Source organism: Nomascus leucogenys, chromosome 22a, assembly GCF_006542625.1.
Source record: "Nomascus leucogenys isolate Asia chromosome 22a, Asia_NLE_v1, whole genome shotgun sequence".
Lineage (NCBI taxonomy): Eukaryota > Metazoa > Chordata > Mammalia > Primates > Hylobatidae > Nomascus > Nomascus leucogenys.
Window position 1 is genome coordinate 138282852 of NC_044402.1, and position 55920 is coordinate 138338771.

General features: G+C 52.6%; 1 protein-coding gene and 1 non-coding gene across 2 annotated transcripts; both read left to right on the forward strand.

Annotated features, from left to right (window-relative positions):
• Positions 1-1953: 1953 nt before the first annotated feature.
• On the forward strand, positions 1954-55431 carry RAMP1 (receptor activity modifying protein 1). Its single transcript, XM_012510729.2, has 3 exons — positions 1954-2127; positions 19656-19794; positions 54832-55431. Exons 1-3 carry the CDS (start codon positions 2076-2078, stop codon positions 55085-55087), a joined length of 447 nt encoding a protein of 148 aa, XP_012366183.2. The 5' UTR covers positions 1954-2075; the 3' UTR covers positions 55088-55431.
• Positions 12360-12438, forward strand: LOC115832603. Its single transcript, XR_004028126.1, has one exon. It is a non-coding gene; the product is annotated as a small nucleolar RNA SNORD55/SNORD39 (small nucleolar RNA).
• Positions 55432-55920: the final 489 nt, after the last annotated feature.

Genomic DNA, 55920 nt, shown 5'->3' on the forward strand with positions numbered 1-55920 from the left:
AAAGCATGTGAACTTGAGAAATAGGCTTTGTCTTCTTAGGAAAATGTATCCTTTAGGGGATGTTGAGAAAACAGCAGTGACAGGGGGCTCTGGCCTTGCCTCCTTGCAGTCAAGCTTCAAAGAGAAAACGGTGGGAAGAAAGGCTCCTGCTGAGACTGATGAAAGAGGAGTCCCAGTTGCCAACCAAAACCATGCCGCCAAAGTCCACAGCTACAAGTAGAAAGGGTGGCTCAAGCCAGAGAGTCCCTGGATATGGAGGGCGACTGATGGCTGCAGAAAGATGCAGGTTCTTCTCCCCCACTGTGATTGGCCATCGCCTAGTGCAGGATGTACGGTGGCCCTGTCCCAGGGCTGTGCTGGCAGCCACCCTTCCCCACTAGCTGTGCTGCTCTCACGTGGCACAGCCTCTGGCTGCCAGGCCTGTGCTCGGGCCTGCATTTCCCTTGTGCACTTCTCTCCACCCAGCCCTCAGGACTGCCTGGGCTGCATTTTGTCCAAAGTCCTTTGTCTCCTTATTTGCACTGCAGCTGAGGCAAGTGTCCTTTGTTCCGTATGGCTCCTGTATTGTGGTGCTCATGTTATTGAGAGTTTTAGAGGTCACCCCCTAGATTCACCAATTGAAGGGCAGGGCTTGTTGATCTAACAGTGTCTTGCACATAGGGACACAGATGTCTGTTAAATGAAGAAAGTAGGGATGCCAGGCCACCCAGTGGGGTATATCTCCTAGGGTTCAAGAAGAAGGGCTAATCAAGTCAAGAGAATGTGTGCCCTCCCCCACCTCTCACGCCTCACTCTCAGAACACTTGGGGCCCCTGCACGGGTGGTAGGCATGCTGGCCCTGAGTGCCCTCCAGCCTGTGTTAGAAGAACCAGTGGATGACCTCGCTGTCAGCTGTCTCCCCTTCTCTGAGCTTACTGCAGGTGGCAGCAGCCTCTCAGCCACAGACTGTTCCCTTCCCTAGGAGGAAACGTTGGTCACTCAGCAATGCTGTGTGCTTGCAGCTTCCACCACAAAAGAGACAGCTGTGGCCGCAGCACCAGGGTGGTGATTCTTCCCCCTCCAAGGGCAATGGTGCATTCTTAGCACAAGTATAAATTTACTGTTGCTAAGAGTTCTCGGAACAGGATAATACAAGAAGGAACCACTGCAAGTGAAATCCAGCCACCAGTAATGCCCTGAGAGGCCAGGCCTGTGCCTCCCAGAACCTGCTCCTCCGCAGGCTTCCCCGGCCCATCTCCAGAGCGCCCTCCTCTCACCACTTTACATAAACGAATGTACCCAAGATCCCCCATCAGTTCTCCATGCAGCTGCCAGAGTGCCCCCAAAGCAAACCTCATCTCAGGACTCTGTGGCCAGGCCCTCACATCCTCCTGCTAGGCTCTCGCTACCTACCCATCAACAGCAAGACTCCCAGGCCATCTCAATCCCCCGAAAGAGCCCTGTTCCCTCCAGCCCCACGGCTTCTGTTCACCTGCCGTGCTGTCCCCGCCTCTGCCCACCCACTCATCCTGCAGATCTGGAGCAGCATTCCAGGGCCTGGTAAGTGTGCGCCATTTTGGGTTACTACGGGTCTCGCCAGGCGCGGCGGCGAATTTTGCCCCCCACGCTCCCCAGCGCCTGCACCTGGGCGGAGAGGTAGATAAGGCTGGGAGATCTTAGCCTTTTGCAAGGCAAAACCAGGCAGGAACGCCCAGAACCTCGGAGGAGGAGGAGGGGAAGATCCCCAGGTGGAGACCAAGGTGCCGCTCACGCTTAGTCGTCTAGGAGACCCTCCCTAGTTTAAAAAGTGTTTATTTGCTCGGAGAACATTTCAGGAGGCCTTCCTGGGAGCCCAAGTGTGTCGCCCCCCCAGGAGGGGCCTGGAGACGCCCGCGCAGCCCCCCTGCAAGGTTTTACCGGCCCTGGGCGCCCCCGGCCCTGGCACCCACCCGGGGAGCCGCAGTGGGCCGGGCTGCGCGGCCGCCGCCTCCCACCGCTCCCGCCCCCGGCGCGTCTCCAGCGGGCCCGCGCCGCGGCGGGCTCAGTCCTCAGCGGGGCGCGTGGCGAGCGGACTTGACTCGGCACCGCTGTGCACCATGGCCCGGGCCCTGTGCCGCCTCCCGCGGCGCGGCCTCTGGCTGCTCCTGGGTGAGTAGGGCCAGGGGTCCCGGCCGAGCTCCCTTCCCCCGGCCAGCCGGTGACCTCTAGAGGAGAGGAGGGGAGCGGGTGGGGACAGGCGCCGCGGGCGCACCGATCCGCTGCCCTTGAACGCGGGCCGCCCCGGTTCCAGGCGGGAGGCCCCAGGGCACAGGGGAGGCGGAGGGCGCGGACCGGTGTTGCGCTTCTCGCCGGGGAAGCGACGGCTTTGGGGACGTCGGAGAGCGGGCATTCTGGAAAGCGTGGGGCGAGTCAGCCCTGCACACTGGAGAACTTGTTTTCAGAAGGAAAAACAGGACGCGGGGTTCCCCAGCCCCGCACCTCGTTTCTCAGGCTGTGCGCCGCGGTGACTGCCAGCGCAGGCTCCCTTCCCTAGGCCGTCCCGCGTTGCAAAACCAGCAGACAGGCACCTTGCGGAAGACGCAGTGTTCGGGGATCAGAACCACAGACGATTTGTATGGAAATTAGTCAACACTGACAATCTGTCGCATGCAGCAGTTGCTTGTTTGCAAATCACGTCTTTTGCAGAAATGAGGCCAGCCCTTTTCGGGACATTTCCATCGCTTTTTTTTTCTTTTTTCTTTTGGTTTGCTTGTTAACTTGGCACTTTTGGCTAATAGAAATTTAAAGAAGGACGGGTCCCTTGGTGAAATGGTGGAACATGCTTGGCTTGCCACTTGGAGGGAGAAGTGGAGATTATCAGCAGCCCCATGGCCACAGGAACTGGCCACACATTCGGCAAGAAATGGTCCTGTTCACTTCCCTTGTCTGCAATGTGTTCCTAAAATGCTAACTCAAGCCCCTTCTAAACCGCTTTGGTTATTGCATTATTCCGTGTAGTTAGCTACCTTTTAACGGAAACTGAACAGGTTACTGGCGTGGGAGAACCCAGTGCCCCTGGGAAGGCCGGAGCAGTTGTTTCTGGTATGTGTGGCCTTTCCCCAGAAACAGTGATGTTGGTCAGAGTCACCTGCCGCACAAGACCTCTTTGGCGCTGGCACTGGGCAAGCAGTGACCACCGGCGCTGTTGTTGTAGCTGGGGGAGCAGTTCGTGGCCCAGCGAGGAGAGGGGCCAGGGTTTCTTGGGGGCCATGGATTTCTGGTCCCTGTTTGTAAACCTCTCCAAGGGGTGAGAGATCTGCACAGAATCCTCAGAGGCCAGTATAGTATAATCTGAAAGCGGATCTTGCCACTTTAGAGTTTTGGCTGAAGTTACGTGGAAAGCAGAATCTCAGAGTAATTTTATTCTCTCCACTTGGCTTGACATGGCCTTCAGTGTTTTCGTTTCCTAAGAAACAAACATTTCTTTGTTAGCAAGGCAGAGAGCTGGGTTGTGGAATATTTTTTACATAAATAACCAAATAAATAAATGTTCTTTACTAGTGTCCAGAGGCTGCACCCTCTAAAGCTTGTGTGAATAAAACACTATGTCACCATCACATATAAAGACCTTCCTTGTTTACCAGGAAAACTATTCATGTTCTGCCGAAAGTCCAAAGTCCTGTAATTTTAACATTATTTTGAGTGGCCTGGCTAATATTATAGCTTGGAAGAACAAACAAAACTTTATGAGGTTATCAGTAAATTAATGTCATTGAGCCCAGCTGTAATTAGTAGAATTACTGAGCACAGGCTGTTGTTTCCTTCCCAAGCTGTAGCACTAGCCAGATCTCCTTGGTGATGAAGATTTTGCTACCCAGAATGGCAATGTGGAATTTTTTTTAAGTACTCTAGTTTACAGGTTTAAGAACTTATCTGTGACAATTTTACAATCAAGCCATTTGTCTTATGTAGTTATTAAGAATCTCACAATCCGGCCAGGCACGGTGACTCACGCCTGTAATCCCAGCACTTTGGGAGGCCGAGGTGGGTGAATCACCTGAGGTGAGGAATTCGAGACCAGCCTGGCCAACATGGTGAAACCCCGTCTCTACTAAAAATACAAAAAAATTAGCCAGGCATGGTGGCAGGCACCTATAATCCCAGCTACTTGGGAGGCTGAGGCAGGAAAATCACTTGAACTCGGAAGGCAGAGGTTGCAGTGAGCTGAGATCATGCCACTGCACTCCAACCTGGGCGATAAGAGTGAAACTCCATCTCAAAAAAAAAAAAAAAAAAAAAAAACTTAGGATCCATATATAGTTTTCCCTCTGAGCATCCTGTGTACTCTTCTGTTTACTGGAGACTCTACATGCATTCTTAAAGGTTTGTGTATAGACACCAAAAAGTTGTTCGTTAATCAGGAAAGGAGGATGCATTAGAAGCCCCTGATTTTTCGAGTCCATCTTCACTGAGGGAATGCTGGCTGGTGCTGTCACACATGAACTCAGTCATCTGTCCTAGGAAACGCATGCCTTCCTTGGCTGTCATGTGGGAGTTAGGGGTTTTTTTAATGGCTGCAACATTAATTGAAATATATGACTCTATATAAATACAAGGAGAATTGGAATGACGGGGACATCACAGGAAATGCTATGTGACTGCTTCAGATTGCCATGCGGTTTTAAATCTGGACACAGTTCTCATGCCAAAGTCCAAATCTGAAGGATTCTTATTTGCTAATCAACTCAGTGTGTTTGTTTACCCTCTCTGTGTGTTTAGCTGCAGGAAGAAATTTCTGGATTTTTGTCTTCCTTCCATAGGCGCATGCCTGTCAGTGTGCTTATTACCAGTCCCAGGCCAGGGCTGTTGAGAAACATTTATATCCACAGTGCAGATGGTAGATTCAGCTCCGGGAAATGTTTTAGGTATAATCTTTACTTAAGGCTAGTTGGAAAAGTCTGTCCTGAATTTTTTCCCCAGAATACGCCCATTTCATAGCTTCTAATCAGTTACAACTGGCGTCTGGCTGACTGTGTGATGCAGATGCCATGTGTAGTGTGAATTCCAGCGGAAATGCTGAGCCCAGAGAGTGAAGCCCCTCGGGCTTGCCTGCCAGTGCCCCCGCCAGTGCCAGTGCCCCCACCCCCAACTCAGGCCTGGAACCCCTCTTTCCTGATGGTCTTTGTGGTATGGTGGGCTGGCCCTTAGTGGGCCCTGAGCCAGGCCTGGCCATCCAGATGGTCCCAGGGAGGAGACTGGCCGCAGGCTGGACAGTCAGTGTTCTGCTGGAACCACGGGGAAAAACTGCGTCTTTCCTCCAGGCTGGATCTGAGTGGGGCTGCCACAGTCTACCCTGTGAGCCATGGGGGAGCACCTGTCCGTGACATAGAGCACTCCTGATGCCTTCTGAGCCCCCTAGATCGAGCTCATGGGGTACACATTTCCATCATGTGACCCATAACATTTGAGATGGGTGTCTGTCCCTTGCAGGGACGGTGTCTGGTAGACAGCAGGCTCGGGGGCTCCCAGAATGGCATACCTGGGGGACTGTGCGAGAATCCTGCCCAAGAGCCTCCTCCTCCACTGGGGACCCAGGGAGGCCTCCTGAAGGAGGAGGTGCTGCAGCCAGGAAGACAGTGGGAGCTGGGAAGGGGACAGGGGAGCCCGGGCTACAGTGGCCCTGGTGGCTCCAGCACTTACTGGACCGTGTGCCCACTGCCCCAGCCCATCAGTTTCTTGGTGGCAAATGAAGAGGCAGAGACGGTGCTGCCAGGGCACTGTTCAGTTCCCAGCCTGCCATACCCCCTGCTTACCTCTGACACATCCCACAGCAGACACATGAAGCCCTGGAGGGATGTCCTTGTCCCCAGCCCTCTCTGCTCCGGAACAGGAGGGCCCCCAGCTGGGTGATGTTCCTGCAGGACCTGTTTCTCCTTGGTGAGGAGGGTGCATCAACACGGCCACCATAGGAGGGCTCCCAGCCCGAACAAAATCGTACTCACTTCACCAAATGATGTTATTGTGTTCAGGAAAAATATTTTTTTTCCTCAGATGGTTTATTTCAGTAATTTCTGGGGCATCCAAAAGGCATCACTTTAACCATCTTTTAAATCACGGGTTGTGGGTGGCTTTGTTGGAGCAGGGTCCAGGGGGACACACTAGCCAGATGTGGCAGGAGTGCAGGGCTATGGGCCTGAGTCACAGCCCCCCTCCCGACTCTGCGTTCTCAGCTCTCTCAGTGACTCCTCACCGTGCTCCGAGAGTGCTTCACTCCCTCCTATGTGCAGTCACATGGTGGATTCTCTGGGACCAAGAACCAGAATCCCAAAACCCCAGGCCCCGGCCGTCCACTCTGTCCTCCGCCAGGGTTAGCAGCACCTCCACCCCTCACAGGGACAACTGCCCAGCCTCCCAGAACCCCCACCCCACCCACCACCCCAGGGACAGGGGGTCTTCCTCTGTGCCCCCAGCAGACCCTCAGGGTACGTTAGTGTCACCCCCACACATGCCATGTTCAGGCCCCCACGCCTTGGCTCCGGGGAGCAGCTCCTAAATTAGCTGAGAGTTCTGGGAAACCACGGGGGCAGGAGGGGAGGCATAGTGACCTGGCCCGTGGCCTGGGCCAGCTCACTCCAGGGGGTGGGGTATAGCTGGCCCAGGAAGCCCTGCCCCCTGTCCTCCCGGACCACCACGTACCCCCACACGAGTCTCAGGAAGGACTGTCTTGAGTCTGACACCACCTGGGAGGAGAAAAGTCAGTGATTTGCCCAACCATGCAAGTGTTTGCGTCATGAGGCCTGCCGCTGCCGGGTACCCTGGGCCCCAGGCCGGGAGGGGAAGAGGCCTAGAAAGCACTGCCTCTTCAGCGGACACTTGGTGACTGACACCCGGGTTGGCTCTCTCTGCAGGGATTTTCTTGCCTCTGGAGGAGACAGTTGTGAGAGGGAAGCGGGGGAGGTGGATGGATGAGGGAATGCCAGGGAAGTGCTGCACCGTTTCTCCTGGAAACACCCATCTGCCACCTCACACACGGGACATGCATGGTCAGGACTCTCACACACATGGGACACACAGGGTCAGGACTCAGAGGGGGCAGAGGCCAGGGGTGCAGAGCAGCCTGCTACGGTAGGGTGTCCTACACAACCCAGGGCAGCCCCCCCAGAGGATGACCCCACACCAAATGTCCACAGTGCCAAGGTGGGGCAGCCCTGCTGCATGCCAACCATGTAGACATGTGGTGCCACTGAAATGCAACAGGAAATAAACAGGAGACCACGGAGCAGAGCCCTGAGGAGCAGCGGCAGCACAGTCCAGAGGGCAGAGGGCAAGGACAGTTGTGCAAAGGCCCTGCTTTTTGGAAGTTCCTGGAAGCCTTTTTGACTGAAGCATGGTGGGGAAGAGGGCTTTGAGCCGAAGCTGGTGCTGGAGGAAAGACCTATTCTCTAAGGATTCAGATCTCATTCCTAGGGCAGTGGGAAAACCTTGAAGGACATTAAAGGGGGGTGACAGGATAGAAGGTGTGGTTTAAAGGAGCCCTCAGCTGTGGCCCCCAGCATGGGCAGGAGGCCAGGCCAGGATAGGAGTGGGAGGGTTCCAGGGAGTCCTGGAGGTGAAAGTGATGGACTCCAGTCCCTGGGCCTGGATGCAGGAAGTGAGGCAGCGCTGAGGAATGAAGAACAGCACCTGGCAGAGCTCCTGGGGGAGCAGGGAGGGCAGGGCAGGGGAGAAGAGAGGAGAGGAGGGGAGGGGAGAGCAGGGGAGAAAAGAGGAGAGGAGGGGAGGGCAGGGGAGAAGGGGGAGGGGAGAGCAGGGGAGAAGAGAGGGGGGGAGGGGAGAGCAGGGGAGAAGAGAGGAGGGGAGGGGAGTGCAGGGGAGGGGAGATGACACCCCAGGCCGCTGCCAGGAAACATGGAGCCCCAGGCAAACTGGAATTTCAGATAAACAAGGCGTATAAGCCTGTCTCATACAGTATCGGGAACATACATCAAAAACCACCATTTCTCTGCGATGCAGATTTCGCAAGGCATCTTGTCATTTGCTGCACCTGGCAGCCCCATCCTCAGCAGCCACATGGGGTTCAGCGTTCCCCTTGGATTCTGAGGGCTGATGGTACATAGGCAGGAGTCTGTGCAAATCTAGGATTCAGAAAGAGGTATGGCCAAGAGAGGTGTTTCTGGCGGCAGCAGGGCCTGGACGATGTCAAATCCTTGCTTGGAGGGGTGACCAGTGAGAGTGGGTGGAAACAGGCCCAGGCTCCTTGTGAGAGGCTAGAGAGGACGGCCAGGGAGGACAGAGAAGGAAACGGGCCCCGGGCACCACTGGGCACCTTGACATGATTGGTGGTGGGGGGAGGCAGATGGCAGGGTCCTTTGCAGGAGAGGCAGCAGCGAAAGCTGCCCTCAGGAGGCAGCGAGGAGGTGAAACCGGAGAGCATGCCTGTGTAGGTTTCCTCCAGTGCCTTATGGTTGTAAATACACAAACCTTTGATGCATCTGGAATTTACCTTAATTTCCTAGCAATTTTCATCAATGGCTAAATATTTGGGGGATTTTCATGGTAATTGCACTGAATGTATTAACTGGTCAGGGAGGATTAAATCAAGACCACCGGCTCAAGAAACAGCGGTCTCTTCCTCCACCCCCACATCTGCATCCAGGCCCTTCCACAGAGATTTCGTTTCTCCTGCAGATGACTCATTTGGTGTCTAGGAATCTGGAGCTTTGTGGCCGCTACCGTGAGTGGGATATTTTCCCTCATTTTGTTTTCTAGCTGGTCATCGCTGGGCTAGGAGGAAGCTCGTCTTCTGTGTGTTTGTTTTGTGACTGTTGTCACCCTGTGCCTGTTTTTTATTTTAGTTTTTTTGCTTCCTGCTTGGTTCTTCAGGCCAGTCATAAGGTCACCCGTAACCTAGGGTGGTCCTACCACCTCTTAACAATTTTCCCTGTTTTGTTCTCCAGTCGTACTGTGTTGGAGAGTGACTCACTGCTGAGTAGGGGAGTGACAGCAGCTGCCTTCCTTTGCTGCTGGCGATGGCAATACAAGGGACCCTTGAACAACGCAGGGGTGGGGCGCCGACCCCCCACATGGTCAGAAATTCGAGTGCAGCCCTTGACTCCCCCAAAGCTTAACAACCAACAGCCTACTGTAGAGCGGAGGCCTTACTGATAACAGTTTCAGTCAATTAACCCATATTTTGTATGTTACATGTATGTATACTGTATTCTTTTTTTTTTTCTTTTTATGAGACTGAGTCTCCCTCTTTTGCCCAGGCTGTAGTACAGTGGTGCGATCTTGGCTCACCACAACCTCCAACTCCCAGGTTCAAGTGTTTCTCCTGCCTCAGCCTCCCCAATAGCTCAGATTATAGGTGCCTGCTACCATGCCTGGCAAATTTTTGTATTTTTGGTAGAGACGGCGTTTCACTATCTTGGCCAGGCTGGTCTCAAACTCCCAACCTCAAGTGATCCACCCGTCTTGGCTTCCCAAAGTGCTGGGATTACAGGCGTGAGCCCTTGTGCCCGGCCTATACTGTATTCTTAGAATAAAGTAAGCTAGAGAAAAGAAAGTGTTATTAAGAAAATTAGACCCAGCATGGTAGCTCACGCCTGTAATCCTTTCATTTTGGGAGGCCAAGGTGGGAGGATCGCTTGAGCCCAGGGGGTGGAGGTTGCAATGAACCAAGATCACACCACTGCAATCCAGCGTGGGCAACAGAGTGAGATCTCATCTCAAAAAAACCCACAGAAAATATATATACTTTTCATTAAGTGTGAGTGGATCATCATAAGGTCTTCATGTTGAGGAGGCCAAGAAGGAGGAGCAAGAGGAGGGGTTGGTCTTGCCGTCTCAGTGGCGGCAGAGGCAGAAGAAAAGCTTCATGTAGGTGATCCCCACAGTTCAGAGCCATGTGGCCAAGAGTTAACACCTTAAACCTTCTGTCTTTCTCCTTTGGGGCCAGATACTTTTTTATTGTATTTTTGTGGGGGTGGGGGCGGGGGTGGGAGGGGGATGGAGAATGCATCTTCTTCCCGTGTGTAAAGTCGGCTTTTGTCATGTGAAGGAAGAACCGTTCGATGTGACACAGCAGCCTGCCCAGCTGGACATTGCCTGGGCGCTGGCAGGCCACTGGCACTGGCGAGGCTATGACACAGGAGAAGTGGTCAGAGGCTGCGAACCTCCCGTGTTTCGGGGATGAATGGAGTGTTCCCTCATTCCTGTGCAGCCTTTTGGCTCACAGGTGTCTGTTGGCCACTGTTTGTTCTGAGTGTGGCTTCATTCTTCCTGAGTGAGCTTGCTCTGTACTTTCCCTTGGGAGTTTTAGTACCAGCATTGGGCTTTCTTCCCAAGATACAGGTTGTCGACCTTTATTCTTTCCCTGTGTGCTAGGACAGTCAGGATGATGGAAATAAGCAGTTCCTTGAAGATCTAGAGGGTCTTCATTTTCACCTGCAAAACCACCGGGGCCAGGCTCCTTTTCATGGTGCAGATAATTGGCAACCTTTTCAGTATCTTTCTGGTATTATTGGTCCCCTTGGGTTTTCTGTCTTTTTTTTTTTTTTTGGAGGAGTCTTGCTCTGTCGCCCAGGCTGGAGTGCAGTGGAGCCATGTCGGCTCACTGCAACCTCCACCTCCCAAGTTCAAGCGATTCTCCTGCCTCAGTCTCTCAGGTAGCTGGGATTACAGGCACCTGCCACCACGCCCAGCTAATTTTTGTATTTTTAGTAGAGAGAGGGTTTCACCATGCTGGCCAGGCTGCTCTCGAACTCCTGGCCTTAGGTGATCCACCCACCTCAGCCTCCCAAAGTGCTGGGGTTACAGGCGTGAGCCACTGCGCCTGGCTGGGGTTTTCTGTGTCTTGTAGCAATGATGTTGTTTTACATTTTTCTCTGAAGTTGTTCATTTTATCCACATATCATTATGTGGACAATTATTTTTCTAATTCCCTCTACATCTGTGAACATTTGTCCTTTTTAGTGCAATTTTGTGAATTCTTATTTTCATGTTATTTCCTGATCAGAATGGACAGTGGTTAATCTGTGATTAGTCTCTTCCTCACTGATTCCCCCCACCCCCCCAAAAAAAAAAAAAAACAGTTCTTGAGTTTACTTACTCTGCACTTTTTCTTGAATGCCTGATGCATTTGTTTTTGTTCTTTCTGGCATGGGAATGAAACGTCATCGGTTCTCTGCTTGGCAGCTTGGCTGGATCCCCTGAGTTTTCCTCTTTCTTGTGCCCATTGTTGATATTTTCTGGATTCTCTGCATTTGTGGTTTCTGTTTCCTCTTCAGCACGTGAACTGTTGGAAGCAAGTTTTTACAAATCTCAGGGGCTCCGGCTCTTTGGTTTCTCTGCCGATACTCATTGCTAGTTTTATTGCACTGTGGTCAGGGGCAGAGCAGGACCACAACCATGACTTTAGTGTGCATTGCGGCTTCTTTCTTGGTCTTGCAGATTTTTCGTGTTGTAAATGGCCCATAAGCCCATGGGAGGAGTGTGGCGTTTTTATGTATCCATCCTAGTCATCATATTAAATTTAATACTTAGGGCCTCCGTATCCTTATTTTCGTCTTCCCCATCCATGCGCATTGTGTGAAAACCCTGCGCTGCATTTATGACCCTGCCTGCTTTCCCTGGGCATGTGTTGCTGTGTGTTCGTGCAGGGGAGAGGATAGGGAATTCCATATGTCACCCTGCCAGTCACAGCTGCATGGTGACTTCTTCTAGCATAACCTCTGTCCCAGTCATTGCTTTTTTAATTTTAATTGCGGTAAAGTATACACCACATAAAATGTACCATCTTACCTATTTTTGAGTGTACAGTGCTATGCCACTAAGCACACTCACATTGCTGGACAACCATCGCCACTATCCATCTCTAGAAGTTTTTTTTCATTTTGCAAAACTGAAACTCTGTCCCAGTTAAACACTAACCCCCTGCTGATTTACCACCTCCCCCAGCCGCTGGGACCCACGATTCTACTTTCTGACTACTCTAGGAGCCTGTATAAGTGGAATCATACAGCATTTGTGACTGGCTCATTTCACTTAGCCTGATGTCCTTAAGTTTCTTCCGTGTTGTAGTGTGAATTGGAATTTCCTTCCTTTCGAAGGCCAAATAATATTCCATTGTTATGGATAGACCACATTGTGTTTATCCATTCTCCGTGGACGCGTGGGTCGCTTCCACTTCTGGCTGCTGTGAACCAGGCTGCTGTGAACATGGGTGTTCAGATATCTCTGTGAGACCCTGCTTCCAGTGCCTCTGGGCACATACCCAGGACATACACCCGGATCATCAGGGGGTTCTGTGTTTAATGTTTTGAGGAGCTGCCACAGCATGTCCCTAGTGGCCGTGGCTTGTGCATTCCCACCAGCAGTGCGCAAGGCTCTGGTTCTCAGGGGCCGCGTGAGGCCACCTCTGCCACGCTGCAGGCTCCCCGGCACGCCGTGGGGAACCCAGCCTTGGAGAGCCGAGCCGGGGAAGAAAAAACATCTCCACAGCCTTGGCAAAATGTGTTATTTTGTTTTCGACGGTAGCCGTTCTAACGGGATGGAGGAGCCACGCGTTACTTCACAGGTGGACAGCGGCAGCTTTGTCAGGGACAATACTGTGGTTTCTCATTGTCTAGTCTTTTGTCTGTGTCATGTCCCACCACCCACCTTTTGGATGTTCCCCTGAGTCACTTAGCTCTTTGACCTGGTTTAGCATCTGGTTTTCTTGTGGATTTTAGGGACACATTAATGTTGTTTACCAAATCCCAGGGCCTGCCCTGAGGGCCTGGTGACCCTGGGCGGGCCGTTTCCCGTCCCGTGCAACTCTGATCTGCAGGATGGGGCGGTATGGGAGCACCCATGTCCCGTTCTGAGGACTCTCCAGGCCTCCGTGGGGGCGGTAGCAGGGCCTGGCCCATGCGGCGCCCTGGTGCTGCTCACCCGCCTTTCTGGCTTCAAGAAGGATGCTTGGAGCTCATCTAACATCTTATTTTCCATTTTCTGTTTCTTAATAGTTACAGGAGCTTCCTACTTTTTCTCCAGGTCTGTATTTTCCTTGTTCTTCTCTGGTAATTTGGACAGTCAGTTTTTAGTTCAACCTGTGTTTTATTTTATGACCAAAAAAATGAGGATTTCTTCACTTGTCAACTTCAGAAATGAAGAGTGCCTGTTGACAATGTATAGAATTTTACTGAATGGCAGTCGTGGGCAGGACCAAGGCTGGGGAGGAGGATGGAGGGTGCTGTGTGCAGTCAGGGGTCTCCCACCAGGTTCCCGAGGTTGAAGGTGAGGCTAGAGGCTGCCACAGTTATCCGAGTGAGGACTTGGAAGGGCCTGGGCATTTCCAGGAAGAGTGGGCAACACGGATGCAAGAGAGGGACAAAGAACTGTGCACAGTACCCCCATCCAGCACAAAGCAGGCACTTCCTGGGGGTAGAGGCTCTGAGCCCGAGAGAGGGGACAGTGGGCTGGAATGCAGTGCTTTGCTGTCTTTGAGGACCAAAATCAGATGACAGGTGGAGGAGAATCTACTTGGTGGAGGCTTTGGCGGGGTAAGCAGCTGTGTGGGTGGGAGAGGAACGACCGGGCCCTGGCCCACGGCCCTGAGGACCTTTCCTCTTCTCGCAACCGCCCCTGCACTGGCTGCTCAGAGGTGTCAGCGGATGGCGGGAGTTTCTCAGCCTGGGCTTGAGAAGCTGGAATGAGAGGGTCTTGCCAGAGGAAGGAGAGCACGTTGGGGCTTTATGACCCCTAGAGAGACAGGACTTTAGACAGAGCAGGGGCAGGGAGAGGGGGAGCTCAGACAGCTGAGTGCTTTCACTCTAGAGGATGTCAAGTTTGACTTGGAGGGAAGCACTGGGGAGATATCCAGGCCACACAGGAAACGCCAGGCCGTGATTGACACCTCACGCAGGCACTCGCGTGCCTGAAACGGACCAGGCCAGGCAAGGAGCAGACGCTCACCAGGGACAGAGGCCTCGCAACCCACCAGGGACAGATCGTGGCAACTGAAGGGGCCCTGTTCAGGAGAGCTAGATGTCAGGGAGGCAGGAGCAGGCGTTCCTATGGGCTGGGGAGCTCCGGCTTCCTCCACCGCCCCCCATCCTCCCCCCTCCCCCCGCCCCAACTCCCTTGGGCCCTGGGCACTTCCACCCTCTGGGACAGTCGTCCCCAACTCTCTTGGTCCTGCCCCTGCCAGTAAAATAATCTGGACATGCTCCTCCAGGATTTGCTTATAAATTAGACCCCTGTGCCACTGCGCTATGTGTTATAAAATGTATGCAAAAATAGGCTTCTTTAAGCCCAGGAAGTCAGGGCTGCAGCGAGACAAGAGAGCGCCAGCGCACTCCAACCTGGGCAGCAGAGTGAGACCCTGTCTCAAAAAAATAAAGAAAACCACTAGATATGGTGATGGTTGTACAACTTAGTGAATTTACTAAAAATCATCGAATTGTCTATGTAAAATGGGTGAATTTGTGTTATATAAATTATCCTTCAGTAAAGGTGTGTTTTAGAAGAGAAAAAATATAGGCTTCTTTGAAAGGAGGGATGCTGAGAATAGTTTACTATAGTCACGACCATCTTTCCACCCTCCTGCGATGGTATCATCCATGCCTTAAGGACGTTAGTGGTTCTTAGCGGGGGCTTCAGGATTGAGTGTGGATCGAGTCTGCGCATAGATGGACGATGCCAGCCCCTCAGCCAAGGAGGGCCTGGCACGGGGAGGAGAGGCAGCTCGGCAGCCTATTCTCGGCCTGCCCTGGTGCTGCCGGGGGCACCTTGTGCTCTCTCCAGTCCATGCCCCTTTGCAAAAGTCGTCCACTCAGTGACAGTGATGATGGCCACACATCCACTCTCCCAGGGCCCCTGTGCTATTGGGCATTAGTGTGGGGTGGCCAGGTGACTGTCCAGGTCGTGGGACTCACACGTGCCCAATGAGAGCCCCCGAAGCCACTCCTGGGAAGCCTGAGGGAGGCAGACACCCTGAGGAAGCCCGTCTGCAGCCGGAGCTCCTGGCCAAGGGCCTCAGATCCTCCACAGACATGGGCCACCCACAGCCTTTGGGGCAGGTGTTGCGGTCTCCACAAGAGGTCACTGACCTCACCATGCCTCCCACGTGTTCTGAGATGAGCGTGCCAGGGATCGCATCCAGGCTCTACCACTCCTGGGCTGTGTGACTCTAGGCAGGTTACTTAACCTGTCTGAGCCCCTCTGTCCCTGCCATAATGGTTATTTGCAAGGATTAAATAGGCTAATGGTGGCCAGGCACTGTGGCTCACGCCTGTAATCCCAGCACTGTGGGACGCTGAGGTGGGACGATGCCCAGGAGTTCAAGACCAGCCTGGACAACGTGGGGAAACCCCATCTCTACAAAAAATAGAAAAATTAGCCGGGTGCGGTGGCATGTGCCTCTGGTCCCAGCTACTCGGGAGGCTGAGGTGGAAGGATCGCCTAAGCCCAAGGAGGTCAAGACTGCAGTAAGCCATGATTTTGCTGCTGCACTCCAGTCTGGGCAACAGACCAAGACTCTGTCTCAAAATAAAATAAAATAACAGGCTAATGGGTGCGAGGGGCTTAGGCCAGGACTTGGCCTGTGAGCTGCAGCTATCAGCATCCTGAACTGGCTGGTGGGAGGGGAGCAGGGAGGCTTCAGGAATTTGCATGAACTTGACTTAGAACCTGACCTGCACTCTCCGTTTAGCCACCACTCCGGCTGGGAGGAGGACAGTGATGGGGTCTGAGATTCTCTCTCTATAAACCTAAAATACACAGCTGTAGAACTGGCCTTTCCTGCCCCATGTGGCACAGACCAAACACGGGCGTCAAGTGCATTTGCTGATTTTGAGACCCATCAGCTCTGTGGCCCTTGTCTCCTTAGAAAGCCCAAACACCTGATGAGCAGTGTCCAGGGGTCCCCTGTGGGGGGCCCAGCTGCCCCGTCCTTCTATCCCCACCCTGTCACTTTGCTTGAGGGCCCTCCACCTTTGGGGTGCCTGCTATGTATGCTCACTTCAGGGGCGCTGTCCTGCTGTGGAGAAGGAAGCCGTTGCTCTGAACTCCCTCAAGCAACACTGAGTTCCTAACTTACGCACAGCTCGAGGGAAGGTTCCTGTCTTAACACGCCCAGTGCTGGGTGAGGAACGCAGCCGTCTACCCAGCAACCTCTGCACGTGGCTTTTTAAAGACATGAGTTATGAATGATTACATTTGCAGTCACACAGAGGAATGGAACCCATTTGGCCCTGAATTGCTTGTTTTAAAACTTTGGCAATTTTATCTTGTTTTAAAACTTTGGTGTTACCTCTCTCTCCAAGGAAAGAAACCACATCAGGCTCATTTAAGAAAAACCCAAGCATTCTTTGCCTGTACCTAAAAAATGAAACTGGTATCCAGATTTACCTGAATAGCTGCCCCTGGCCTCATCCCAGCTGTGGGACTCTGGGCTCCCATAGGGCGGGAAAGAAAGGGCAGCATTGGTCGGGGAGGGCTCTGTCCCTAAGGAGCAAGGGACAATGGGCTGGGTATGGCAGTCCCGCCCCTTGGGAGGCAGAGTGGCTCTAAGAGAGGTGGGGGATGCAGCATCCAGGAGGGACCAGCCCAGAGCCAGGCCGGGGTCAAGGCCACCGGACCAGCCCTGCAGCCAGACTAGGACAGGGGGTTGCATGGGTGGTGGAAGCTAGAACTGGCTGGACTGCAGGATAGGAAGGCCCAGTAGGTTGGGGGCAGGCAGCTGCTCTGGACAGCCCAGGGGACGGCAGGAGATTGACCTGAATTTGACAGGGAGGGACACCCTGTGGCCTGGGGTGAAGGGACCACTGTCATTGTTTCTGGCCCCTGCACCTGCACTCCCTTAGCTTGTTGGAGACCCCACCAGAAGGAGCAGCTCGGCCTCCGCACGGGGACTGGCTCTGCAGGGCGGTTGTGCAGACCCCGCTTCCCAGACCCTCCTGGGGACTTGGGAGCCACCAAGGTCCCTTTACCAGATCCTCCACAGCTCACACCAGCCCCAGTTGGTTTCTGTTGCGTGCAGCCAAGGATCCCAACTGAGGCACAGACGTGCCTGTTCATCTTCATTTGTCCTAAAAGTGGCTCTTCCAAAGCAGGAGGGGAGTCCGCAATGGTTCATGACCCTAACACCCAATCTTTCCACTCCACGCTGGACAGCCTGAGGCACGCTTGCTTCACTCCCAGGCAGAATGGCCACTGAGAAATCCGGGTGTGGCCATCTTAGTTGCTGGCTCATTTGACAAATATTAATATGCAAAGCTGCTGGGTGCCAGGGAGGCTGTGCGCATGAGTCAGAAAGGAGTGGGAGATGAGAGGGCAGCCAAGAGGGTTCTGAGGAAAGAAAGAGACCCTCCACCAGCCTGAGTGAGGCTCTGAGGAAATGGGCTGGGGGGCAGGCTTCCCATAGGTAGGGTCAGCTGGGGGCCTCTTGGAGGACAGGGCAGCGGAGGAGGGCAGATGGGACTGGGACCCAGGATTCACCAGAAAAAGGCAGTGGGCAGGGGTGGGATGCCAGGAGCAGTGAGGGGTGGGGGACAAACAGGGACGATTCTGCAATTGCAGCTGGACAGGCAGCCCGCAATTCCTTCCGTGAGTTGACGAGTCAGTGTCTGAGCCCTCCTGAACTCCTGGGAGCTCCTGGGGCATCACTGTCCACAGTAGGTGGGCTTTCCTAGGGGACATCTTGATGGGGCAGGTGTCAGAAATAGCCCCTTCTCCAAGGCTGCCCTGACTGTGGGTGAAAGCCCCCAGGGTGGGGGGCGCATCCACAGCAGGCCCAGCTGGCCCCAGGGTGCACTCACGGTTCTGGTATGGACACGGTGGGGACACACCTGTGCTGTCGGGAAGCAGCACGGACTCAGGTGGGTACAGAGCCTCCCGAGGTGTCCCCGGGGTGCCGGGGGAAGGCTGTTCTGCCCTCAGCCTTCCCAGGGGCAGATGCAGCTCCCTCTGTGGCCACAAACTCCAATGCTGGGCGCTCATGCCAGGGGTCGAGGGTGGGTGACCCACTGGAGTGAGATGAGGGGACTGTCTCGCTTGCCAGCAGGTCCTGTCCTGAGCTCCTCCGAGGGGCTTTTTCCAACTCCCAGCCTTCCATGCAGGCCTGACCGCACCCACATCGCTCACTGGCTTCTTGGGCTAAACATCCCTGATTCAACACTCCTGGCTCTTTGGGACCCACTCATGGCCTCGGCCGGGTGCAGGGCTCAGCCTCTCTGTTCTCTCTAGCAGCTGTGGACTGGGCCAGTGCCCAGGTGTGCAGTGTGTGGGCTCCATTCACCAATGACACCAGCCACTGGGCCTGGAGTGGTGCTCTGCAGCAGCGCCCCCGCCCCACCCCCGCATGGCCACCTGCTTGTCCTCCCCCAGGTGCACCTCCAGGAACATCAGGCCCTTCCCTGTGCTTCCCGCCTCCCATCTGGTGCCCAGCCCCACAGCCCCGGGAGCGGCCAAGTGCTCTCTGGTCCATACCACTTCCGGCCATAGGACCTGGGGCCCAGTTCTGAACCCCGAAGCCTCGGCCCCCATCCGTAAATTGCTGATGGCAGTCAGATCCACTTTGAGGCGGCTGTGTGTGAAGAACTCCAGGGTGCCTGGAGCATCGGGGCAGCTCCAGTTCCTCTACGTTTTACTCAGCAGTCCGAGGGGCCCCTCGAGCTCACAGTCCTCCCTGGGCCACGTGCCAGAGACTGGTACTCCAGAACCCCTCGCCCAATCTGCCTGCCCAAGGGCAGCCGCCTCTCCTTGGGTGGGCTCCCTGGGCCCGAGGCTGCAAGGGGCAACTTGGTGTCCTCATTCACGAGGCCCAGGGGGCCAGGCGGTGGGCTGCAGGGGCTGGGTGCCCCCAGGGTCTCCCAGGGCAGCTCTGACCTCCCGGTGCCAAGCTCCTTCCAGGAATTTGGAAGGGCCCAGGCCGGTAGGGGAGGGGCTGGGGGTCCTCCCTGGGCAGAGGATGTGGCCTGGGGGGAAAAGGAGGGGGGTCTGGGGACAGCGGGAGGGCCAGGAGCCAAGCCCTAAACAGGGAATGCAAAGCCCCTGCCCCCAGCTGCCCTATGAGGTGGCCAAGAAAGAGGCTCAGCCAAGAAGAGGAGGAAGAAGAAGCCTGGTGGGTGGGGGACCAAGGGCCGTGCTCTCCCCGCCCACCCCCAGCCAGTAGTGAGCTACGGGGGAAATGAGTGAATCCTGATTCTGTGCGGGGCACCGCTGGGCAGGTCACTGTTGCTCTGGTGTATGGCTCAAGGCAGGAGGAGGGAGCACAGTTCATGCTTCCATTTGTCAGCTCGGTTCATAGCCGGCAGATATTCAGGCAGGAGATGTGCCTGCAGCTCCCGGGCTGGGGGGCACAGCCCAGCCCAGCCCATCCCCAGGTACCCGTGGAACAGGGGCAGCCAGAGACTGTCTCTGGGCCCCTCTCATGCCGCCCACGCCTGGGGCAGCCTGGTGGCATAATTGTGGGATGGAAAGTGCCCTGGCCCAAGCTGGCACAGGCACTGAGGGCCAAGCCACCCTTAGCAGGCAGGGAGGGCCTTTGCCAGGTCACAGAATGATTGATGAAGAGCGTCCACTTGGAGCCACAGTCGCCCTCTCAGAGGCCCCGTTCTCGTGGAGCCCAGGCTGCAGGGGGCGGGCGGGCTGGTGGTGATGCCCCTAGGCCTCTGCTGCAGCCCATCACCTCTTCATGGTCATGTCTATTTCAGCCCATCACCTCTTCATGGCCACTGCCTGCCAGGAGGCTAACTACGGTGCCCTCCTCCAGGAGCTCTGCCTCACCCAGTTCCAGGTAGACATGGAGGCTGTCGGGGAGACACTGTGGTGTGACTGGGGCAGGACTATCAGGTGAGTCCCATGGGCCCTGGTGGGCAGGACACGGTTGGGGAGGGAGAGGGGGCAAGCGGGGGAGGAGTGAACCACGTTGGGGCTGTGGAAGATCCTTTCTAGACCCCGGAAGGGTTCTTCCCCCGGGGTGGGGTGGGGCCGGGATGAAGACAGAGGAGGGGGCCAGTGGCAGGTGGACGTGAAGAGTGACGGTGGGAGGAGGCCACGTCCTCAATAATCTGGTCTGGGGACGGAGGGTTCAGACTGGGCGATGTCCAGCCAGAGATGCCCATGCCCTCTCCAAGGACAGGAGAATGACTGAGAGTAGGGTCTCGTGCCCAGGGTGGCCGGGTCTCTGACTGGAGCCTGGTTTTAGGGACATCCCTGCTGGTTCCCTCTGTCCCTGCAGTCAGGCCAAAGCTGTCCTTCCTGGCCCCACCCTGTCCAGGGCTCAGAGCTTCTGGTAATGGAGCAGGCTGTCACCACCCACAGCCCCCAGCAGGACAGCTTCAGCCGAACCCTTCCCCCACCTGGCCCAGTCCTCCTGCCCAAGGGCCCTTCTTCCCGCTTGAGGGGCTCCCTCATTGCCTCCCTCAGCCTCCTGGGTGCTGGGCCCCCATCAGCAGGCCTGGGGATTCTCCCCAGCAGGCCCAGGCTCCTCTGCCTCCAGAGGGGGGATCAGAACTCGGCATGTCCGCGATCGACTTTCGAGTCCTTCTTTCTACCTCCGTGGGAGGCGCTGGGGTGTCCTGGGGCTACAGTGGGTGAGTGGGGGGGTCAGCAGGGCGTGCGTGGAGCTGACAGCCACTGCCTCCCTGCCATGCGACCTTTGCACAGAGATCCGTCTGTAGGTTGACTGCGCAGCACAAGTCCTGGTGCCCCACCGATGACAAGCGCTTTCCCCAATGCCTGAGAGAAAGGGAGCCATAGGGACCGGTGGGGAGGGCCAGGGGCAGGGAGGAGGCCCTGGGGAGGGTCTTCACGGAGGAAAGGTTGCACGAAGGTCACACACGAAGAGTACATGTGGCTGTGGTATCCCCTGAGGATCCGGGACACACCCGGGCACAATTCTGTGGGATTGAAGACCCGTGGTTGGTTTATCACCCGTCCCCTGTGGGTTGCAGGCTGGTGTGGGCACAGGGAGAAAGCCCACGGCTGGGAGGCCCTGAGACTGGGTGGCTCCCACTGCCTCTCTGAGCCTGGGTTTGGGCCTCCCTCTACCCTCAGAGCCCCGCTGGTCACAGCCTGCCCTCTTCTGTCTTACTGAGGTTGGCAGATGAGTGGCCTCTGTTTTCTCCTCCCGCCGGCCGTGTGCTCTCTGCCCACTTCGTTCACCCCAGGGAACTCCTTCAGGCCCAGAGTCCATGCTCAGTGCACTGTTGTTGAGGCGACTCTCCACCTTGAGAGCCCAAACTTTTTAAAAAGTAGGAAGGCATGGGGTATATGCAGGTGTGCATGCTGGGATTTAAAACAACGGAAACCCCACACCCTCTGCTCCAGTTCAGGTGGGAGAGTTGGTGCTCCCAAAGGTGGGAGGGCCAAAGTCACGGCTCCAGCCTCAAAGGCCCCTGATAAGACACAGTGAACCAGGGAGACCCCCCCAACCCTCTGGGGTCTCCGGGCGCCCTGTGCCCTCAGCAGGGTCTCCTCACTCTACTGTACTGAAGGTCTCCAAGATTTCAGGGCCTCCTTTTCTAAGCTGAAAAATGAGTTGAGCAGGGAGAGGTTGTTAAAAATCAGAACAGCCTGTTCTTTAGGCTAATTGGCCTACTGCCACAGCTGAGTCATTTGTATTTAAATTAAGATTGCATTTTATTATGATCCAGGGAAGACACAGTGGGGGGCCCCTGGAGAAAAGCACCCCCCCCCCCCGCTTTGTGGAAGTGATGGTTGATTTGCGTAGATTGATTGATTGTGAACAGGAGGCCTGGCAGAAGACAGCAGGGTAATGCCCAGTGTTCCACAAGCAGCCATGGTGGTGTCCTTAGAAGTAGAAGCTACCACAGATGGCTTCCTACAGTGCCAGAGCGCAAAGAGGAATAATTAGCGCTGAGGCCAGAGAGAGTTCGCCATCCTCGGAGCCCAGTGGCGATAGCTGGAACTAGAAGGAGGGGGAGTTGCTGGGAATTTTCTTTTTTTTTTTTTTATTATTATGTTACTTTAAGTTCTAGGGCACCTGTGCACAACGTGCAGCTTTGTTACGTATGTATACACGTGCCATGTTGGTGTGCTGCACCCATTAACTCGTCATTTAACGGATGCAGCACACCAACATGGCACGTGTATACATACGTAACAAAGCTGCACGTTGTGCACAGGTGCCCTAGAACTTAAAGTATAAAACAAAACAAAACAAAAAATCCGGCCAGGCACTGTGGCTCACACCTGTGATCCCAACGCTTTAGGAGGCCGAGGCGGGTGGATCAACTGAGGTCAGGAGTTCCAGACCAGCCTAGCCAACATGGTGAAACTCCATCTCTACTAAAAATATAAAAATTAGCTGGGCGTGGTAGCACACACCTGTAATCCCAGCTACTCGGGAGGCTGAGGCAGGAGAATTGCTTGAACCCAGGAGGCGGAGGTTGCAGTGAGCCAAGATGGCACCACTGCACTCCAGCCTGGTGACAGAGTGAGACTCCGTCTCAAAAAAAAAAAAATCAAGATAATTTAGGAACCAAGAAGGAAAGTCCACATCACAACATCTCAGCACGCCAGCCCAGGCCTGCCAGCCCCTGGGGTCTGCGTTTGGCAGAATGATGCCCCCCAGAGATGTCCATCCTTCATTCCTGGCACTGTCAATGTGTCACATTACACAGCAAAGGGGAATGAAGTCACAGACGGAATTGGCGACACTAATCAGGTGGCTTTGAGATGGGAGATGCTGGATCATCCAAGGGGCCCAGTGCTATCACAAGGTCCCTTAAGTTGGTCCCAGCTTTGGCTACTGGAGAGCCTTCACATTGGCTTCTGTGTCCTTTTCACATTGCCCCTGGCTTTTTGTTTGAGCACTTTCTTTCTTTCTGGTACCACGAGATGTTCCAGGCTTATCTTATACATTTTGTGCCCCAGCCCTGAAGTCAGCCATTTCTCCAAGGAACCCTGGTTCTTTTTGTTAGAGAATGGTATCTAGAAACCAAGATGTATATGTGTATGTGTGGGTATACACACACCCCAGGGATTTAGATAGAACCCACGGAACCATAAAGGTGCTAGAAGAAAACATGGGTGAATCCCTGTTTAAGCCATGGTATCAAGAAAGACTGGGTAAAACAATATTGTTCCAAAAAATCGGCTTGCCCAATCGTGGGGCCCAGCAGGCCAGCAGGCTGGAAGCTCTTGGGAGCTGACACAACATTCTTGAGGCAGAATTTCCGAACATGCTGGTAAGGCCTTACCATTGGCTGGGTGAGGCCCCACCCCCAGCATCAAGGATGATCCCCTTTACTTAAAGACAACTGATGATAGATGTTAACCACCTCTCCCAACTACCCCCACAGTGACACCTAGATTAGTGTTTGACTGAGTAACTGGGCACTGTAGCCTGGCCAAGTTGGCTCATAAAGCTAAGCATCACACCGGTTCCAGGGGTAGAGCTCTCTGCGCAAAGGTGTGTTCAGACAACTGGCATTGTCCCTCCTTCTACTGCCCCTTCCCATTTCTCTCATTCCTTTCACCCTGTTCCCACCCAATTCCTGTGGGCAACTTACCTCATCAGTTTCTGGTCTTTCTTTCCAGTATATCTTTTGCATAAATGAGCAGATGCCTGCATTTTCTTATATCCCCTTCTTATATAAAGGGTTGTATACTAATGACACTGCTTTGTACTTTGGTTTTTCTTCACTTAACAACATAATCTGGAAATCTCTCCTTGTCAGTGCAGAGGGAGCTTCCTTCATTTTTACACCTGTATAGTACTCTGCCATGCAGAGTTTTTCAGCCGTTTTCCTTTCAGCTGGGGCAGAAGCCAAGCGAGCAGAGGCACTTAGGTTGTGGCCAGTATTTTCCCATTTCAGCATCGACGTGAATGGCCTCATTCATCCGTGTTTTCCCAGCAACAGAGCTGACTCTTCGGAATAGATACCCAGAAGTGGAGTTGCAGGACCAAAGGTGAGGGCAGGAGGAATGTGTTAGGTTTTGCAACGTCCCTCCAGAAGGCTTATGCCAGTTTGCGCTCCCACCAGCAGCGTACGGGGTGCCCGTTTCCCCAGACCCACCAACAGACTGTGCTGTCATCCATTAGAGTTGTCACTGTCTGATAGGTGGGAAATGATGTCTCAGCAGCATGTGAATTTGCATTTCTGTACTTAGGAGCGAATCTGAACATCTTTCGCATGTTTACAGGCCGTTCTTTTATCTTTTTGGCAAATTGTGTCTTTTCCTATTTTCTATCAGGTCGTTTTTAAAGAGTTCTTTGTATGTTAGATGAGGGGTTAGGCCTTTGTCTCTCGTGTACATTAGAGATTTTCTCCTAGTTTGTTGGTTGTCTTTCAGCTTTTTTTTTTTTTTGGTGTTTTTGTTGCCACACAATTTTTTTAATGTGGTCAAAACCATCCATCTTTGATCGCCTCTGGATTGGAATCCTAGTGGAAAGCCCCTCCCCACATTAAGGGAAAAGAGGGATTTGCCACGTTTTCCTCTAGCCTGTGTGGTCCCACTGGTCCCGTCCAAATCCTTGGCTCATCGGAGTTTATTCTAGTTTATTCTTGTGTATGGCGTGAACTATGAATCAAATGTTATCTTTTTCTGGATGGGCTACCCACTTGTCTCTTTTATGCAAACGTCCATCTCTGCTTCCGGTGACCTGAGATGCCACCTTTGTCATGCGCTAAGCTTCCCTGTGCACTTGGCCCATGCCTTCTTAAATCGTCCCTTTCCCAAACCTTCCTCATCTCACCTGAATCTCATATTGATCTATTCTCCAGAACTATCAATGGGTCCTCACCACCTGCTGAATGTTTACCTAATTATCCCTTAACTTATTCCAAGGAACGCGTTTACTGTAGCTGGCGTTTATTACCGTGTGCTGGGCTTTGTGTCAAGGACGTAACGTATATTGGCTTATTCAGGTCAGCAGCAGCCTGGCGGAGGTGGGGCTGTTGTGATTGCTGCTTCACCTGCCCAGGCTCACACAGCTGGTACCCATGGCTCCCTCCTGGTTCCCAGCGGAGGTGGAGGGATGCCCTGCCTCCATATAACTGTGGCCTCCTGAGATGGGGATGCCAACCTTCAGGTGCTGCCTCCGCCCTGGCAATGTCCCCACCAACCTGGTGAGGTCCATTGCATTGAGACACCAAGCCTGGCAGTGGGCCAAGGGCAGCCTTCCAAGGGTCTCCTGTAGCAGCGAGGGCCTGGGGTTCTACGGTGGGCAAGTTTGTCCGAGTGACTGGTGGAGGAGAAGAGGGCCCTGGAGAGAACACAAACGCACAAATAGGGTGAGAGGCACTAGGCTGCCTGCAGGCAGGCCATCACCAGGTGTGGGCAGGTGGCACTGTGTCTGCTGGATGAGCGGGACCCCAAAGTGAGGCCAACCAGCAGGCAGCCAGACAGCCAGCCGGCTGGCCTCAGGGAATGCTCCCAGCCCGAGCAGGGTCCCCGGTGGTCTCAAGGACTGTGAGCCAGGCAGGTGACCTGATGGGGGACGCAGGCTCTGGGAAAGGCCCCTCTCTGAGCCAAGTGCAGTTGAGGCTTGGCAGCTGGGGCAAATGCCAAGGAAGCAGAACCAGGCAATTATTGGGGTCTGGTATCCAAAACCAGGCTGGCATGGAGGGCAGGGGACTCTGAAGGCAGGAGCCCCAGGGCCAGAGCTGCCACATGCTTGCTGCTGCCCAAGGTCATAGCTGTCCCAGGACCCTGGGCTGGGCCTGCAGGTATCTTGGTATATGGCAGAGGAAGCTTCCAGACTCTTCTGAAATCAGAGATCTCATTTAACAACAGCTGCATATCAAAGGGGACTCACCTTCCTATGAGCGACACAGATAAATGTGGCCGGCCAGTCTTTTGTGGGATACACACACAGGAGTAAGTGGGGGCTGAGACATGCTCGTACCAGCTCCTGGTGCCGGCCTGGAAGTCTTGCTTCCTCTATCAAAGCAGATGGGAAGGAGGCCCCCCGTGATCCCTGCTTTACTCGGGACATTGAATAGAAGTAAAAAGTGAATGGAAGACTCCTCATGGCCTGGTGCAGTGGCTCTCGCCTGTAATCCCAACACTTTGGGAGGCCAAGGCAGAAGAATTACTTGAACCCAGCAGTTTGACACCAGCCTGGACAACAAAGTGAGACCCATCTCTACAAAAAATGTAAAAATTAGCTGTACATGGTGTTGCACACCTGTAGACCCAGGTGCTTGGGAGGCTGAGGCGGGAGGATCACTCAAGCCTGGGAGGTCAAGGCTGCAGTGAGCCATGATGGCACCACTGCACTCCAGCCCGGGTGATAGAACCAGACCCTGCCTCAAAAAAAAAAAAAGGCTCCTCTGCACAGGGGTCATTTTTGGGTCCCTGCCCTGGCCTGTGGGTCCACTTTTTCTTTTTTTTCCGCATTCAGGGTTTGTAGCCACTGCGCTTGCCCTGGGACCTTCGCTGCCCGGCATGGATCTGCACGCAGGTGCTTGCTGGGCTCCCTTGCCCTGACCGTGACCCCACTCCTCCGCTCATCCTGTTGCTTTGTTACCTGGTTGGTGGATTTTGTCAGGTTGTTTGTTGTGAGCAAGGCTTGGGGGTGACTCCTGAGCCCTTTCTAACACGTGTGGGGTGTCTTCCACTCAGCTACATGGAATGGGTCCCTGAAAAGTGGCTGAATGAGCTCAGTGGGGCCAGGCTCCCCTGCAAGCTGGCTGGTCCGTCATTTACCAGGGGTTATCATCTCATTAAGCTGCAGCCTTGGTTTGCTGATGGAGGCGTAATGTGATTAATGTATTAACTGGAGCTACAATCTGATTTGTGGAGGTATAGAAAACCTGGCAAACGTGTCATCAGGAACTCCCATTTCCAGAGACCTTCCTGTGGGTGTGGGGGAGGGAGAAAGAAGGCAGAACAGAGAAGAGAAGACTCTGGAATGTGCTGGACTCAGCTATAAAACATGGGTTTTTAAAAGCCTCACGTCAGATTTCCTCACCCAAACAGGAAATGCTCGGTTGATTTAAGAGGGAAGGGGACACGCCTATTCCACCCCACCCTGTACAGCTTCAGGGTCTGAGTGCCATCTTGGGCAGGGGAAAGGTGTCCTGGGGGAAGACGCCAGAGGGATGGGGCCACAGCCTGCCCTGCATCCGAGGTCACTGGGCCCCAGAGAACCAGACTTCACTTCCATACCAGCTGGGATGCCTCCATCCCTCTGCCCTACAGCTTCCAGGTTTGTAAATACTGACCATGGCAGCCTCAGGCCACCTCAGCTTTGGTTACCCGAGGCTGTCACTGCGGATCCTGCCCTGCCCTGCTGACCCCGTGCTGGGCAATCATGGGCCCTCCCCCAGCCCAAGGAGCTGCCCAGAGGACAGGGCTCCAGGCCCCAGGGAGTGGGGCTGCAGCCCAGCATGGTAATTGGGGGACGCGAGACAAATGTCTTCAGTGCCTGCTGTGGTACTGCGGCTCAGCATGGCCAGCACCAGGCATGACGCTCTGGGTCCACACGATGTTGGGCAGGGTGCACCAACACCTTGGGGTCCTTCCCAGCCTGCTGCATCTCCCTTCTGCTGCCTTCTTTGTGTCTCCTGCTAAAAGAGTCAAGTCAGGAAATTCTTCAGAACTCAGCAGCAACATGGGAACAGCTGCTTGTGTTTTGAATTTCAGCAGGAACTGAGAGGGAGGCTTCTTCTGAAATCACGAGGGCTCTCTGGGCCAAGGGCAGGGTGTCCTCCTGGATTCCTGCTGAGCTCGACCCCCGCGAGGTCTCGGGATGGGCTGTTCACAGAGCCCTGCCCACTGCCTGCCCCTGCCCAGAGGCCTGGCCCTGGAGTCCACCCACCTTCTTGAGGCCTGTCGTGCGCATCAGGAGCTCCCAGTACGGCATCTGGGGCTGCCTCGGTGCCCTCGTGGGTTTGTTCATGGAGGTGTCCGCCCTGGAGCTTGCTCCATGCCCACGAGCACTGGGACCCCTCTGTGCTCTGCCTGGTGGCTGCAGTGCTGTCATCCCTGTGTGTGCTGGTGGAATAGCGTGGGCTCCACGGAAAGGCCCTCAAGCGCAGACAGGACAGATGGCAGTGCCCAGCACAGCCAGGTCTCAGAGGATCCAAAGGCGAGCATTGCCCAGGCCGAGGCCGACCTCCCTGCCCACCGCCACACCATCTCTCCTGCCGTGCCCCTCTCTGTGTGTCTGCACCGGGCATGAAGCCAGTTCTTGTGAGGAAAGCCCTGGCTAGATGTCTGTTCCCCCACCCTCTGCCCCCCTAGGTGGGAGAATCTTTCCAGGCATCTCCAGAGCACACCCCAGGGGCACGGGAACCCGGCTGCTGACCCCTGACCTCCTGGGGCCTTCAGCGCTAATGGCCAGCCCAGTGGGAGGTGGAGGAGCAGGAAGAGCCCCTGGGAGCCGGGTCCTCGAAGACTCCAGGCTATGGCTTACAGCGGAGAAGGGGGCGGAGGAGAAGAGAAGGAGGTGGCTGTGCCAGGAAAGACATCCAGCTCGCGCAGTGACACCAGTCTGGCTCCCCTGAGGACGCCACTCCTGCGGCCTGCACAGGCATCAGCTGGGGTGCCTGGTCCCCATGGGGATGGGCTGTAGACACAGCTGTCCAGGGCTGGGCAGGATGGGGCAGTGGCTGGGGATATGCCGGCCTTGCCCAGGCCGCCCCTTGGGGGTGTCATTCCACCTCCCTCTAGTCTCCTTGGTGCGTGTGACCATGGTTGTGCAGGGAGCGCCTTCTGCTGGTTTTCAGCACTAGGGAAATAAACCAGGGCTCAGAGTCCTTGGCAGCCACCCCTGGAATTTGTTCAGGTCAGGGGTTGCCTCACTTAACATGTGTGCTCCATGGTGGGTTCTGATGAGGATCCCCAGAGGATCTGATGACACCTGCCTGCTGGGCTGGGGGGCTCTGGGATGGGGAGGAGGAGCCCCGTTTCCCTTCTCAGAAAGCTCCAGGAGAAATGCATCTGTGAGGACCCACAGCAGAGGAACCCTCATGTCGGGGGAGCTTGGAGGCTGGGGCTGGGGCGGGCAACTGCTGGCCTCACCCCTCCACACCCAGGGACCACCATGTCATCCTCATCACCTCTTTTTCTGAAGTCTTCTGGCCCTGGGGGAAGGCACAGATGGAGAGACCTTCCCCAGACCCTGTGGTGACTTAGCGCTGAGCGTGGCACTGAGCCCACCATGGCGTCTTTCCCATCAGGTGATTAACTGCCTGGTTTCACATCCTCCTGAGTTTGGGGATGAAAATAGGCCTGTGCGTCAACGTGAAAGGTCAGACATGGGGTGACGCTAAGCAGATCCCGGCAGTGAGTGAAAGGGTCGGCAGGTGGAATGTGTCTGGTGGCGGGGGCTTGCTGCAGCTCAGCATCCACCCCCGCCTCCCCCTGTGGACGCTCGACTGTGGCAGCCATGCCCGCAGAAAGCCCTAGAACCATCCAGGCTGTGCAGATGGGACTTGGCTATCCTGGGACACAGGCCAGCTTGTGCACACGGGGCTTCACTGAGTCCCGAAGGTGGCCTCCTGGGCTGCCCACGGTGAAGGGGTGGGGGTGGGGGAGAGAGGATGAAGATGTGCCCTTGTGTGCGACACCTCTGGCTGTGGGTCCTGTGTGGGGAGGGCGGTGGGTAGAGGACAGAGCAGAGGTCCCCTCCTAATGCTGACCTTCACACCAGCCCCCAGGCTGGGCCATGGCATCTCCCAGGATCTATCCATTCATCACTCAGATGGTAGACATCTCCCAGGCACAGGCAGGCCAGCAGCATGCTCTGTCCCCTGTGGGAGGGCCTCCAGGGAGCAGTGGCACCTCGCAGCCTTCCCTGTGCATAGTTGGAGGACACCGAGTATCTTGCGGGACCCAAGCACAGGGTGCCCTTTGGGATGCGTCCTGGGACAGGCCTTGGGTCTGAGTCCGCTCGTTTCAGCTTCTTGTCTCACTCAAAAAATGGAGAATGCACTTTCTGAAAAAGAGACTGAGTTTACCCTCACTGCCCAGGCAGTGGAGGCCGCCTCACTCTAGGGCAGGTCACCCTGGCACGCTGTGGTTCCCTACTCCTGCCAGAGTTAAAGCCATTTCTTGGTTTTTGCTATTATAAATGATGGAGCCGGGCGCAGTGGCTCACACCTGCAGTCTCAGCACTTTGGGAGACCAAGGCATGTGGATCACTTGAGCCCAGGAGTTCGAGACCAGCCTGGGCAACATGGCGAAACCAGGTATCTACAAAAAATGTAAAAATTAGCTGAGTGTAATGGGCACACCTGTAGTCCTAGGGAGGCTGAAGTGGGAGGACCACCTCAGCCCAGGAAGTTGAGGTTGTGCCACACCATTCCAGCCCAGGTGACAGAGTGAGACCCTGTCTGAAATAAATAAATGATAACACTATAAGAACTTGTGTACATATATCCTTTGGTTTTTTTAAAAAAATTAATTTTATTGTTAAACGTTCCTGCGAGAAATAATTCATGCAAGTGGGCTTACTGTAGCATGTACCATGAACATTCTGTGGTTTTGGTGGGGGGGGGGGGTTTTGAGACGGAATCCTGCTGTGTTGCCCAGGCTGGAGTGCAGTGGCACAATCTCGGCTCACTGCAACTTCTGCCTCCTGGGTTCAAGCAATTCTCCTGCCTCAGCCTCCCGAGTAGCTGAGATTACAGGTGCCTGCCACCATGCCTAGCTAATTTTTTGTATTTTTAGTAGAGACAGGGTTTCACCATGTTGGCCAAGCTGGTCTCAAACTCCTGATCTCAGGTGATCCACCCACCTCTGCCTCTCAAAATGCTGGGATTACAGGCGTAAGCCAACATGCCCAGCCCATTCTGTGGTTCTTGATAGATTTTTGCCAGTTGTTCCTCTAAAGAATTTTACTAATTTATAATTCTGTTAGCAACATATGAAAATGCCTATTTCCTCATAGGTTCATGAGTATTGAGTTTGTAGGGATTTTATTTTTGCAGGTCAAAAGGAGATTTCCTCTGTGGTTTTAATTTGCATGTCTTTGGCAATTAGGAAAGTTGAACTGATCTCTGACAGTTATTTGGAATTTGTTTCTTCTCAAGTGCAAGTTACGTCACCATGACCTTTCCTATTTGTCCTCGAGTCATTTTGCTTTTGTCCTTTTTTTAAGACTTTATTTTTTAGAGCAGTTTTAGGTTCACAGCAAAATTGAGAGGAAGGTACAGAGATTCCCCATATGCCCATTGGAGGTATTTTTAATCTTCTTTTACAAATTCTTTTTTGTTTTGTTTTGTTTTGTTTTGTTTTGTTTTGAGACGGAGTCTCCCTCTCTTGCCCAGGCTGGAGTGCAGTGGCACAATCTTGGCTCACTGCAACCCCTGCCTCCCGGGTTCAAATGATTCTCCTGCCTCAGCCTCCTGAGTAGCTGGAACTACAGGCACCTGCCACCACGCCCAGCTAATTTTTTGTATTTTTAGTAGAGACAGGGTTTCGCCATGTTGGCCAGGTTGGTCTCGAACTCCTGACCTCAGGTGATCCGTCCGCCTCGGCCTCCCAAGATTACAGGCATGAGCCACTTTGCCTGGCCACAGATTCTTAAAGAATATATATATATTAACTATTTGCCATTGTGCTCTGAATGTTTTCTTGTTTCGTTTGTGTTTCTTTTGATGTTCATTTTCCACATTGTCGTTAATTAGCTGATCTGTGAACACATGGATGCTCCGATTCACCCCTCATCAGTCAGTGACCGTGTGATCTCTGCACAACTGTAACTGTCCGCAGACTCTGTTGTCTCAGTTGTGAGAGTCATATGCCCACAAGATTATGTTCTGTGTCTTTGTAGTTGTTCTGTGTTTTGAAATGATATTCATCTTAACACAGTGGATGGACAGAAATGTATTTCCTTCCCACCTCAATTTTCCTAACAGAATTTGTTAAATAATGTCGCCAACCTCCATTGTTTTGTGTTGCTTAATTTAACACATAATAGCTTCCTATGTGCATTAGAGTCTATTTGAAATAATTTTTATATTCTGGGGTCGTACCACGCCATTTAAGTTACCACAACTTTATGATATTTCCTACAATTTAGAAGGCCTCTCCTACCGTGTTTCATTTTCATTATATTTTACATTATGTTTTGCATGCTTTGATATATTTTCTGCCTATTTTTCCAAAAGAACTTAAGAATCATGTTGCTAAATTCCATAAAAAGTCATTGCAGCCCTGACCTCCTGGACTCAAGCAATCCTCCCACCTCAGCCTCCCAAATAGCTGGAACTACAGGCATGTGCCACCACACCCAGCTAATTTTTAATTTTTTGTAGAGACGAGGTCTCCCTATGTTACCCAGGCTGGTCTTGAATTCTGGGCTAACGCAATCCTCCTGCCTCAGCCTCCCAAAGTGCTGGGATTACAGTTTGATGGGTTGTTACCTGATACTGCTTTTTAGCAAATAGTAGGAAAACTACCATGGACCTCGGGGACCAAACATGCAGTGCCAAGTGGGGCCCGCCTGCAGGAACCCCGCCAGCTGCATCCCTCCTTCAGCGCTGTGAGCCTCTTTTGCCTCCCCAGTAAAATGGGTATAGAAAGTGATGAATAAGGAAGCTCTGGATTTTCCTCTTTGTGTTTCCTTAATCAGGTTTTAGGTTTAGGATCACGTTTGCCTAATGGAATAGATATGCTAGCCCACCATTAGAATCAAGGGTGGGAAATAATTTTTTTTTTTTTTTTGAGACATGGTCTCACTCTGTCACCCAGGCTGGAGTCCAGTGGTGTGATCTTCACTCTTTGCAACCTCCACCTCCTGGTTCAAGTGATCCTCCTACCTCAGCCTCCTGAGTAGCTGGGACTACAGGTGTGCACCACCACGCCTGGCTAATTTTTGTATTTTTGGTAGAAACGGGGTTTCACTGTGTTGCCCAGACTGGTTTCAAATTCCTGGGCTCAAGTGATCCACCCACCTCGGCGTGGCACAGGCGTGAACCACTGCACCCAGCCAGAAATAATTTGTGATGTGAGAATTACTTATTCCTTAGAAGTTTGAATGAATTCATCACTAAGACCATCAAATCTCAGTAATTTGGGGGATTTCCTTCTCCAGTTACTTCCTCCACTATTGATTTATTTTGACTTCCTAGCTCTTGTTTTAACGGTTGTCTTCATCTGTGTTTTTTTGGCCTGTGTCCTTCAGATTTCTCAGTTAACTGAAACATGGTGCATAGTATTCCTTTCCATGTTTCATATCCCTTAGACTCAAGTTTATGCCTCCACTTTTGTTTTTTCTGTTTTTCTTCTTTCCCCTTTTTTTCTTTGTTTAGACACTATTTTATTCATCAAAAGGAATTGAGAGGCCCACTTTTTAATTAACTGCACATGCCCATTTTTGTAGTCTTTAGAAAATAGGCTACATTTTGCATCACCGTGTCTTTTCTCAATTTTTTTTGCTTTAACTTTTATCATTCACTTCCCTCCTTTTCCCTTTTTTTAAATTGCTTCTTTCCTAAGATATGATTTCAATCCTTAGTTCATCATTTTTCTCACTTTTCTTGAACATAATAAAGGCATTTAAGGCTGTGATGTTTTTCTCCAAGGACCATCCTCATTCCTCACTTTCTATAGATGTTGATATGTCAGTTTTTTTCATTGTATTCTTTTTTTTTTTTTTTTTTTTTTTTTTGAGACGGAATCTCACTCTGTCACCCAGGCTGAAGTACAGTGGCACAATCTCGGCTCACTGCAACCTCCGCCTCCTGGGTTCATGCCATTCTCCTGCCTCAGCCTCCTGAGTAGCTGGGACTACAGGTGCCCACCACCACGTCCGGCTGATTTTTTGTATTTTTAGTAGAGACGGGACTTCACCGTGTTAGCCAGGATGGTCTCAATCTCCTGATCTCGTGATCCGCACGCCTCGGCCTCCCAAAGTGCTGGGATTACAGGTGTGAGCCACCACGCCTGGCCCATTGTATTTTCTTAATAGACAGCTATTGTCTTCTTGACTTTCTTCTTAAGACAATTTTTTCCTTAGGTAAGTATATTTTAAAATATACTATTCCTATTTCTGTTTGTTCTTAATCTCTTTTTTTGCCATAGGGAGGAAATGTAGCCTGAATCATTTCTGCTTTTGTATTTTTATGGAGATTTTATTTGAGACTAGTATATGATGACTTTTTGTGAACATACCATGAATACTTGAAAAAGAATAAATTATCTGTTTATTCCATTTAATCCCCACCAAAACAACCATTAATATTACCTTGTTTTGATCTTCAGCTCCTTTATGTGTTGCTGAATTTCTTATGTAGTTGATAATGAAGTATTTTATTTTTATAATCATATTTTTATAATCATATTTTTATCATTTCTACTTCCTTTTTCTTGGAGGTATTTGCATATATGTTTTGCTCTGTCTTTATAGCATTTAGATTCCATGTAATTATGCTGCCATCACCCATGCCTCTCATCCTGATACCCCTCCCTATCACATGTTATCATTTTTGCTCTAAGTTATTTTTTGCTTCATATTAACATTGAAATCCCAGCCTTTCAACTACTTGAAGTTTACTGGTAACTCTTTTTAGTCTTTGTATTTTGTTTTAATGACCTCTCTTGCCCACAGCTTATTGCTGGATTTCATTTTTTTCTTCTGGAGAATGGCGAGCCTTTCAACACAGGAAATTAAGTTGTATTTTTTCAATCTTCAGGCACTCCAATTTTTGTCTTAATTTTTTATCTTTCCATGCTGATTACTTTTCTTTTCTCTCAATTGTTGAAACACCATGTGTTTTTTCTTTCTTTTTTTTTTTTTTTTTGAGACAAGCTGGAGTGCAGTGGTGTGATCATGGCTCACTGTAGCCTCAACCTCCTGGGCCCAAGTGATCCTCCCACCTTAGCCTCCCAAGTAGCTGGAACTACAGGCATGCACCACCTCGTCTGGCTAATTGTTTCTATTTTTTGTAGAGATGGGGTCTCACTGTGTTGCCCAGGCTGGTCGTGAACTCCTGGGCTCAAGCAGTCCTCCCATGTTGGCCTCTCAAAGTGTTGGGATTACAGGTGTGAGCCACCATGCCCAGCCTGTGTTTTCTCTTCTATTATTATTGAAATATTGGCAAGCTATTTTTCATTCAACCAGCCGTGAAATGTGAAGCAAACACATGTTCTTAGCTTGTATTTATTATCTTACATTGTCCAACCACACACTTTGGCCTCCCCTGTGTGAGACGACAGGAATCTCTGGGTTTGGGGCCTCCTCTTCTCTCTCTCTCTTCTCCATCCTTCTCTCCTTCCCCCACTTCTTCCTTCTCCTCATTGATTGCAATTAATGTTCTAAAACCTACTTTTTCCTTTCTGTCTTCTGTGTAATTTGGTTTGGAATTTTTACGCTGTTTTTCTGACAGTTGCACTATTTGCATACTTTTATCAGTAATAACCCTTGCTCTGATAGGGCTCTTGTTTACTTATCTTTGCAAATAGGTTGTTAATTCAAGTGTGTCTTATTTTTAGCATCATTCCCTTTTACATGTTACCTTTTAAATTCAGGCGATTATTTCAAGTAGGTCCTAGAAATAAGCCATGTGATTAATACATTCTCAGAATTCAACAATTTCTAAGGAGCTCTCTGCCGTCTTTGCAACATGAGTGACAGCTTGGCAAGATAATAAATCTCCAAGGAGCAACCTTGTTCTGTGAAGTTCCTGTAGCTGTTGTTCCATTGTCTCTGGGTGTTTGGGATGTCATCAGAGAAGGCAGAAGGGATTGTGATTTATGTATATTTTTAAAATCTGACCTCCTCCTTCCTGGCGTGGTTGCTTGCAGTATTCTTTTTAGTTTAAACATTTTGTGAGAACTTGTTTTGCTGATGGCCTCGTTAAGCCTGCAGAGGCTTTGGTGTGCAGTGCAGTTTCCTCCTCGGACTCCTTTCTCCAGGACCGGACGCTGACATTCCCCGATAGCTGAGGTTTCCAGACCTGGTTCCTCCAGCACCTCCTCTAGCCCCTCTGTGCTGCACTGGAATTATTTTTGCCTTCTTTCACTTCTTTGTCATATCTTGCACTGTTTCCACCTGTACGTGTTCCATCCTTTTTCCGGATACATTTTTCCAGATAATCTGTTTTTATTTTCTGCAATACAAATTCTGCTTTTTACTCTTTCTAAAGTAGTTTCGGCCGGGTGTGGTGGCTCACACCTGTAATCCCAGCACTTTGGGAGGCCAAAGCAGGTGGATCACTTGAGGTCAGGAGTTCGAGACCAGTGTGAGCAACATGGCGAAACCCTGTCTCTACTAAAAATACAAAAATCAGTTGGGCATGGTGGCATGCACCTGTAGTCCCAGCTATTCGGAGGCTGAGGCAAGAGAATTGCTCGAACCCAGGAGGTGGAGGTTGCAGTGAGCCAAGATTGTGTCACTGCACTCCAGCCTGGGCAACAAGTGCAAGACTTTGTCTCAAAAAAATGAATAAAAATAGTTTCTTTCTTTTTTTTTTTTTTTTTGAGACAGTCTCGCTCTGTCACCCAGGCTGGAGTGCAGTGACATGACCTCAGCTCACTGCAACCTCTGCCTCCCAAGTTCACGTGATTCTTGTGCCTCAGCCTCCCTAGAAGCTGGGACTACAGGTGCATGCCACGATGCCCAGCTAATTTTGTGTATTTTTAGTAGAGACAGGGTTTCGCCATGTTGCCCAGGGTGGTCTTGAACTCCTGACTTCAAGTGATCAGCCTACCTTGGCCCTCCAAAGCCTTGGGATTTCCGACGTGAGCCACTTCGCCCAGCCTAAAGTAGTTTTTAATTAGGATATTGTAATTGAAACTAATTATACTGCAGTGAATTAAAGTTTCCTTTATCCCCAAGCCTAATGGACATATTAACTCACCTCTTTACAGGGAGGCCAAATTTCTGCCATCGTGGGAAGGAGGCAGGAGGAGCTGGGGGCAGTGCTGGGGTGGGAGCTAGGCCAGGGCGAGGCTGGCTGTGGAAGGGCCCTTTGGGCAGCCCGCAGGCCATACGTCCTCAGACCTGGGGCAGCCAGGACCACCAGGGAATGTTGCTGACAGGCAGCACCAGTGCCTGAATCCCCCGCCCCAGATGGACCTGGCTAGGGGGTGAGACTCCCCTGCCACCCCCCATCCCAGAAGCCAGGCAGGGCTGAGGCTCTGTTGGTCCCCACCACACTTATTTCTTGGCACCTTCATCCTCCTGGTGCACTGTGGCAGTTCCAAGGCCCAGGCTGTCCAGGGCGGCTTTTGAATTGTGGAGAAGCCCCTGGACGGCTGGAACCTTCTCCCTTGCTCGGGTGAGCGTGGCTCCCCGTGGTGCACAAACACGTTCAAAGACGGAACAAAGGGACATGTGTTCACAGGAGGTGAGACAAAGCGTTGCCAGCCCTGGGGAACAGGAGTGGCCTGTTCCTACTCCTATCTGGTTGTGGCTCTCCTTCGACAAGTTAGGTGAAGGCACCTTGGTAGCAGGGTACCCTTCAGAATCCAGATACCTGATTCAGCTCAGCAGCCATTTGGTGAGCACTTAGCAGGCACCTGGCCAATGGTGCCAGCCACCAAGGGCCCAGCAGGACAGGGCCTCCCCCTCCCTCCTGGAGCCACGGCCCCCCAGCACCGTGGCCTCTGGAGCCCCTCACCCTCCCTTGAGGTCAGCCCTATGGTGGGGATTGTAGAGCGAGTCAGGAGCGAGACAGGAGGCCACGTGTTGCCTGCCTGTGTGGGGCTCCCATCCAAAGGCGAGGCAGTGCGAGTCACATGCCCACCCCCTGCTGTGCAAAGGGGTCCTGTGGGGGGTCATGGGCTCCCATCAGAGAATGGCATGGTGGTGGCCCTCTGAGGGAGTTCTCACCACGCTGTTGCTGTGAGCCAGGGATCACTGAACCCGTTTTAAAGGTGAAAGCACCGAGGCTCAGTAGCTGCCGACTCCTCAAAGCCCCCACGGTGAACACCTCACGGTGGGACGTTTCCTGGCCTGGCCCTTTCCCCACACTCAGTGTTGCCCTGAGCTCCAAACGAGGTGAGATTGGGGCAGGAGGGCAGGGGTGGCAAGGCTGCCACCCCGATGGAGGCAGCCAGTTGGTGGGATGCCTGAATAGGGGCCAGCATGGTGCAGGGTGCCCCGTGGGTGGGCAGGGTGGGTCGCTGAAGGCTCGTGAAGCCCGGCGGGGGGCCCTGCAGAGTCCAGTGGCGTCAGGGAGAGAGTTTCTTGCGCAGGGAGAGCGAGTGTGCTTTGGGCCCGCTGGCCTGGTGCTGAGACCGGGGTGGATGGGAGGGCAGAGCCCGTCCAGCCTCCAGGCCCCCGTTGCTTCACAAGGACAATGCCCCCAGAGTGTTAGCATCCAAATATAGCATCCCGGCTGTCATGCTTAATCCTGAGACTCGGGCATATGTCACACCCATGTCCCCGTGAGGTGGGAACTCTGGGGCCTGGGCAGGCCTGAGTGTGGTCTCAGCCCCGTCACACGCAGCTGGGCAGCTAGACCTGGTTGTCCCAACAGGGGTCCCAGGACACCTCCCAGGGGTTGTAGTGAGCCCTCGGGGTCACATGCACCCGGCCCACAGTGGGCACAGCTCAGCGATCTCCCAGCATTCCCTGATCCTCGGGCCCCGGGACGCAATGCACCCCCTGCTCAGGCCCAGATGCAGCCAGCATAGGACAGTCTGTGACTTTGCCTGGGACGCCCACTGCATTTTAAAACTGCACTTCATCTGGCAGCCCCAGGAGCCAGGGCGCTGCCCAGGCCTGTTCTCAGAGGAGGTATTATGCCCACCCGCCTGCCCGCCCGCTGTGGCTGCTCTGTGGGGAGCCCGGCTTGGCAGCTCCCAGGCTGTGTCTGGTGCCAGACCTGGCTGCACGTGGAGCCAGGGATGGATTTAGAAACCTCTTGCTTCTCCCAGCATGGGCAGAGGCGCCCAGATTCCTCCCTGGCCTGGGGCCACCATAGCAGGAGAAGGGGAGGGAGGCAGAGGAAGCCAGGCCCAGGGAGGGCCCTGAGTGGAGGAGGCCAGGCAGTCCCCCAGACCATTCCCCACTCTGCACTGCCGCCTCAGGGACCTCCCCATCACCTCAGCACGTGCCCTTGTCTGTAAGGAGGGGATGAGAACACCTGCTCTAGGGTGCTGTGAGGAGCACACTCACCCGGGGAAACAGGTCTTAGGATTTTCTTAGACTTTGTTTTGTTTGGTTTGGTTTTAAGGCAGGGTCTCCCTCTGCCGCCTAGATTGGAATGCAGTTGCATGATCTTAGCTCACGGCAGACTTGACTTCCTGGACTCAAGCAACCCTCCTGACTCAGCCTCCCGAGTAGCCAGGACTATAGGCACACACCACCACTCCTGGCTAACTTTTAAACTTTGTGCAGAGATGGGGGAGCCTCTCTGTGTTGCCCAGACTGGTCTGGAACTCCTGGGCTCAAGCGATCCTCCTGCTTTGGCCTCTCAAAGTGCTGGGGTTGCAGGCGTGAGCCACTGCACACAGCCTCTTAGACTTTTGGACAGCAGAGGGGGCAGGCCTTTAAATGTCCTGGGGATGTGGTGTGCTGTCCGTGGGGATGGTGGGGTCACCTGCCCCAGCCTCAGTGGGTCCCTCTTTTACATGCCTGCAGCTCACCGGATGCTCCCGTCTGACACTCAGCTATCGGGGTGTGCATCCGTCCAGGCAGACCCCAGAGCCCCGCATACAACCTCGGGCCCCGCCTGGGTCTCAGCCTCCATCCCAGGAATGAGAGAACCAGCTTCACTTCAGGCCAGGAAAGAGGGAGACTGAAAGAGCAGATGACATGGGACAAGACAGAGCCTGAGGCCCAGACAGGCCATGAGCGAGGGGAGGTGAGAATGAGGCCACAGGTGGTACCGTGTCTGCCTTCCCTGCTCAACGTGCAGAGAGGGCTGGCCATTTTCTCCGGCTTCATCAGCGTGCTCTGCGGTCACTGCGAGTGTTGCAGGAGGAACTGTGGCCTCCTCCACAGCAGTGAGAACACTGAGCCCCGTTTCATCTGTCTTCCTCCTGTTTCCTTGAACCCTCCCAAGATTCTTTCTTCGGTGTATTATTCACATTGTTCCTTTTCCTGCAAGAGAGAGGCCTTTGTCCTCCTTGTTCAGCAAGCGCCTAGTCAGTGGTGAAGTGCAATATTCAGCTGGTAACAAAGGTGTGGAATGGGATTGGCTTCCATGATCTGGCGAAGTATTTGCAAGAATCTCAGTGGAAACCTCAGAAACACATGCTCTCATGGATGCTGTCATTCTTCTTCTTTTTTTTGTTTTTTTGGTTGTTTTTTTTGGGTGGGGGGGTTTGTTTGTTTTTTGAGATGGGGTCTCACTCTTTCTCCCAGGCTGGAGTGCAGTGGTGCAGTCTCGGCTCACTGCAAACTCCACCTCCCGAGTTCAAGCCATTCTCCTGCCTCAGCCTCCTGAGTAGTTGGGACCACAGGCGTGTGCCACCACGCCCAGCTAATTTTTGTATTTTTAGTAGAGATTGGGTTTCACCATGTTGGCTAGGCTGGTCTCAAACTTCTGACCTCAGGTGATCCACCCGCCTCAGCCTCCCACAGTGCTGGGATTGCAAGCGGGAACCACCGTGTCTGGCCAGATGCTGTAATTCTTTGGAGAGGGATGGAGTTGGCATTTCCCCTTATGCTTTTGGGAAAATGGCTTTGCTAAGATGTCAGAAGTCCCTGTTCATACAACTTAAGTAGATAAACCATAGTCAGAACCTGGGGAAAATTCCTGTTTAACGTATTCATTTGCATGCAGTGATGACACTTACTTCAAAGCATTCCTGTCTCAGCAATGCGGTAGGTCAAATGTGTAGGCATCCCTGGGCTGACACAGGTACATAGGACTCTAACGCTTGGCCTTTTCCCTAGTTTGATTGTACTCTCTGACCAGCCTGATTTAGGAAGGGTTTGATAGTACAATATCCGTCTTTCCCCCACGCGTGCTGCCAGTCCCAGGGGGATGGGAGCAGCCACTCACCTGTAGGAGTTCCAGGTGTGCACAGCTGGCTCAGCGCCTGCTGGCCCAGCACACATTTCCCAGGCCGGCACAGTGTGCTGAAGTGCTTTTCATCAAACAGTTAACAAGACTTCCTTATACATTTCCCCAGTGTCAAGAAAAACAAAAGGTGCCCAGTTCTCTGCTGCCTCCAGCAGTGCTGGGCAGAAGCGAGACAGGAAGCGAGGCTCCTGAGCTCACACACGCAGACGTGGGTGGGAAGCTACACCGCATGGGCTTTCATATCCCCAGGGCCTGGGCTGAGGCCTCTTAAAGACAAGCTGGCCCTGCGCTTGCTCCACGCCTGACTCATGCCAGGCCAGGCCACAGCGTGGCTCTCTGTCAACAGAGGAAGTGGCGCAGTAAGTGGCCAGCCCCTCCGTGCTTGGAAAGGTCCCGCTATTCACAGAATCCTGGGTGGGAGTCCTGACACCAAAGGCAGAAACCACAAAGAAGCCAGCCCTGGCCGCCGAAATGCGAAATAAGCCTGTTGCTGGCTGCCATGAAAATGCTCCCGCGTTCCAGTCCTAAATGGGGTGCATGCTATTGGTTTGAGACAGTGATTGTTTTTTCCTTTGAGACAGGGTCACGCTGTCACCCACGCTGGAGTACAGTGGCATGATCTCCGCTCGCTGCAACCTCCGCCTTCCGGGTTCAAGCAATTCTCCTGCCTCAGCCTCCTGAGTAGCTGGGACTACAGGCACATGCTGCCACACCCAGCTAATTTTTTGTATTTTAGTAGAGATGGGGTTTCACCGTGTTGCCCAGGCTGGTCGCGAACTCCTGACCTCAGGTGACCCGCCCGCCTCAGCCTCCCCAAGTGCTGGGATTACAGGCGTGAGCCACCTCACCCAGCCGAGAGAGAGATTTTTATCACATTAAGAAAATAGCCTCTTTCTGTGTTTTCAAGGTTGTGGCTTTTTTTTTTTTTAATCTGAAACGAATGTTGAGTTTTCCCAAATGTCTTCTCAATGTGTGTTAAAATGATGGTATGTTTTTTTCCCATGGTATATTAAAGTGTGATTTTGTAGTAACAGGTTTAAAGCATTCCTGAAATTAGCCCTCCTTGAAATAAAATACGCTATATGGCTGGATGAAATTTGTTAGCATTGGACAGAGGACTTGAGTGTCTATTTATAGGTGGAAGTGAAGGGCATCTGTTCCATCCGTGTGCGCATGCGTTGAGACACATGTCAAGCCATCTCAAGAGGCTTGGGATCAGGGTTTGTTGACGTTTTTAAATGAACTGGGAAGCTCCACATCTTTTTCTTTCACATTAAGAATTTGCAGTGGCTCACGCCTCCCACACCTGTAATCCCAGCACTTTGGGAGGCCGAGGTGGGAGGATCGCTTGAGCCTGGAAGTTTGAGACCAGCCTGAGCAACATATTGAGACCCAGTTTCAGTTAAAAAGAAAAAAAAAAAAAGAATTTGAAAGAACTGCCTGGGATCTAGTGCCTTTTGAAACAGCAATTCTTTAATAACATTTGCCATCTTTCTTCTCGGAATTCCTCCTTTATAAGTTGATATTTGGTAGTTTATAATTTAACCAAAAAGTATCCCAATTCACCGAGGATTTTCCAATTTTTAACAAACCTTTTTTACACACTAATCTCTCATACTTTTTCTTTTCTTTTTGTTTTTTGTTTTTTGTTTGTTTGTTTAGGACAGTGTCTGGCTCTGTCGCCCAGGCTGGAGTGCAGTGGTGCAATCTCGACTCACTGCAACCTCTGCCTCCTGCGTTCAAGGGATTCTCGTGCCTCAGCCACCCAAGTTAACTGGGACTACAGGTGTGTGCCACCACGCCTGGCTAATTTTGATATTTTCAGCAGAGATGGGGTTTTGCCATGCTGCCCCGGCTGGTCTCGAACTCCTGACCTCAAATGATCTGCCCACCTCGGCCTCCCAAAGTGCTGGTATTACAGGCGTAAGCCACCACACCTGGCCTGTATTAGCTTCTAATAATTATTGATGGACAAATTATTTGCCATTTGGAGAGATTTATTTTGTTCTTTTTAAAAAATATCTTGCTTTGGATACTTATGTTGTTTATTTTCATTTATTTTTGTTTAATAAGATAATTTACAACTATTAATTTTTCTCAGAATTCACTTTTGCCCTATTCCATTCATTTGTACACATAGTATTGCCGTTCTTGTTTTCTTAATATTTTGTAATTGAATTTTTAAATTCTCCTGTGACTTCGAAATTATGTAAATCATCTTTCATTTCTAAGAGTTCCATTTTTTAAAATTTATCCTTTGTTTTAAACTAATTTTTAGTTTTCAGTGTTGTAGCCTGAGAATATTGACTTATGATTTATACTCTGGGGATTTGATGAGTCTCTTTTTGCTGCCTAACACGGACCCAGGGGCCTTTGAAAAGCTGGCTGAGTCTCTGTAGAATAGAACCTTTATCAGACAGTCACTGCTTCGGTTTATTAACATTATTTTTCATAATCATTTTATGCTACTGTTTATCTACCTAGCCTTGGGAGGTGTGTTTAAGTCTCCCACGTGTCTTGCGTTCCTGGCAGCTGCGGGCTGTCTGTGCTCTGCAGTGCAGTGCTAAGTCTGTCCTGGGTGGAGCGTCCCCATCAGCCCCACGGATGGCCCTTCTCACTGGCCTGGGCTGGGTCTGCTGGGAAGCCTGCACCCCTGCTCACCTTCTGTCTGCGACTCCTGGGCACATCCCTCTCTCGCTGTCTTCCTTTAGCCTTTGTTTCACTTTGCCTTGGAGGTGGCCGCTGTCACCAGAGTAAGTGGGATTTTTGCTCTCACCCTCCCCGCCCTGGTGGTGTCTGCAGTCTGGTTGTTGAGACCAACAGTGGGTGAATAATCACATGAATTCATGGACAGGCACAAAGTAACACACATCTATGAAGGAAAACCCCACTTTGCTGGGGGAGCCAAATATGATTGAAGCATCCAGAAAGGCCTCTTTGAGGACGTGACATTTAAGTGAAGGGCGAGCATAGGGTGGCCTTGTGAAGATGAGGCTAAGACCTTTCCAATGAAAAGGAACAGCATGTGCAAAGGTCCTGAGGCAGAATGCTGGCCACTGTGCCTAGAATGTGGCCAGCAGGAGGGAGGGGACCCAGTTGAGCGACCCACACAGAGGCTTCTGAATCTGGGACAGGTGTAATGGTGAGCACTGAAGGCGTGAAGCAGGGATGAGAAGGTGTGGACGGTGGGCTTGGGCAGGGGCCAGGGTGTGGGATGTGGCCTGGAGAGGAGGGCAGTGGAGGGGTTTGATGGCTGCCCCTGACTAAACTGGGGGAGGCAGAAGAAGGGGTAGATAGACGCCAAGCCCCCACATACTCACTCACTGCAGAAAGGTGGAAGCTGGTATGGGAGTTGTAATAACCCATCCACCAGGACGAGTCACTTCTGCCCCATCCTGGGCACAATGATGGGGCCTCAGGAGGGGAGGGCACCCTTGAGGAAAAGGGGAGCCGTGATAACTCAGGGGATAGGCATGGCATGGGGGCCCTGAGTCACATGTGTTCACAGCCAGAAGTGAACGGCCCAGGCTTCAGGTGGAGGAGGGAGAATGGGGAACTCACAGGTGCAGCCCAAGGCCAAGAGAGGAGGAGCACTTCGGGGGGGATGCCTCTCCTCCAGGGGCTGGGAAGGGCTGGGGGGCTTCAGTGAGTGAGGATGCCGCACTGCCACCCACCCGGAGGATGAGGTGGGGGCCTGGAGCAAGGGCAAGGTGGAAGAGGGAGGGGTTGGGAGGGATCCCAAGGAGAAGGAGGGGCTGGGAGGAGGAGGACGGGATTGGGGGTGGAGGAGGGGCTGGGAGGAGAAGGGAGGGATTGGGGGCGGAGGAGGGGCTGGGAGGAGGAGGGAGGGATTGGGGGTGGAGGAGGGGCTGGGAGGAGGAGGGAGGGATTGGGGGCGGAGGGGGGGCTGGGAGGAGGAGGGAGGGATTGGGGTGGAGGGGGAGCTAGGAGGAGGAGGGAGGGATTGGGGGCGGAGGGGGGCTGGGAGGAGGAGGGAGGGATTGGGGGTGGAGGGGGGGCTGGGAGGAGGAGGGAGGGATTGGGGGCGGAGGGGGGGCTGGGAGGAGGAGGGAGGGATTGGGGTGGAGGGGGAGCTAGGAGGAGGAGGGAGGGATTGGGGTGGAGGGGGGGCTGGGAGGAGGAGGGAGAGGCCAGGAGGAGAGAGGCATCAGGAGGAAGGGGAGGAGCCAGAAGGACGGGGAGATGGAGGAGGGAACAGGAGGAGCAGGAGGATGCAGAGGTCCCTGCAGAGGGAGTAGGGGGGACATAGCAAGGAAGAAAGTGGGGTCCTGCCCCCAGGGCCCACCCCACACCCCCACTCACCCTCCCACAGGGCCCCTTCCTGCCTCAGAGTTGGGTCCTGCGGGGCCCCCAATTCCACACAGGAGGCCACTGAGACTGGAGAGGCCCAACGCCCTGTCCCCGCTCCCTGTCTGCACTGCATGCCTCCCCCACGAGCCACTGTCACCAGAGGGTCCCAGCCCTGCCTGCACATCAGAGCCCTCTGGTGGGAAGACCCAGGCTGCCCCAGACACCAGGCACAGTGGCTGCAGATGCAGTGACGTCAACATCTAGTTTCCTGTGAGCCTCCTGCTAAAATGAGCTGTTAGATATAATTATAAAAAGTATGTATGCTCAAGGTAGAAAACCCAGAAAACCCGAAAAAGCTGAGAGAAAAGTCCTTCGTGTTATTACCATTCTGGTGGGGATCACCCCGTGACATTCTGTTGTGTCCGCCTCCCATGTGGACCATTTAACCCCAATCCAGGCTGTTTACGGTACCTGGTCTAACCTGCTGCTGCTTTTCAAAACTTTATTTATTTATTTATTTATTTAGCAGAGAGACTGGGTCTTACTAGGTTGCCCAGGCTGGTCTTGAACTCCTGGCCTCAAGCAATCCTCCTGCCTCAGCCTCCCAAAGTGCTGGGATCACAGGCACGAGAGCTGTTCTTTTGCCCGGCTTTAGAACATAAATGTTTTTCCACATCTTAAAATTTTCTTCCTAAATATAATTTTAACAGCTACATAATAGAGCCACTCATAAATAATTTCTGTGATCACTGTCCTGTTGTTTTCTGTTTTTCATAATTATAAATCTGCAGTGGACACCTTCTGATATCACTGTTACCTGTCTTTCACATTATTAATTTAGGATAATTCCCAGTCATGGAATTACGGGGTCAAGAGGTATCCATGAGTTTGAAGTTATTGATACGCATTGCCAAATTGTGTTTCAGAAAAATGGTACCAGTTTATCTTCCATGAGGAATGCTGTGAGTACCTGCCTCAGTATCCTACACCTTCACTAGCATTCAGCATTCTTTTCTTTTTTTTGAGACAGGGTCTCACTCTGTCGCCCAGGCTGGAGTGCAGTGGCAGGAACACAGCTCATTGCAGCCTCAATCTCCCATCTCCCTGGGCTCATGTGATCCTCTGACCTAAGCCTCCCAACTAGCTGGGACTACAGGTGCATCCCATCACTGGCAAATGTTTGTTGTTGTTGTTGTTGTTGTTTTTAAGACAGAGTGTTGCTCTGTCGCCCAGGCTGGAGTGCAGTGGCGCGATCTCGGCTCACTGCAAGCTCCACCTCCCAGGTCCACGCCATTCTCCTGCCTCAGCCTCCCGAGTAGTTGGGACTACAGGTGCCCGCCACCACGCCCGGCTAATTTTTTGTATTTTTGGTAGAGACGGGGTTTCACTGTGTTAGCCATTTTGTATTTTTTTGTAGAGACAAGGTCTCACTATGTTGCCCAGGCTGCTCTCAAATTTCTAGGCTCAAGCAATCCTCCGGCCTAGGCCTCCCCCAGCGTTGGGATTACACGTGTGAGCCACCGCACCCAGCCTAGCATTCTCATTTTTAAGAGGAGTGCCGTCTGGATGTTTGGTCTTTCATTTCACATGCTTAGTAGTCATTTGTATTTCTAGAAGAAATATTGGGCCGGGCTCAGTGGCTCACGCCTATAATCCCAGCACTTTGGGAGGCTGAGGCGGGTGGATCACGAGGTCAGGAGATTGAGACCATCCTGGCTAACACGGTGAAACCCCATCTCTACTAAAAATACAAAAAAATTAGCCAGGCGTGGTGGTGGGCACCTGTAGTCCCAGCTACTTGGGAGGCTGAGTCAGGAGAATGGCGTGAACCCAGGAGGCAAGGCTTGCAGTGAGCTGAGATCGCACCACTGGACTCCAGCCTAGGTGACAGAGCAAGACTCTGTCTCAAATAAAGAATAAAAATAATAAATAAAAGTTAGCCAGGTGTGGTGGTGCACGCCTGTAATCCCAGCTATTCTGGAGGGTGAGGCAAGAGGATCATCTGAGCCTGGGAGGCAGAGGTTGCAGTGAGCCAAGATCGTGCCACTGCACTCCAGCCCGAGCAACAGAGCGAAACCCTGTCTAAAATAAATAATAAATAAATTTTAAAAAGTGAATGTAAAGCCAAAAGTGCTTTCCCCTCAGATTTTCTGACGATTTAGACACACACTGCCTGGTCACCTTTTGCTGAAGTATAAACTCAAAAAGGACAAGAAACGTATACTTCATGAGCCAGTCAAGTGAGACCTGTATCTTCATCTTAATAGGAGACTAAGGCTTGGACAAGCGAATGAGGTCTCCAGGACCACGCTGGGTAAGAGGTGGAGCTGGGATTTGAACCCAGGTCTGTGGGTGACAGGGCCCAGGCTCAGATATTTCGTATTAGGGCTAGCCGGGGGTAGCTGGGGGGCAACTGCAACCCCAGGGCATCCCCAGAGCAGACGACTCCCCTGTGGGCATCAGTAATCACACTTTCTTACCAGCAGGTAAACGGCCATGAACTGTGGTGTCGGGCCTCGACTTGGGACCCAGATACGCTGGAAACTCCCACCATAGGATTCAGGAACATTCCGAGCAAAGTTTGCTTCGAGCCCCAGAATGGAAGGTCCTAGCCAAAAAAGGATAATTACTCAGTGACATGAGAACTGAAACTTTAGGGAGTTAAAGCCAGGGTGTATTTTTCATGACTATTTTGGGTCCTTCAGTCCGTTCTGTGTTCTTTCGGGCAGAAGAATGTCTGTACTCTGAGGGGATTCTTTTATTGCATCCTCACGGACGGAGCTCACGACATTTATTGAAAGTTTCAGCTGTCACTTCTGTATAAATAAACAGGATGAAGTGGGCAGCCGACTGCACATTAGAGATATTTTTAGACGTGGGTGGCGCTGCAATCCAGAAGGCTGACATATCAAGGAGAGAGTGCCTGGTCCCAGAATAGCCCACCCACACATGGCCCTATCTGCCTCAGTGTGGCCTCGGTGTGGGTTCTGTGGTGGTGTGGCTTCCTGCATCCGCTCCTTCCTGTTCTGTTTGGCCAGTGCAGAGATGGCAATAGCTCCTCCTAAAAATGCCACAGCTCCGCTCCTCAGAGGACAGGGGGCAGCGTTCAGGATCATGTGTCACTGGATCTGCAGAACACCAAAAACTAAACCGCCTCCTGCTTTGGTGGGTCTGAGATATGGGAGAGGATCATCATTCAAAGCAGCATTCATTGGGCAGATGCAGTGGCTCACGCCTGTAATCCCAGCACTTTGGGAAGCCAAGGAGGGTGGATCACCTGAGGTCAGGAGTTCGAGACCAGCCTGGCCAACATAGTGAAACCCTGTCTCTACTAAAAATACAAAAATTAGCCAGGTGTGATGGACCGTGTCTGTAGTCCCAGCTACTCCTGGAAGCTGAGGCAGGAGAATCACTTGAACCTAGGAAGCAGAGGTTGCAGTGAGCTAAGATTACACCACTGCACTCCAGCCTGGGCAACACAGCAAGACTCTGTCTCAAAAAATAAAAATAAAAAAGGCAGCGTTCTCACTGTTTAGCCCTGTAGTTGAGAAGGCTGGACTTGGTTTTCAGCAACAATAACACGTCTAACATTTACCGTGGACCAGCCACATAACATGCACTCATTCGTTTTTTTCCCCACGATGAGACTCAGACCATCACAACTTCCTGTGGCTTTTTCCACTTCTGTTTTCTTCTTGAAACATGAGTCCTTGTTCACCTAGAGAGACCACACACCCCAATGCCTGCAGGCAGGGCACACTCTCTGCTGCCTCTCCCTCCTCATGCCTCATCTACTAGGCCTCTTGGATGGGCTAAGGGAGGCCCTGTGCACTCAAGGCAGTGACCCGGAGGGCAGCCAGGGAGGAAACACAGTGACCGAACGATAGGGGCTGGGGTAGGGGGGCGCTGGATGCCGGAGAGGCCCCTACTTAAAGCCCCCAAGGGCCTCCTCACATTTGATTTATGGCCTCTGATCCATTTACTCACTTTGTAGATCAAATATGAGGAAAAGTACCCTTCTATTATCTTCATTTTCACTGGTTTTGGAGCCCTTCATCTATTTATGTGGATCTCAAATTCTTTCTTATGACTGAAGAACTTTCTTTGACATTTCTCGTAGCACAGGTCTGCTGCCAATGAATTCTCCCAGCTTCTTTTTTCTCAAAACGTTCTTATATCAACCTCTTTTTTTTTTTTTTTTTTTTTTTTTTAAGACAGAGTCTTGCTCTGTCACCCAGGCTGGAGTGTAATGGCATGATCTCAACTCACTGCAACTTCCGCCTCCCAGGTTCAAGTAATTCTCTTGCCTCAGCCTCCTGAGTAGCTGGGATTACAGGCATCTGCCACCACGCCCAGCAAATTTTTGTATTTTTAGTAGAGATGAGGTTTCACCATGTTAGCCAGTCTGGTCTCAAACTCCTGACCTCAAGTGATCCGCCTGCCTCGGCCTCCCAAAGTGCTGGAATTACAGGTGTGAGCCAACGTGCTCAGCCTCAACCTCATTTTCAAAAGGTAATTTTTTCTAGGTATAGAATTCCAGGCTGACAAGAATGTGTTTCCCCTCCCCGCAACCTCTAATACTTTCAAGATGTTGCCCATTGTCTTCCCGCATGACCAGCCTCTGATAAGAAATTAAGAAATCTGCTGTAACTCACTGTTCTTCTGTATGTCTTTTTTCCTCTGACCTCAAGATTTTTTCCTTTTTCTTTGGTGCTCAGCAGTTGAAGTTTGATGTGTATACTTGGTTGTTTGCTGTTGTAGCTGCTTTGTTTTCTGTTCTGTTTGAGGTTCTCCAAGCTTCTTGGATCTGCGATTTTATATCTTTCATTATTTTTTTAAAAGCCTCAGCCATTATCTCTTCAAATATTTCTTCTGCTCCATTCCCTCCCCTCTTTCTGGGACTCTCACATTATGAGTTGAGGTTGATGTCATTTATAGGATTGTCATGTTACACAGCTCTTGGATGCTCTGGTTTTCCCTCATTTTTTTTTTTCTCTTTGTGTTCCAGTTTGGTTAATTTCTACTGACATATCTTCAATGTCTCTTTCCTCAGTTTTCGTGTCTGCTGATGGGCCCATTGAAGGAATTCTCTCTGATGCCATATCTTTTTATTTCTAGCAACTATCTTTGAGTTTTCACCTCTCTGCTTAAATTCTCCATCTGTTCATGCATATTGTCTACCTTTTCCACTAGACCCATTATCATACTAGCCATTCTAACATACCTGTCTGATAGTCACAACATCTAGGTCGTCTCTGAGTCTAACTCCATTCATTGTTTTGCCTCTTGACAATGGGTTGGTTGTTTTATGTTGCTTCTGAACAAAAAAATATATAATTTTTATTGAATACTGAACATTCATGTACAGAACAGAGGTGACTACGGTCAATAGTATTTACATGTGGAAATGGGTAAGCCTCTTCTGTCAGACTGTTATTGTGGGACTTGAGTCAATCTTGTTAGGAATTGAGGTGGGTTTGGGATTTGTCATTGTTATGGTTATCTTCAATGTACCATAGGCCTCAAGTACCTCTAGCAATGAGCTGCCATTGCCTCGTGCCCAGGGTTGGGACTAGGGCACTGGAGGAGATTCCTCAGTGTGGTGCCCCACCCTCTGCATTCAGCTTTCTCTTGCCTGCCTGTGCTGCAGTATGGATCTCACCCCACTTTCTCTCGGCAGTAGACAGCTGCTGCTTGTTATTCTACCAAGGTTATGTTCAAGGCTTGGGGAGGGTTCTCTGTGTACTGGTCCAGCCTCAGTTTAGACAGGCCCTTCCCTGTGCCCTTTGCCCCAGCATTCCTACCCTTCTTCCCTGTGGCAAACTCTGCCGGGGTCTTCGGTGCGACTGTCCTGTCCCTTCCCCAGCGAGAAGAGACCTCTGGTGTTGTTGTTGTTGTTGTTGTTGTTGTTTTTGAGACAGAGTCTTGCTCTGTCACCCAGGCTAGAGTGCAGTGGTGTGATCTCAGCTCACTGCAACCTTCACCTCCTGGGTTCAAGCAATTCTCTTGCCTCAGCCTCCCTAGTAGCTGGGATTACAGGTGCCCACCACTGCACCTGGCTAATGTTTGTATTTTTAGTAGAGATGGGGTTTCACCATCTTTGCCAGGCTGGTCTCAAACTCCTGACCTTGTGATCCACCCGCCTGGGCCTCCCGAAGTGCAGGGATTACAGGCATTAAGCCACCACACCCAGCCAAGGCCTCTGTTTTGTATGGTGCAGGATCGTAGGCCAGGATGGTTTCCTTATGCCCTTCCAAGGAAAAAGAGTTCCTTCCTATCCTTCCCCCAGCCATGGTGTGTCTTTGTCTGTGCCCAGGGGGTGACAGCCTGTGCTGTTCCTCCCTCAGCAGCCTAAGGCATCTGCTTCCCAGGAGAGAAGAGTCTGGGATGGTGGAAAGGACTTTGAGCCTGTTCCTACCCTGGCGCAGCCCTGGTGGCACAACTTCCACAGCAAGCCTGGCATCACACTGGCATCATGGATACGGGGGTGAAGGGGACTCGGCACCTGCCCTAGAGGCACTCAGGCTGCCCCCATGGGGCAAGGGCTCATTCAAGGCTCATTGGCTTACAGATGACCACTGTGGCCTCAACCCCCAGTGAGTGTGACTTGGACCCAGACAAGGAAGTGTCCAAGCTGTGGCCAGATCTGGCCACCGAGGGCGAGGGACACTGGTGAGGTGCGAGACCCGTGCAGTCACACCCTGGCCCTCTCACCCGGCAGCCCTCCAGCCTTCCCAAACCTCCATTTCCCTGTCTACAAAACAATGGGTAACAGCGGTCCCCAAGCGTGAGCGAGCTCACACACAGGCCTTGCTGAGCCTGTGCCTGTCATGCAGGGGTACCCAGTGGACCTTCATGATAGCAGTTATCATGGTATGGTGACAACAGTGAATGCCACCGAGACCCCTTCAGGCCATCCGTCCCTAAGAACAGGCTCTGAGCCCCATGAAATGCCAGAGGGGCCTTTCTTCCTGAGTCTCAGGGCTGTTCTGTGAAGCAGGAGGTCACAGGGGATTGGGGGGAGTGCAGGGCTGGAGGCAGAAGGAGCCGGCATGGTCTGGGCTCTACCCATGGCCAGTGATGTCTCAGAGCCTCAGTTTCCTCTGCCGGAAGAGGCACTTGACACCCACGTCCTGGGTTGGAAGATGACACGGAAAAGCACCGATGGCCGGATCCACTTGGGTTTTGTCCACTTCATTTCAAAGGGCATCCTGTGGCCTACAAACCCATGTCTATGGAAAAAGTTGTTCAGAAACAAATGGCATTTGCTCTCCCCAGAGAGCCCTGGGGAGCAGAGTCCTGAGAGCACTTAAGGGGCAGGGTGGGAATGAGCTTACCCGCTGCGGCTTCGAGGGTTAAAATTCCTGGAGCAGAGGGGACTCCACGATGGCTTCTCTCCAAGCCAAGCCCAAGGAACACCCCAATGGCACACCCTCTGCCTGTGCTGCCCGGGCCCCTGGCTCAACACGGCCACCTCCACGCCCTTCCTTCTAGCCTGGTGGCAGCCATACCTGTGGGTAAAGGCACCTGCAGCCCTGGCAGGATAGGGTCAGGGGCCCTGTGGTGAAGTCCACATGGGGTCACATGCACCCGGTCACACACAGAGAAGAACACAGTCACACCCGCACACACAGTCACACACACAGAATAACACAGCCACACCCGCACACACAGTCACACAATAACACAGTCACACCCACACATACAGTCACACACACAGAATAATACAGCCACACCCGCACACAGTCACACACAGAATAACACAGTCACACCTGCATACACAGTCACACAATAACAGTCACACCCACACATACAGTCACACACAGAGAAGAACACAGTCACACCCACACACACAGTCACACACAGAATAACACAGTCACACCCACATACACAGTCACACACAGAATAACACAGTCACACCCACACACACAGTCACACACAGAATAACACAGTCACACCCGCACACACAGTCACACACAGAATAACACAGTCACACCCGCACACACAGTCACACACAGAATAACACAGTCACACCCGCACACACAGTCACACACAGAATAACACAGTCACACCCGCACACACAGTCACACACAGAATAACACAGTCACACCCGCACACACAGTCACACACAGAATAACACAGTCACACCTGCACACACAGTCACACACAGAATAACACAGTCACACCCGCACACACAGTCACACACAGAATAACACAGTCACACCCGCACACACAGTCACACACAGAATAACACAGTCACACCCGCATACACAGTCACACACACAGAATAACAGTCACACCCACACACAGTCACACACACAGAATAACGCAGTCACACCTGCACACACAGATTCACACACACACAGAATAACACAGTTACACCCACACACAGGGACACACACAGAATAACACAGTCACACCCACATGCACACAAAGAATAACAATTACACAGGGACACACACAGAGAATAACACAGTCACACACCCACAGAAAATAACAAGTTTCACACACAGGGGCACACATACAGAGAGAATAACACAGTCACATACACATAATCACACACAGAGAATAATACAGTCACAGTCACACACAGTAACAGTGTTACACAGTCACACATAGAATGTCACACACAGAGAATAACAGTCACACACAGAGAATAACAGTCACACCCACAGTCACACACAGAATAACACGGTAACATATACATACATAGTCACACACACAGTAACACACAGAATAACAGTCACGCACAGAGAATAACAGTTACACAGCCACACAGTCACACACAGAATAACAATCACACAGAATAACAGCTATACACACACAGTCACAGGGAATAACAGTCACTCACAGATAACAGTTACAGTCACAGAGTCACAGAGAATAACAGTAACACACAGTCACACAGAAAATACACACAGTCATACACAGAAAATAACAGTCACACACAATGTCACACACAGTCACAAAGAATAACAGTCACACAGTCACACGCAGAATAACACAGTTACAGTCACAGAGGATAACAGTCACACACAGTCACCCACACAGAGTCACACACAGAATAACACAGTCACACACACAGAGTCACACCCAGAATAATAGTCACACAGTCACACAGAAAATAGTCACACACATGGTCACACACAGAATAAGTCACACAGTCACACAGAGGATAACATTGTCACACACTGAATAACAGTTACACACACAGTCGCACTAAGAATAACAGTTACACATAGTCACACACAGTCACACACAAAGAATAACAGTTACAGTCACATACAGAATAACAGTCACACACAGACGCGACACCAGCCTGTGACCTTGCCCAGGGTGGCGGAAGGAGCTGGTGGCAGAGGAGCCGGTGGCAGAGGTGCAGGCCTTATTGGCCACCCAGCTTGGCTTGTCTTCCCAATGCAGACAGAGCTGCGAGAGGCCCCGCAGCCACGCCAGGGCTTCCTGCACCACGGGCTGCCATGCAGGTCGCCTTGGAGTCCCTTGGAGCCGTCGGGGCCCTGCCCTCCTGGATCCAGGGCCACTGCCTCGGTGCCGGGGCTTCTCTGAGCCAAGCTTCAGGGCCGCATGAGGGGCCACGGTGCAGCACCCTGGGCTGGGGTCCTGCGTTGGTTCCCCCAGCTGCCCAGGGTCTCACCACCTCCTCTTCCATCCACAGGAGCTACAGGGAGCTGGCCGACTGCACCTGGCACATGGCGGAGAAGCTGGGCTGCTTCTGGCCCAACGCAGAGGTGGACAGGTTCTTCCTGGCAGTGCACGGCCGCTACTTCAGGAGCTGCCCCATCTCAGGCAGGGCCGTGCGGGACCCGCCCGGCAGCATCCTCTACCCCTTCATCGTGGTCCCCATCACGGTGACCCTGCTGGTGACGGCACTGGTGGTCTGGCAGAGCAAGCGCACCGAGGGCATCGTGTAGGCGGGGCCCAGGCTGCCCGCGGGTGCCCCCAGGCTGCAGGGTGAGGCCAGGCAGGCCTGGGCAGGGGCAGCTTCTGGAGCCTTGGGACAGAGCAGGCCCACAATGCCCCCCCAATGCCAGCCAAGAAGAGCTCAAAGGAGTCCAGAGTAGCCGAGGCTCCGGCATTAACCTAGAAGCCCCCCTGGCTGGAAGCCCCCCTGGCTGGAGGCCACCGCCACCCTGGGAAGGGGGCAGGGACGTGACCCCAACTTACCTCTGGAAAGGGTCCCAGCCTAGACTGCTTACCCCATAGTCACATTTGTGGATGAGTGGTTTGTGATTAAAAGGGGTGTTCTTGAACTTGGGAAGACTCATTATCTCTGGGTGCCCATCACTGGGAGAAGGGTGGAAACCCAGGGCCTGTGGACTCTCTTTCCTCTCATGGGAGGAATCAGGGGCCTTTGCTCGGGGGTGACACTGGAGCCAGTGCCGAGTGCACTGAGGTGCTCCTGGGGATTCTGGGGCCCTTGTTGCCCCCTGGCAACACGGTCCAGACCAGGGCTGGACACACTGAGCTCACAGACCAGGCAGGGCTGGGACCCTCCCCACAGATACCTGGGGCTTCGGGTGCAGGCTCTCTTCTTGTCTGTCCCTGAGGCATCACTGGGCTTGGCCCTCTGCCCCTCACCTCCCTGCCACTCCATCCATGCTTCTGCCCATGCCCCTACCTGTAGCTGGGCTTCCAGAAGGCTCTGGCTCCCCAAAGGAGCCCCTCCACGGTCCCTCCTGGGTGTCCCCTGAGTTCAGACCCCTCCTCTCGGGCCCCTGCAGCCCCCAGGACCTGTCCCTTCTCC

What these genes read in the sequence shown, in the direction of transcription:
- RAMP1 (XM_012510729.2), top strand. Translation starts at nt 2,076, where the DNA reads ATGGCCCGGGCCCTGTGCCGCCTCCCGCGGCGCGGCCTCTGGCTGCTC. An exon ending in CGGCCTCTGGCTGCTCCTGG is followed by an intron (nt 2,128 to 19,655) that starts GTGAGTAGGGCC and finishes TGTCTATTTCAG; the next exon opens with CCCATCACCTCTTCATGGCC. An exon ending in GACTGGGGCAGGACTATCAG is followed by an intron (nt 19,795 to 54,831) that starts GTGAGTCCCATG and finishes TTCCATCCACAG; the next exon opens with GAGCTACAGGGAGCTGGCCG.